Source organism: Mesoplodon densirostris, chromosome 15 (genome assembly GCF_025265405.1).
Source record: "Mesoplodon densirostris isolate mMesDen1 chromosome 15, mMesDen1 primary haplotype, whole genome shotgun sequence".
Lineage (NCBI taxonomy): Eukaryota > Metazoa > Chordata > Mammalia > Artiodactyla > Ziphiidae > Mesoplodon > Mesoplodon densirostris.
The window spans coordinates 37,354,959-37,427,047 of record NC_082675.1 but is presented as its reverse complement, the minus strand read 5'-3'; positions in this window follow the sequence as shown (position 1 = coordinate 37,427,047).

Below are 72,089 nucleotides of genomic sequence, written 5' to 3'. Positions count from 1 at the left end.
GAAGGTTGTGCATTTCTATGAATGTGTCCATTTCTTCCAGGTTGTCCATTTTATTGGCATAGAGTTGCTTGTAGTAATTTCTCATGATCCTTTGTATTTCTGCACTGTCAGTTGTTACTTCTCCTTTTTCATTTCTAATTCTATTGATTTGAGTCTTCTCCCTTTTTTTCTTGATGAGCCTGGCTAATGGTTTATCAATTTTGTTTATCTTCTCAAAGAACCTGCTTTTAGTTTTATTGATTTTTTCTATCGTTTCCTTCATTTCTTTTCCATTTATTTCTGATCTGATCTTTATTATTTCTTTCCTTCTGCTAACTTTGGGTTTTTTTTTTGTTCTTCTTTCTCTAATTGCTTTAGGTGTAAGGTTAGGCTTTTTATTTGAGTTTTATCTTTTTTCTTAAGGTAGGATTGTATTACTATAAACTTCCCTCTTAGATGCTTTTCCTGCATCCCATAGGTTTTGGTTCATTGTGTTTTCATTGTCATTCGTTTTTTGGTATTTTTTGATTTCCTGTTTGATTTCTTCAGTGATCTCTTGGTTATTAAGTAGTGTACTGTTTAGCCTCCATGTGTTTGTATTTTTTACAGATTTTTTCCTGTAATTGATATCTAGTCTCATAGCATTGTGGTCAGAAAAGATACTTGATACGATTTCAATTTTCTTATATTTACCAAGGCTTGATTTGTGACCCACGATATGATCTATCCTGGAGAATGTTCCGTGAGCACTTGAGAAGAAAATGTATTCTGTTGTTTTTGGATGGAATGTCCTATAAATATCAATTAAGTCCATCTTGTTTAATGTATCATTTAAAGCTTGAGTTTCCTTATTTATTTTTATTTTGGATGATCTATCCATTGGTGAAAGTGGGGTGTTAAAGTCCCCTACTATGATTGTGTTACTGTCGATTTCCCCTTTTATGGCTGTTAGTATTTCCCTTATGTATTGAGGTGCCCCTATGATGGGTGCATAAATATTTACAATTGTTATATCATCTTCTTGGATCGATCCCTTGATCATTATGGAGTGTCCTTCTTTGTCTCTTGTAAGTCTTTGTTTTAAAGTCTATTTTGTCTGACATGAGAACTGCTACTTCAGCTTTCTTTTGATTTCCACTTGCATGGAATATCTTTTTCCATCCCCTCACTTTCAGTCTGTATGTGTCCCTAGGTCTGAAGTGGGTCTCTTGTAGACAGCATATATAAGGGTCTTATTTTTGTATCCATTCAGCCAGTCTATGTCTTTTGGTTGGAGCATTTAATCCATTTACATTTAAGGTAATTATCGATATGTATGTTCCTATTACCATTTTCTTAACTGTTTTGGGTTTGTTATTGTAGGTCTTTTCCTTCTCTTGTGTTTCTTGCCTAGAGAAGTTGCTTTAGCATTTGTTGTACAGCTGATTTGGTGCTGCTGAATTCTCTTAGCTTTTGCTTGTGTGTAAAGGTTTTAATTTCTCTGTTAAATGGAATGAGGTCCTTGCTGGGTAGAGTAATCTTGGTTGTAGGTTTTCCTCCTTCATCACTTTAAATGTGTCCTGCCACTCCCTTCTGGCTTGCAGAGTTTCTGCTGAAAGATTAGCTGTTAACATTATGGGGATTCTCTTGTGTGTTATTTGTTGTTTTTCTCTTGCTGCTTTTTTTTTTTTTTTTTTTTGCGGTATGCGGGCCTCTCACTGTTGTGGCCTCTCCCGTTGCGGAGCACAGGCTCCGGATGCGCAGGCCCAGCAGCCATGGCTCATGGGCCCAGCCGCTCCGCGGCATATGGGATCCTCCCAGACCGGGGCACGAACCCGTATCCCCTGCATCGGCAGGCGGACTCTCAACCACTGCGCCACCAGGGAGGCCCTCTCTTGCTGCTTTTAATATTTGTTCTTTGTATTTAATTTTTGATAGTTTCATTAATATGTGTCTTGGCATGTTTCTACTTGGATTTATCCTGTATGGGAGTCTCTGTGCTTCCTGTACTTGATTAACTATTTCCTTTCCCATATTAGGGAAATTTTCAACTATAATCTCTTCAAATATTTTCTCAGTCCCTTTCTTTTTCTCTGCTTCTTCTGGGACCCCTATAATTCGAATGTTGGTGCACTTAATGTCCCAGAGGTCTCTGAGACTGTCCTTAATTCTTTTCATTATTTTTTCTTTATTCTGCTCTGCAGTCGTTATTCCCACTCTTTTATCTTCCAGGTCAATTGTTCATTCTTGTGCCTCAGGTACTCTGCTATTGATCCCTTCTAGAGAATTATTCATTTCAGTTATTGTGTTGTTCATCACTGTTTGTTTGCTCTTTAGTTCTTCTAGGTGCCTGTTAAATGCTTCTTGTATTTTGTCCATTCTATTTCCAAGATTTTGGATCATATTTACTATCATTATTCTGAATTCTTTTTCAGGTAGACTGCCTATTTCCTCTTCATTTGTTAGGTCTAGTGGGTTTTTACCTTGCTCCTTCATCTGCTGTGTGTTTCTCTGTCTTCTCATTTTGCTTAACTTATTGTGTTTAGGGTCTTGTTGTCGCAGGCTGTAGGTTCATAATTCCCGTTGTTTTTGGTGCCTGCTCCCAGTGGCTAAGATTGGTTCAGTGGGTTGTGTAGGCTTCCTGGTGGAAGGGACTAGTGCCTGTGTTCTGATGGATGAAGCTGGATCTTATCTTCTGATGGGCACGTCCACATCTGGTGGTGTTTTTGTGGGTGTCTGTGACATTATTATGATTTTAGGCAGCCTCTCTGCTAATGGGTGGGTTTGTTTTCCTGTCTTGCTAGTTGTTTGGCATAGGGTGTCCAGCACTGTTGCTTGCTGTTCGTTGAGTGGAGCTGGGTCTTGGCGTTAAGGTGGAGATCTCTGGGAGGTTTTCACCATTTGCTGTGATGTGGAGCTGGGAGGTCTCTGGTGGACCAGTGTCCTGAACTTGGCTCTGCCACCTCAGAGGCACAGCCCTGACGCCTGGCTGGAGCACCAAGAGCCTGTTATCCCCATGGCTCATTATAAATGGGAGAAAAAGAAAGAAAGAAAGGAGATAAAATAAAATAAAGTTATTAAAATAAAAAGTAATTATTAAAAAAATTTTTTTAAATTAAGAAAAAAAGTAAGAAAGAAGAGAGCAACCAAACCAAAAAACAAATCACCAATGATAATAAGCGCTAAAAACTATACTAAAAAAAAAGAAACGGACAGACAGAACCCTACGATAAATGGTAAAAACATAGCTATACAGACAAAATCACACACAGAAGCATACACATACACACTCACAAGAAGAGTAAAAGGGAAAAAAATATATATATCATTGCTCCCAACGTCCACCTCCTCAATTTCGGATGATTTGTTGTCTATTTAGGTGTTCCGCAGATGCAGAATACATCAAGTTGCGTGTGGAGATTTAATCCGCTCCTCCTAAGGCTGCTAGGAGCGATTTCCCTTTTTCTTCTTTGTTCCCACAGCTCCTGGGTTTAAGCTCTGGATTTGGCCCTGCCTCTGCACGTAGGTTGCCTGAGGGCGTCTGTTCCCGCCCAGACAGGACGGGGTTAAAGGAGCAGCTGATTCGGGGGCTCTGGCTCAGTCAGGCCAGGGGGAGGGTGGGGTACAGAATGTGGGGCGCGCCTGTGGTGGCAGAGGCCCTCATGACGTTGAAACATCCTGAGGCATGCTGTGTGTTCTCCTGCGGAAGTTGCCCCTGGATCACGGGACCCTGGCAGTGTTGGGCTGCACAGGCTCCTGGGAGGGGAGGTGTGGAGAGTGACCTGTGTTTGCACACAGGCTTGTTGGTGGCTGCAGCAGCAGCCTTAGCATCTCATGCCCTTCTCTGGGGTCCGCGCTGATAGCCGCGGCTTGCGCCCATCTCTGGAGCTCCTTTAAGTGGCGCTCCTAATCCCCTCTCCTCGCGCACCAGGAAACAAAGAGAGAAGAAAAAGTCTCTTGCATCTTCGGCAGCTCCGGACTTTTTCCAGGACTCCCTCCGGGCTAGCTGTGGTGCACTAGCCCCCGTCAGGCTGTGTTCACGTTGCCAACCCCAGTCCTCTCCCTGGGATCTGACCTCCGAAGCCGGAGCCTCAGCCCCCAGTCCCCACCCGCCCTGGCGGGTGAACGGACAAGCCTCTCGGACTGGTGAGTGCTGGTTGGCCCTGATCTTCTGTGCGGGAATCTCTCCACTTTGCCCTCCGCATCCCCGTTGCTGCGCTCTCCTCCATGGCTCTGAAGCTTCCCCACTTTGCCACCTGCAGTCTCCGCCCACGAAGGGGCTTCCTAGTGTGTGGAAACCTTTCCTCCTTCACAGCTCCCTCCCACTGGTGCAGGTCCCGTCCCTATTGTTTTGTCTCTGTTTTTCCTTCTTTCTTTTGCCCTACCCAGGTACGTGGGGAGTGTCTTGCCTTTTGGGAGGTCTGAGGTCTTCTGCCAGCGTTCAGTAGGTGTTCTGTAGGAGTTGTTCCACATGTAGATGTATTTCTGATGTACTTGTGGGCAGGAAGGTGATCTCCATGTCTTACTCTTCTGCCATCTTGAAGCTCCTCTAATTCACCCATTTTAAATGTGCTATTCCATGGTTTTTAGTATATTCAGAGTTGTGCAACTATCTCCATAATCAATTTTAGAACATTTTCATCTTCTCAAAGGTAACGCCATACCTTGTAGCCATCAGCCCCTAGTGTCCCCCATTCTCCCTCTCCATCCACCTGCAGCCCTAGTAATTACTAATCTACTTTCCATCTCTGTAGATTTACCTATTTTGAGTATTTAATACAGATGAAATCATATACTATGTGATTCTTTATAACTGGCTTTAGCATATTTTCAAGGTTCATGCATGTTATAGCATGTGTTAGTACTTCATTCTTCTTAATGCCAAATAATTCCATTTTATGGATATACCACTTTTATTTATTCATTCATTTAGTTGATAAACATTGGATTTCTACTCACTTTTTTGAGTCTGATTCCTTTGAGTTTCTTTGGTTGCTTAGTTCTCTGATGTGTTTTAGCAAGCCATGATTTTGTAGCTTACATCGCTTGTTTGTGTTGTTCAGGAGAGAGTGATCTTCTCTGGTGATGTTCTGCATCCAAATCAGAAGTGAAACCCTCCCTAGGATTTTGAGATGCTTTTAATTTTTTCCATCACAGTAGTCCTTTGAATTGAAATGTGAGGTGTTTTTATGCATATTTCATAGGTGAAGAAATTATGTACTATGTGAAGTTCAGTGATTTGTCCAGGGCTAGACAGTCAATGAGTGCAATTTTCATTTAAAACCAAGTCTTTTTACTCCAAATCCATTGCTTTTCCCATTTGCTGTATTTTTTTGGGGCAAGAGACGGGTAAGAATAACTTACACTGCAGAATTGAGAGACTCTTGCTTGGTGTTGAATTTTCAGGTATGGTATTACCAGGAAGGTGGAGTTTAAACTGATCTATCTTAAAGTAAATTGCAAAGCATTCCATGAAGTTTTCTATTTAGAATCTTGACTTTGATCCTGATTTTTCTGCTTTGTTCAGCAGCTGGATGAGTAGACTTCAGAGCTTACTCCAGTCAGGTAAGAAGCAGCTGTTCTGGAATGCTTTCACTGCAGAGCCAGCTCTCTGTTGTGACTCATTAGCCTGTTAGCAACCGGCTTAGCAGAATTTTTGAAGAACCTGCAGTTCTCTGCTAAGGTTCCTGGGACCCAGAGAGAGAATGCTCAGCTGCTGAAACCTGAAGCACAAGTTAACCCCAATTCTGAGGAAGAATTTCTTAGCTATTGACAGTATAAATGTTGTGATATTCCTGAAGGATATGCACCTGGAATCCTCCAAATTTTATATTTTGAGACTTTAATTTGCTTAAGAAAATAATTAACACAAATATGTGTATCCTGTGCCATCACTGAATCTTTAAAGTGGGGTCTAGTTTTTCAATTTGAGATTAACTTAAAAGAAACAAGGCAATGTGTAGAGTTAAAAGCATCCTGTTACCTAAAGTCATTTTTTAGTGTTTATCCCCTTCCCCCCATCCCCTTGCATAGTTCCTTCTTTGTGGTTCCACTTGTACATCCTGCCTTGGCCTTAAGCATCTCTACATAATAACTCAAAGGGCAATATGATTTTGTGCTGTCTGGCTCTTAGGTAATCCTACAGTTTGTGTGTTAGGAAGAGACACACTCGTAAGTTCTGTCTTCTCCCTCTTACCTACCTTTCCCTGAGCCTCCATCTCATCAGCCCCCATCTAAGCAGAGCTTAAATGATAATGTGGAAGGCAAGAACACATTTTTATAACAATATTACAGTATTAATAATGTTATATATTATATTAATAATATTAATAATTAGTAAGTATTACTATGTGTTACAATCATAAGATTCTTCTGTCTGTGAAGTTAGAATGATATTTCTAAAATGCAGCTAGTGCAGATTTGAACAGACAGTGCCCTGCTGGCAGGTGCCTCAAAGGCTCTTCATCAACCTCAGGAATCAAACTCTCCCTCCTTACTTGATATGTACTGTTCCTCGTGGTCTGATGCCCTTTATTCCTCAAGTCACACTCCATATTCCAGCCTCCCTGTGCTCCTTGCCCATCATGGTTCTGCTAACCTTACTTGGGATAGCACAGTTTCATATTAGATCCCTAATTCTTTTAAATTTCTCTCCTGCATTAACATGAATGACAACCTTTTCCTTTTGGAATCACTCTACTCTCTTTGGTTTTGTGAAAACTTTCTCTTGGGTGTTCTTCCTAAATCACTTGCCGTTATGTCTCTATTTCAGTTTTGGACATGTTAATTTTAAAATGCATATGAGATGACCAGGTGGGGATCATAAGTAGGCATTTGGACAGATGGGTCTGGAGCTCCTATTCCTCCTTCTCAGGCTCCTCCTTCAACTAAGCTCTGAATATTGGAGCCCTTAAGCTCTTGGTCCTGGACCCTCTTCTCCCCTCCTCCTCTCTCTCTTTTACTTTCCTCCTCACATTTATTCTCTTTGGCGATGAATTTTACAATTTAAGACTATTCCTGCACTTAAAACTCTAGCCAGTACTTCTGAGGTACATACTTTGATACTCGAGGCTATTTGGAAATGTGTCTGTTTCTCATCCAGAATGTGAGCTCTGTAGAAACAGGACCTTATCTTGCTTCTTCACTATTGTGTTTGTGTTACTGAGAAAGAGAGTGTGAGACTTAATAGATGCTAAAATTATTCAACTGCATAAATGTCAAACTTTACCGATCTTTGATGTTTTATGTATATGTCCTATGAGATTCCTTTAACTGAAGACTAGTAATTTTCTATCCCTGGTGGGTATGTGGCTGTGTGTGGATGGTGCAGTGAGAAAAGATGGGTACAAGCCAAGCACTGAGGTCACTGGTAAAGGGGGAATCATTTTGTGGAAGCTTGCGAGAACAAGGTTGTAAGTATGTCATTACAGTTAGTTAAACTTACTAAATTGTTATAAGACTATAGCATACTTTTAGTCTATGTCAGTGGATATTTGGAGTGTTTCTACTTTTCTGTGATTAAGAACTTTGCTCCTGAGGGGGAAGCTTCAAGATGGCAGAAGAGTAAGGCGTGGAGATCACCTTCCTCCCCACAAATACATCAGAAATACATCTACATGTGGAACAGCTCCTACAGAACACCGACTGAACACTAGCAGAACACCTCAGACTTCCCAAAAGGCAAGAAACTTCCCACGTACCTGGGTAGGGAAAAAGAAAAAAGAAAAATCAGAGACAAAAGAATAGGGATGGGACCTGCACCAGTGGGAGGGCGCTGTGAAGGAGGAAAGGTTTCCATACACTACGAAGACCCTTCACTGGCAGAGACTGCGGGTGGTGGAGGGGGGAGCTTCGGAACCGCAGAGGAGAGTGCAGCCACAGGGGTGTGGAGGGCAAAGCAGAGAGATTTCCTCACAGAGGATCACTGCCAACCAGCACTCACTAGCCTGAGAGACTTGTCTCATCACCTGCCGGGGTGGGTGGGGGCTGGGATCTGAGGCTCGGGCATCGGAGGTCAGATCCCAGGGAGAGGACTGTGGTTGGCAGCGTGAACGCACCCTGAACAGGGCTAGTGCGCCAGGAGGGAGTCTGGGGAAAAGTGTGGACCTGCCTAAGAGGCAAGAGACTTTTTCTTGCCTCTTTGTTGCCTCTTTGTTTCGCGGTGCCCAAGGAGACGGGATTAAGAACGCCACCTAAACAATCTCCAGCAACGGGCGCGAGCCACGACTATCTGCATGGACAACTGAGACGGGCATGAAACGCTAAGCCTGCTGCTGTAGCCACCAAGAAGTCTGTGTGCAAGCACAGGTCACTCTCCACACCTCCCCTCCCGGGAGCCTGTGCAGCCCGCCACTGCCAGGGTCCCGTGATCCAGGGACAACTTCCGGAGGAGAACACACGGTGCCCCTCAGGCTGTTGCAATGTCACCTTGGCCTCTGCCGCCATAGGCTCGCCCCGCGTTCTGTACCCCTCCTTCTCCCCGGCCTGAGTGAGCCAGAACCCCGGAATCAGCTGCTCCTTTAACCCCGTCCTGTCTGAGCGAAGAACAGACACCCTCAGGCGACCTACATGCAGAGGCGGGGCGAAATCCAAAGCTGAATCCCAGGAGCTGTGCCAACAAAGAAGAGAAAGGGAAATCTCTCCCAGCAGCCTCAGGAGCAGTGGATTAAATCTCCACAGTCAACTTGATGCACCCTGCATCTCTGGAATACCTGAATAGACAACGAATCATACCAACTTGAGGAGGTGGATTTTGGGAGCAACGATATATATATATTTTTTCACTTTTTCACTTTTTGTGAGTGTGTATGTGTATGCTTCTGTGTGTGATTTTGTCTGTATAACTTTGCTTTTACCATTGGTCCTAAGGTTCTGTCTCTCCATTTTTTGTTTTTTTTTAGTATATTTTCAGCGCTTGTTATCATTGGTGGATTGTTTTTTGATTTGGTTCTCTTTTTTCTTTCTTTTTCTAAATTACTTTAAAAAGTTTTTTTCATAATTATTTTTTGTTTTTTTACTTTAATAACTTTTATTTTATTTTATTTTATTTTATTGTTTTCTTTCTTCCTTTCTTTTTTTTCTCCCTTTTATTCTGAGCCGTATGGATTATAGGCTCTTTGTGCTCCAGCCAGGAATCAGGGCTGTGGCTCTGAGGTGGGAGAGCCAAGTTCAGGACTTTGGTCCACCAGAGACCTCCCAGCTCCACATCATAGCAAATGGCGGAAACCTCCCAGAGATCTCCATCTCAACGCCAAGACCCAGCTCCACTCAATGACCAGCAAGCTACAGTGCTGGACACCCTATGCCAAACAACTAGCAAGACAGGAAAACAAACCTACCCATTAGCAGAGAGGCTGCCTAAAATCATAATAAGGTCACAGACACCCCAAAACACACTACCAGACATGGACCTGCCCACCAGAAGATAAGATCCAGCCTCATCCATCAGAACACAGGCACTAGTCCCCTACACCAGGAAGCCTACACAACCCACTGAACCAACCATAACCACTGGGGGCAGACAGCAAAATCAATGGGATCTACGAACCTGCAGCCTGCGAAAAGGAGACCTCAAACACAGTAAGTTAAGCAAAACAAGAAGAAAAAGAAACACACAGCATATGAAGGAGCAAGGTAAAAACCCACCAGGCCAAACAAATGAAGAGGAAATAGGCAGTCTACCTGAAAAAGAATTCAGAATAATGATAGTAAAGATGATCCAAAATCTTGGAAATAGAATGGAGAAAATACAAGAAACGTTTAACAAGGACCTAGAAGAACTAAAGAGCAAACAAACAATCATGAACAACACAATAAATGAAATACAAAATTGTCTACAAGGAATCAATAGCAGAATATCTGAGGTAGAAAAACGGAAAAGTGACCTGAAAGAAAAAATAGTGGAAATAACTACCACAGAGCAGATAAAGAAAAAAGAATGAAAAAAATTGAGGACAGTCTCAGAGACCTCTGCGACAATATTAAACAAACCAACATTCGAATTATAGGGGTTCCAGAAGAAGAAGAGAAAAAAGAAAGGGACTGAGAAAATATTTGAAGAGATTATAGTTGAAAACTTCCCTAATATGGGTAAGAAAATAGTTAATCAAGTCCAGAAAGCACAGAGAGTCCCATACAGGATAAATCCAAGGGGAAACAAGCGAAAACACATATTAATGAAACTATCAAAAATTAAATACAAAGAAAAAATATTAAAAGCAGCAAGGGAGAAACAACAAATAACACACAGGGAATCCTCATAAGGTTAACAGCTGATTTTTCAGCAGAAACTCTGCAAGCAAGAAGGGAGTGGCAGGACACATATAAAGTGATGAAAGGGAAAAACCTACAACCAAGATTCCTCTCCCCAGCAAGGATCTCATTCAGATTCGACAGAGAAATTAAAACCTTTATAGACAAGCAAAAGCTAAGAGAATTCAGCACCACCAAACCAGCTTTACAACAAATGCTAAAGGAACTTCTCTAGACAACAAACACAAGAGAAGGGAAAGACCTACAATTACAAAACCAAAACAATTAAGAAAATGGTAATAGGAACATACTATCGATAATTAAATTATTGGTAATATCGATAATTACCTTAAATGTAAATGGATTAAATGCTTCAACCAAAAGACATAGACTGGCTGAATGGATACAAAAACAAGACCTGTATATATGCTGTCTACAAGAGACCCACTTCAGACCTAGGGACACATACAGACTGAAAGTGTGGGGATGGAAAAAGATATTCCATGCAAATGGAATTCAAAAGAACGCTGGAGTAGCAATTCTCATATCAGACAAAATGGACTTTAAAACAAAGACTATTTCAAGAGACAAAGAAGGATACTCCATAATGATCAAGGGATCGATCCAAGAAGAAGATATAACAATTGTAAATATTTAGGCACCCAACATAGGAGCACCTCAGTACATAAGGCAGATACTAACAGCTATAAAAGGGGAAATCAACAGTAACGCAATCATAGTAGAGGACTTTAACACCTCACTTTCACCAATGGACAAATCATCCAAAATGAAAATAAATAAGGAAACACAAGCTTTAAATGATACATTAAACAAGATGGACTTAATTGATATTTATAGGAGATTCCATCCAAAAACAACAGAATACACTTTCTTCTCAAGTGCTCATGGAACGTTCTCCAAGATAGATCATATCTTGGGTTACAAATCAAGCCTTTGTAAATTTAAGAAAATTGAAATCGTATCAGGTATCTTTTCTGACCACAACACTTTGAGACTAGATATCAATTACAAGAAAAAATCTGTAAAAAATACAAACACATGGAGGCTATCCAGTACACTACTTAATAACCAAGAGATCACTGAAGAAATCATAGAAGAAATCAGAAAATACCTAGAGGGCCTCCCTGGTGGCGCAGTGGTTGAGAGTCCACCTGCCAATGCAGGGGACACGGGTTCGTGCCTCGGTCCGGCAAGATCTCACATGCTGCGGAGCAGCTGGGACTGTGAGCCATGGCCGCTGAGTCTGTGCGTCCGGAGCCTGTGCTCCACAACAGGAGAGGCCACGCAGTGAGAGGCCAGCATACCGCAAACAAAACAAAACAAAAAGATGCAAAATATGCCTAGAAACCAATGAGAATGAAAACACAATGACCCAAAACCTATGGGATGCAGCAAAAGCAGTTTTAAAAGGGAAGTTTATAGCAATACAGTTCTACCTTGAGCAAAAGAAACGTCTCAAATAAACAATCTAAACTTACACCTAAAGTAAGTAGAGAAGGAAGAAGAAGAACAACAAAAAAACCAAGTTAGCATAAGGAAAGGAATCATAAAGATCAGATCAGAAATAAATGGAAAAGAAATGAAGGAAATGATAGCAAAGATCAATAAAACTAAAAGCTGGTTCTTTGAGACATAAAGAAAATTGATAAACCATTAGCCAGACTCATCAAGACAAAAAGGGAGAAGATTCAAATCAATAGAATTAGAAGTGAAAAAGGAGAAGTAACAGCTGACACTGCGGAAATACAAAAGATCATGAGAGCTTACTATAAACAACTCTATGCCAATAAAATGAACAACCTGGAAGAAATGGACAAATAGTTAGAAATGCACAAGCTTCTGAGACTGAACCAGGAAGAAATAGAAAATATAAACAGACCAATCACAAGCACTGAAATTGAAACTGTGATTAAAAATCTTCTAACAAACAGAAGCCCAGGACCAGATGGCTTCATAGGCAAATTCTCTCAAACATTTAGAGAAGCGCTAACACCTATCCTTCTCAAACTCTTCCAAAATATAGCAGAGGGAGGAACACTCCCAAACTCCTTCTACGAGGCCACTACCACCCTGATACCAAAACCAGACAAAGATGTTACAAAGAAAGAAAACTACAGGTCAATATCACTGATGAACTTAGATGCAAAAATCCTCAACAAAATACTAGCAAACAGAATCCGACAGGACATTAAAAGGATCATACACCATGATCAAGTGGGGTTTATCCCAGAATGCAAGGAGTCTTCATATACGCAAATCAATCAATGTGATAACCATATTAACAAATTGAAGGAGAAAACCATATGATCACCTCAATAGATGCAGAGAAAGCTTTTGACAAAATTCAACACCCATTTATGATAAAAATCCTCCAAAATGTAGGCATAGAGGGAACTTACCTCAACATAATAAAGGTCATATATGACAAACACACAGCCAACATTGTCCTCAGTGGTGAAAAAGTGAAACCATTTCCACTAAGATCAGGAACAAGACAAGGTTACCCACTCTCACCACTATTATTCAACATAGTTTTGGAAGTTTTAGACACAGCAATCAGAGAAGAAAAAGAAATAAAAGGAATCCAAATTGGAAAAGAAGAAGTAAAGCTGTCACTGTTTGCAGATGACACGATACTATACATGGATAATCCTAAGGATGCTACCAGAAAACTACTAGAGCTAATCAATGAATTTGGTAAAGTAACAAGTTACAAAATTACTACAGAGAAATCTGGCATTCCTATACACTAATGATGAAAAATCTGAAAGTGAAATTAAGAAAACACTCCCATTTACCATTGCAACAAAAAGAATAAAATACCTAGGAATAAACCTATCTGAGGAGACAAAAGACCTGTATGCAGTAAATGATAAGACACTGATGAAAGACATCAAAGATGATACAAATAGTTAGAGAGATATACCATGTTCTTGGATTCGATGAGTCAACATTGTGAAAAGCAATATACTACCCAAAGCAATCTACAGATTCAATGCAATCCCTATCAAACTACCAATGGCATTTTTCACAGAACTAGAACAAAAAATTTCACAATTTGTATGGAAACACAAAAACCCCAAATAGCCTAAGCAATCTTGAGAAAGAAAAACGGAGCGGGAGGAATCAGGCTCCTTGACTTCAGACTATACTACAAAGCTACAATAATCAAGAGAGTTTGGTACTGGCACAAAAACAGAAATATAGATCAGTGGAACAGGATAGAAACCCCAGAGATAAACCCAAGCACATATGGTCACCTTATTTTTGATAAAGGAGGCAAGAATGTACAATGGAGAAAAGACAGCCTCTTCAATAAGTGGTGCTCTGAAAACTGGACAGCTACATGTAGAAGAATGAAATTAGAACACTCCCTAACACCATACACAAAAATAACCTCAAAATGGATTAAAGACCTAAATGTAAGGCCAGACACTATCAAACTCTTAGAGGAAAACATAGGCAGAACACTCTATGACATAAATCACAGCAAGATCCTTTTTGACCCACCTCCTAGAGAAATGGAAATAAAAGCAAAACTAAAGAAATGGGACCTAATGAAACTTAAAAGCTTTGCACAACAAAGGACACCATAAACAAGATGAAAAGACAGCCCTCAGAATCGGAGAAAATATTTGCAAAAGAAGCAACTGACAAAGGATTAATCTCCAAAATTTACAAGCAGCTTATGCAGCTCAATATCAAAAAAACACACAACCCTATCCAAAAATGGGCAGAAGATCTAAATAGAGAATTCTCCAAAGAAGATATACAGATTGCCAACAAACACATGAAAGAATGCTCAACATCATTAATCATTAGAGAAATGCAAATCAAAACTACAATGCGATGTTATCTCACACCGGTCAGAATGGCCATCATCAGACAATCTACAGACAATAAATGCTGGAGAGGGTGTGGAGAAAAGGGAACCCTCTTGCACTGTTGGTGGGAATGTAAATTGATACAATCACTATGCAGAACAGCACGGAGGTTCCTTAAAAAAGTAAAATAGAACTATCATATGACCTGGCAATCCCACTACTGGGCATATACCCTGAGAAAACCATAATTCAAAAAGAGTCATGTACCACAATGTTTATTGCAGCTCTATTTATAATAGCCAGGACATGGAAACAATCTAAGTGTCCATCGACAGATGAATGGATAAAATGTTGTGGCACATATATACTATGGGATATTACTCAGCCATAAAAAGGAACGAAATTGAGTTATTTGTACTGAGGTGGATGGACCTAGAGTCTGTCATACAGAGTGAAGTAAGTCTGAAAGAGGAAATCAAATACCATATGCTAACACATATATATGGAATCTAAAAAAAAAAATGGTCATGAAGAATCTATGGGCAAGATGGGAATAAAGATGCAGACCTACTAGAAAATGGACTTGAGGACATGGGTCCGGGTAGGTTAAGCTGGGACAAAGTGAGAGAGTGGTAGTGTATATATATACACTACCAAATGTAAAATAGATCGCTAGTGGGAAGCAGTTGCATAGCACAGGGAGATCAGCTCCGTGCTTTGTGACCAGCTAGAGGGGTGGGATAGGGAGGGTGGGATGCAGGGAGATGCAAGAGGGAAGAGATATGGGGATATATATATATATATATGTATAAATGATTCAGTTCCTTAAAAGCAGAAACTAACACACCATTGTAAAGCAATTATACTCCAATAAAAACGTTAGAAAAAAAAAGTTAAAAAAATACAATTCTAATCACACTTCACTGCACTAAAAAAAAAGGACTTTGCTGCTATTTAAGTTATTAATATAGTCAAATTAAATGAAAGCTTTATAGAGAGAGATAGTCATGTAATTTGTGGGAGAGATTGCTGATGTCCTGGTTATGTTCTCTGAACAACTGAATGAAATTAGAAGTAGGATTGAGATGATTCTTTTTTTTAATGTTTCTCATTTATCATCTTTTAAAATCTGTATCATTTTGAAAAAAGTGGCCTATATTACCTGTTAGTTGCAAATGGTAATTGTATAAGGAGCATTATAAACTCACTTCTCAATCCAGGAACTAGAACAATAAACATTTTTAGCTACCTATCAGTTCCCTCTACCATCACCCCACCTCTCTGCCACCTATAGCAATCCTTCTATGCCACAAAGGCAACCAATGTTTCTAAATTTGTATTATTACCTTGCTTCTTTAAAATAGTTTTGTAATAAATATATGTATGCCTAAATATACCCATTAGCTTTACCTCTTACTGAGCTACATGAAAATGTATTGTACTCTATAAATTTATTGGGACATGCTTTTGTTTTCCCTAAACATTGTTTTCAAGTTGTACTTACGTCGTTGCAGGTAGTTGTAATTCATACATTTTCATTGTTGTATAAATATGCCGTAATTTTATTTGTCCATTCTCTATCGATGGAAATTTGTGATGTTTCTGGTTTTATGTTATTAAGAACTTTGCTTTTATACAAATTTTTAACAAAGTAGTACCTGTTGTTTGATATTTTTTTTTCATTGTTTTTAAATGCATATTTAATGCAATTATATTATTTTTCTTTAATAAGGTTTTTCCAGAGAAAACTTTACAGTATCTAGGCTTTTTAGACATGTAAGGGGTTAGTATTCTTGTTAATTCCTCAAAAGCACCTTATTTTCTCTTATCCCTGGGCCTTTGCATATGCCGTTCTCTCTATCTTGAAGAATTTTTACTTCCCTATCCCTGACCCCCATTTGTATGAGTACCTCCTCCTATTCATCCTCAGGATTTGTCTCAGATGTTACTTTTTCAGGAAGCCCTCCTCACCATCCCAGGTCATGGTAGGTGCCTTTAGTCCCTTTCAAATACTCCTGTACTTCTCCAGATTTTCCATATTTCCCTTTCCAAAACACTCATTAAACTCATATGTATTATACATTCTGGTTTAGTTCTTTGTCTCCACCACTAACATGGATGATTGGAATGGTAGATGTTTTGTCTCATTTTGTGATATATCCCTGAAGCCAGTCCAGAGCCTGGCATGAGAAATGCAGTAAACATTCGTTAAATAAATAAATGAAAGAATTGCTAATCTCTCAACTTGTGCCCACCAAAATTATTGATAAGGACACCTTAATTTGTTGATGTCAAAGGCCAACTGTTTTTTGGTAAATGGAATATTTAATAATGTTTTCCCTTTGGACCAAGTGTTATCAATTTCAGTGCTGTCAGCTGTCAAGGATGGAGATCAGCATAGAACTAAACAACTAGGCCACTATTCACTCCTTGTCTCCCTTGGTGCATGGAGATATATTCCATAAAGACAGCTATTGATTTCTACCATTAGATTGCCAGGAAAGCCAGCAATAATTGCTTAAGGAATTTTTTCCATGAATATTTCCTGTTAATTTCCCAGGAGCAAGACCAGCTGCTCCCCTTCTCTCAATAAAAAATTAAGAGAGCTGGAAATTAGCATACTCATAAATTTTTTTTCTTTAGAAAAGCATTATTGAGTTGGGGTAATGAAGAATAAGAAGCAAAATACAAAAGTAAAGTTTTCAAAGGATTTTATTTTATTTTTTTATGGAATGATAGAATTATTTATTGAGTGAAAACATTTCTCATAAAGAAATAAAAACTAAAGATATTTTGAGATATTTTCAGATAAACAAAAGGAGAGTGAATTAATTGCGAGAATACCTTCAATAAAATAAATGCTACAGAGAGTTTCTCAGGCTGATGGACAATTACATAATTTGGAATCTCAGATCTATATGAAGGAATAAAAACACCAGAAATGTTTCAAAGGATTTTAAACTGTTATATATATAAATAAAAAAACAGACCAAGGTAGAAAATATGTTAGCTTTATGGAAACATTACTATTCCTATTTTTAAATGTTTAATATCTTTTCAGGGTTTGGTAGACCTGTACTCTTGCTTGTCATTTTTTCTTTTTTTAAAATTTTGACTGTGTATTTATTTAATATTCAACATATGTTTACGTACAAAGTTATCACTCCTTACCTAGAATTCCTCTTCTCACCAGTATTTCTCTCCGTGGTGCACTTAGCACAGAAAACAATTGTTTTTTACTTGTATGTCTCCCCAACTGGACTCTGAGCTCCTAAAGATGGGGAGTAGGTTTTATTTATCATTGTATCCCAGCACCCAGGCCAAGGTACGACAGAGTGGGGATTTGATATGCTTGTCATTTTTCTTCATTAGCAGCTATGGGAAGAACTAATCACTTCCAAAAATCCTTCCTGTCTTTCATTTCTGGTCCCCCTCCACCCTATTTCCCACAATTATCTGATGGTTGAATAAGAAACAATGTTGAGATGGAACAGACATTTGGAAAACTGTACCAAGAATCCACGCTAATATAATATATGGGTGGATGTGGCACACATGCTTTTCTCATTTGACCCTATAAGAAGAGTGTTTCATTGTTGTTTCTTGACCATTCCAGGAGTATGTTTCAGGTACATTCAAGAACTGATTCACAGGGCCAAGATATGAGAAACATTTGGATATTTGGTTTAGGGGTAGGGCCTTTTTTATTTTTTGTGGTTTACTTCCTAATTCAGAAGAAATGAATTACCATTTTATTTCCTGTCTCAAATATTAACTCATCGTTTTGTTGACGTGTAGTGTTAGTGTGCTGGAACTCATGAGAGCTGATTCTCCCCAATTCAGCATTTAGTGATGTCATATTGGTAGCTGAAAATTGGTATGGTGGGAGTATTTACACCATGGAAATAAGCAAATGCTACAAAACAGGAACTTTTTTTCACCAGCACTCCATTGCATGTAGTAGCCAAGCATCTTAAAAAAAATTTTTTTTTGACTGTGCCAGTATTCCTTCCTTTGAGGAATTGCCCTTTCTCTATCAATGTGATTCTGGTATGGTTGTCAATCCCAAAGCCCCTGCCTCTTTAATTACACAGGTGAATTACAGTTTATCTGTTCTGTGAACATATTTTTTGGGTATGCTTTCATTGTCTCTAGGAGATGTTATTTTTGCTACTTTTAATTTTTCATGAATTTTGAGAGATTCAAAAACTGTGTGTGGCCACTCCCACCTCTTCATAATCATCCTCAATTATATTTTAAACAGATAATTCATTCAATAAGAGTTTTATAAACATAGATTTGTGAAGATTGTTTCCTTGAATTGGACACAGGTTGATAATAGCTGGTGATAATATAAATTAAAGTTCTCTTGCTGCTTCTCCTTGGAGATTCATGTCTTTGTAATTTTTCCTTTCTCAGAAACTGTTACATTTACTATAATATCCCTAGATAAACTTGATAGTTTGAGGCTGACCTTTATTTTTTATGTGTCTGAAATTATTAGGAATAATGACTAAGAATACTAATTTCATTTTTAAACATCTCGTTACTTCGTGCAAAGTTCCCCCCCATATCAGATAAATTTTAAATGTTTTACCCCAAGCTGTATATCTCTGTTAAAGTTACATTGGTCATATCACAAAATAATTCTTGGTACCTAGAATAACAAAAGAATTTAAGCAGAAAATATATGTCCTATTTTGAAAACATTTCAACACAGTAAAAATGTAATGATTTCCCCTCTCATTCTGAGATCTTGTTAGGTATAGTTTAAGGAAAATTCTTTGTTTCTAGAGTCTTATGACAGACTCAGGATTTTTAAAAAAATTAATTAATTTGGGGCTTCCCTGGTGGTGCAGTGGTTGAGGGTCCGCCTGCCGATGCAGGGGACATGGGTTCGTGCCCCGGTCTGGGAAGATCCCACATGCTGCGGAGCATTCAGGCCCGTGAGCCATGGCCGCTGAGCCTGTGCATCTGGAGCCTGTGCTCCGCAACGGGAGAGGCCACAACAGTGAGAGGCCCGCGTAACGCAAAAAAAAAAAATAATAATAATTAATTTATTATTATTATTTTTTGGCTGCATTGGGTCTTCGTTGCTGTGTGTGGGCTTTCTCAAGTTATGGTGACCGGGGGCTACTCTTCGTTGCAGTGCATGGGCTTCTCATTGCGGTGGCCTCTCTTGTTGCAGCGCACGGGCTGTAGGTGCACGTGGACTCAGTAGTTGTGGCTTGCGGGCTCCAGAGCGCAGGCTCAGTAGTTGTGACGCATGGGCTTAGTTGTTCTGTGGCATGTGGGATCTTCCCCGACCAGGGATTGAATCTGTGTCCTCTACATTGGCAGGAGGATTCTTAACCACTGCGGAACCAGGGAAGCCCAGGATATTTTTTTTTTAATTTGGAAAATACTTAATTTTCAAAGATTTTTTTGTATTTATGTGCTCTTCTTGAGTTTTATTCTAAAATTAATTTACATGGAAATATGTTTATCTTTAAAATGTATTTATCTCTTTTTTAAAAATCCTATTCCCTACTCAAAAGATAAATTTAAATCTACAGTCTCAGGCTTATACAAAAACAAGATAACTCATAAATTCTTGAAAGGTAAAGCCAGTATCTTTATTTTTATGCATTCGTGTTCTAGTAATCCACATCAAGGTAACATAAAATAAAAATTTTATAGACCAAACTACTTCCAATTAAATTATTTTAACAACATTGTGACTGGTTATCAGTTGTGTGGATTTGTCTATTTTAGTAGAGTTCCGTTTATTGATTTTTTTTTTTTTTTTTGCATTACGTGGGCCTCTCACTGTTGTGGCCTCTCCTGTTGTGGAGCACAGGCTCCGACGTGCAGGCTCAGCAGCCATGGCTCACGGGCCCAGCCGCTCCGCGGCATGTGGGATCTTCCCGGACCGGGGCACGAACCCGTGTCCCCTGCATCGGCAGGTGGACTCTCAACCACTGCGCCACCAGGGAAGCCCCCGTTTATTGATTTTTAATCAGCTATTAAAAATACCTGATTAAATATTGTGAATTTTCTCATTATCACTAGTTTTAAATAATTTGTTTTTGGTGTGATTTCATGTGGTTTTCTTTGTGTTTATCCTGCTTGAAGTTCATTGAGATTCCTGGATCTGTAGGTTTATATTTTCATTAGATCTGAAAAAATTTTGTCAGTTATGTCTTCAGATATTTTTCTGCCCCTTCCTTTTTCTGAAACTCCTCTCTCACTTATATATTTCTCAATTTTGTCCAAGAGATTTCTATGACTGTTCCTATTTTTTTCATCCCTTTTTCTTTCTGTACTTCAATTTTGAAACTTTCATTTGTCCTTTCTTCAATCAAAGTCACTATGTTTTTCCTTTGTAGCCCTTGTCTGATAATTTTATCATCTCAGTATTTTGGGGTCTGTTTCTATTGGAAAACTCTGTTTCCGTTTCTCCCCTGTGGGTTAATCTAGAAAGTGCTTCCAGGCAGAAAGCTGAGATGATTGTCTGGCTTACCTATTTTTTCCCTCTCTAATCTACTTTCAGGGATTATAGTTCTTTACTGCCTATTTCCCAATTCTGAAAACAGTGGTTTCATATACTTTGTCCACTTTTCTAGTTATTTATGGTGGAGTAGTTAATTCAGTCTTACTTGACTAGATAGTGCAACTCCTGGCAATTATCTTTTAATTTTGGTATCTTCAGGAATGTTTCTTTCTTGTGTTATGCAGAAAAGTAATGGAAGTAAAATATAGAGTTTAGTTGAGTTGGAGTTACGCATTTACTTATAACAGACATGCAGTTACATATGATAGTCTAAAGATCTTCCTCATGCACTACCAATGTTTGAACTTTGCTAGAACCCCCATCATTTCCTTTGCACTTCTTTTTAGATTGCCGGATTATCACACTTCTTTCTCATTTATTGAAGGCCCCACTTGTCCTTCTCTGTACTGCTTTTCTTGCCTAATTTCAATAAGATTTCACATTCACTTCCAAAATTACCTGGGGTTGTCTATAATTGTTTTAGCTCTTAATCCCTTCTCTTTACCTTGGTCATTGCTGCAGTAGGTACCTAAGAACACTGGACTTAGGGTGCACATTTCAGTCTTGTTAATTTAATGCCACTACAGCTGTATGACTGTATGGGAAACTCACATAACTTCTCTGAACTTATTTGTGGAACCAAAGTGAGAAAATACCCTCTTCTTATCTCACAGATTTGGCAATGCTATTACACAAATATATCGTTCAAAGCATGTTGTTATCTTTGTACTTACTCATACGACAGGGTCCCAAATAATTTTGTTTTTACCATCTGTTCTTTTTCATTAAAAAATTATTTTCTGATGTATCATATATGACTTACACATTGTCTCTTGCCCCTTAAAATAGGTTTAAAAAATTTTGGCTAGGGGGCTTCCCTGGTGGCGCAGTGGTTGAGAGTCCGCCTGCCAATGCAGGGGACACGGGTTCGTGCCCCGGTTCGGGAAGATCCCACATGCTGCGGAGCGGCTGGGCCCGTGAGCCATGGCTGCTGAGCCTGCACGTCTGGAGCCTGTGCTCCGCAATGGGAGAGGCCACAACAGTGAGAGGCCTGCGTACCGCAAAAAAAAAAAAACAAAAATCTTCCCTTGGTATAAATTTTTCTTAGGTAGGAAAGAGTAACATGGAGGGAGCCTGTTTTGATGACTATGGGGAATTGGACGGAGAGGTAACTGAAACACTAAGCTTAAGGTGTCACTCCATGGGGACTTGATAGTGATGTAGGTTATTGCCCACAGTTTTAGCGGCATCAGTTAGGATTTTGCTGGTAATTGTGGAATCACACTGATGTGTACAACAAAGAGTGTAGTAAAAACAGCTTTACTGTAACACTGGTGGAACCCCCACAGCTTTACTTTTGTACCATTTTGTATTTCTCCTCCTCCAATAATGATTCCTCCTTAACTCCCAGAAAGTAGAATAGTCAATTTAAGTGAAATAGGAAAAGTCATTTTACCAACACAAGTCACTAATGAAATAGAATTCTTCCATGAGATACATTTTAAATCATTTTTTAAATGCCTCCCTCCCACCTTATTTTTTATTTTTATTTTTTCAGTATGCGGGCCTCTCACTGTGTGGCCTCTCCCATTGCAGAGCACAGCCTCCAGACGCACAGGCTCAGCGGCCATGGCTTACGGGCCCAGCTGCTCCGCGGCATGTGGGATCTTCCCGAACCGGGGCACGAACCCGTGTCCCCTGCATTGGCAGGCGGACTCTCAACCACTGTGCCACCAGGGAAGCCCCCACCTTATTTTTTGATGTTCTTGTTCTTCCTGGTATCCTTGCTATGATGAAGAGGCCTGGTGACCAAGTGACCTTCGTAGTGTGGGGTATCTCCTTTGGCATGTGAGATAATTCAAGATGGAAGTAATATGGAAACAAGTGAGAGGAGGAATTTGGGGATGGGGATTGGAGCTTGAAACATGGAAACTCCTTGAGGTGTTCTTTTTCCTGTAGTGGCCCACAAGGATGAGATATAGCCTGACAGCTCCTGAGAACAAAGTATATCCATAAGCCAGGATAGCTAGGTGTGTGTAAATCCTAAACTTTATTTCCCTTTTGTTAATCTTAATTTCTTATTAAAAATTTGTTTGATTAATTCTGCTTTATTACATTCATGCTTAGGAAATTAAAAAAAAAGAAACCCAAAGTTCTTATATAATCATCTGGGTGGAGCTTTAGAAAAGAAAATAGCATTTTTCATGGTCCAACACTGTTGATAAAGGTGATTGTTGGGATATTTCCAGGGGAAGGTAACTCTGGGTGCTTGGAGATTCACACTGATTCTTCCTCCCGTAGATATTCCTCCTCCATTTCTACCTTGGAGAATCTGTCTTAATTTTGTTAAGGGACATGACTTTTACTAATATGTGTTCAATTTGGAAAAAAATAGTAACTCAAGAAATAAAATATACTCTCCATCCCCCTCCTAGTTTTTACATTTTTATTTTTTAGGATGAAATTGGTTTATATTAGGAGTTGTTAACAAGAATACTACTGAGGAACCCAAGAAGACAAGTGTCACAAAGTGCTATAATGTCCTGCAAAATATGGAAATAACCCTTTCACAATTCCAGTAGGTATCATTTTTAGAACCCAAAATTAAAAAAAACCTGATGACTTCATTTAACTTCTATTTCTACAAGGTTTCGCAAACTTACTAGAATTCTCTAGCTCATACAAACCTTTAATTTTTGCTTCTTCCTCCAAACCTAAGTGTCCTAAACTGTTGTTTTTTGTTTCTTGACCTCTGCTTCAAGGTCATTGATGCCTGGTGAAAAAGTAGATCTACTACTTTTGTTTTACTGATAAGATTTTTCTGTTAGGCTTCAGTTTTCTGTCTCTCCTAACCAACCATGCCTCCCCAGCCCCTGTTTTCTAGATCAAGGATGATAACTTGATCTATGAAAATGTGCTGTGGCTGGTCCTTGTCCTTCCAGACCAACTTGTTCTGGCATGTAGTTTAGGCCATTTGAAATACTGTAAAAAGCATGCACTAGTGTTTTTAACACATTGTAGCATTTGGGGAATTTTTGCCCTAGTCAATATCCTGACAAAACCCCTCAAGAATAGAACAAAAATGAAAGATTAGAATCCTAGAGCCAGTAAAGATTGCTGCTGAGTTAAGGACTGTATACATATAAGAATAGCTCAATATCAAAATATATAATACTATAACTTACCAAATTAATAAATAAAAAGAGAAAACACAGGATCATCTCTTTATAGCTGAAGAAGTATTTGATGTAATTCATCTTCTGTTCTTGATAAGAAACTCTTGATACAATGTAATATACCAACATAAAATATCCTTAACATAATAAAAATATAATTTTGTACCATATTTTTTAAAAAGCAGCATCTAGAACATCTAGAAATCATTCCTTCACATTTAGGAATAAGAGAAAGATGTTCATTATGATACCATTCTTAATGAAGTCCAGCTAACGTAATAAAATTAGAGAAAAAAATGAGTGTAAAAGTTATAACAGAGAAGACAATATTTGCAGGTAATATGGTTGTATGTATTAAAAACCCAAGTGGGTTACCTGATAAATCTATTATAACAATAAGAAAATTCAGTGAGCTGGCTGGTATATTAAGAAAAAACTGTTTTCCTATATACAATCTAAGACAAGGTAAAAAAATATAATTGAAGGGAAGCACCTATTAACCACAGTCACAAAGAGATTAAATACCTAGGAATAAACTTAATAAAAAATATAAAACATTTAAGTGAATGAAAATTTAGAATACTACTGAGTTACCCAAGAAGACTTAAATAGAAAGGTATTTTCTCATCTTAGATAGGGAAACTCAATATCATTATGATGTTTATTCTCTCCAAGTAAAATTATATGTTTAAAATTCTCCTCAATAACTATACTAAGAGATTTTTATATGAACTATAAAAACTATTCTAACTTTCTTATGTTAAAATAAAAATAATTTTTAGGGAAATTCTAAAAAAAATAAAAATTATTGCTTTTGAATGTACTTACTGAGGATAGTTAGTCCTACAGGATATTGAACATATTATAGTTATATAGTAATTTAAAGGTTGGTACTGGCACTTGTATAAATAATGTATGGTTCAATAAAACAGTAAAATGTCCAGATATAGGCTCAATATACTTGTGAATTTGGTGTGTGTTAAAGGTGTTATTGAAAAATCAGGGGACAAAAGATGAATTATTCAATAAATGGTGCTGAGACAACTGCATAGCCATCTGGAGAAATGGCTAATTTCTCCTAATTTCATATGGAGCAAAGATTTTACTGTAAAAAATTAATCATAAAAGTATTAAGCTAAAGCATAGTGAAAATTAAATAATTTTCAAATAAGAAAGCATTTGTAAATGTCATATAAAACCCAGAAGCCATGCAAGAATTTTTCCATAAATTTAACTGAAAATTACACTTCTGTGGCAAAAATAACCATAAGTAAAAAAAAAAATTTAGAAAAAATTAATAACATATCATAGGCAAAAAGCTAATTTCTTTAATATGTAAAGACTTTATATTCATTAATAAGGCAACAATAATACAATAAAAATAAGAGCACAGGTCATAAACAGTACACAAAAAGAAATTATAGATGACTCAAACTTATTAAAACATACTTAAGTACTTTCAAAATAGAAGATGAAGATAAATGAAAACCATAGTGAGTTAGGTGAAAATGCTATTAGATTAGCAAAGATTAAAACAATTCGATAATGCAAACTTGTATTTTATGTGATATGAGTTAATAAGAGAATAATAATAAGAATTAACATTTTTTGAGTGCTTATCTTGTATCAGGTACTGTTTTGAGTTTTATATGTATTTATTAACCAGTTCCTCACAATGATCCTATAAAACACGTACAATTCTTTTTTTTTTTTTTTTGGTACGCGGGCCTCTCACTGTTGTGGCCTCTCCCGTTGCGGAGCACAGGCTCTGGACATGCAGGCTCAGCGGCCATGGCTCACGGGCCCAGCCGCTCCGCAGCATGTGGGATCTTCCCGGACCGGGGCACGAACCCGTATTCCCTGCATTGGCAGGCGGACTCTCAACCACTGCGCCACCAGGGAAGCCCCGTACAATTCTTATTCCTGTTTTCAGATGGTGAAACTGAGATCTAGAAAGAACTAACTTGCCTAGTTGTGACAAAAGTAAGTGGCAGAAGTAGAAACTGAACCGAGATCTGACTAAAAGTTATGCAAGTAGGTATAATCAGCTATTGTTTGTCCTCCAAATGATCTGTAATAAAAATTACAAATATAGTCATTTTAACCCTGAAATTCTACTGTCAGGGTTTTATCCTCCATATTTACTCGCAAAGGTACCAGAAAATGAATGCACACAGATGCTCACTGTAGCCTGGTCTGTGATAGCAGTAGATTGGAAACAAAAGTTTCATAGGAACTGGTGATATATACTATGGTATAGCCACACAATGGAATCCTGCCAGCTGAAAGCAAAATGAGGAAGTTTTTCAACTATGTAGTAGTACATATACTACTATTTGTATAAAAAGAAGTATATATTTATAGTTTGTGTGTGATGTTATATTAGAATATCTTCAGAAAGATGCACAAGAAATTGGTAATTGTGTGGCTCTGGGGAGGGAAATTGGGGATAGGCATAGGAGGAAGACTTACTTTTCATTGTATTGTTTGGTATTGTTTACATGTTGCACTATGTAAATATATTATCCATTCAAAGCTGAAATATGTACATCGATTACATTTTTTACATGGTTTTTAGAAATAGCTTCACCAATATTCTGAAATGTTTTCTATAGAGAGGGGCAGGGCATGTACCCTTTTGGGAATGGCTGCTTCTAATAACAGCAGGTGTGATGGGAATGAGTTGTGTTTGGGGATGGTGTTGAGGGGCATTGAAGGTTGATAGCTATTGACCTGGACTGCTTCTCTGCTTGCAGAAACATTTCCCACATCCTTATAAGAGACGTTAAGGTGCTGCTGAGGATCACCCCCCCGTTCTTACCTGTCCCCATTGCCCACATCAACAGCAGATGCTTGAGGTGTCTGTATGCCTGGACTGTTATGTTTGAGCCTTCTGGAGACATATTCAAACGCTGTCTCTTTGCCCAATTGTGCACTTGGTCATTCACTGGTTTGTTCTAATAGCCCAGAATCTTTGCTATCTTTTTCTTCAACATCATAGTCCCCAAGTGCTTAGAAATAACCTAAATCTGAGTGTTTATTCTAAAAGGAAGGACATTTAAGGCCAGAGTGGCAAAGGGATTTGCTTTCTCAAAGCTTCTTTCTTGCCCAGTGATTGTGGCTTCTTTCCTGTAGACTCAGCTACACCCGACACTCTGGTCTGCCTCCTTCCTGGATGGCTTTGCTCTGTTAGCTGGAACTGAGGGGCTCCCCATCATTCTAGGCAGAAATTTTATGGTATAGAGATTTGGTGAATTGGATGAAGAATTAAGACATAGCTATTGATGATGCCATCAATATTTTTTCATTCAGTCTAAATTTGGTTTCAGGCACTTTTCTGGATTATGTTTGTGTTTGTTATCATTGAATAATGAAGAGCAGCAGAGGTGTTCTGGAGAAACAGCTTCCTTTTTCCACTTTGCCATAAATGTCTCCACTGTGGTTATTTTAGTATGTACTTGATAAAAAGATTCTGAGCTATAAAAACATGCGATTAGGGCCTCCCTGGTGGCGCAAGTGGTTGAGAGTCCGCCTGCCGATGCAGGGGATACGGGTTCGTGCCCCGGTCTGGGAGGATCCCATATGCCGCGGAGCGGCTGGGCCCGTGAGCCATGGCCGCTGAGCCTGCGCGTCCGGAGCCTGCGCGTCCGGAGCCTGTGCTCCGCAACGGGGGAGGCCACAACAGTGAGAGGCCCGCATACCGCAAAAAAAAAAAAAAAAAAAAAAAAAAAAAAAAAACATGCGATTGGACATTGGCATTGGTTAAATAATTTGCAAAGGTATTCATTTCCAGGTAAATGAGGAGACATTCTGAGTAGCATGTTTCTTCTTGGTATTTAGGGCAACAAAGCTCACTCATTGCCTTTAAAAATTCACAGATGATTCATGAATCAATTAAAATTTTAAAGTAGCTCATTATTTTAAAGTTAGCTTTAGGTGGTTGATCATGATTAATAGATAACAGAATTTTAAAAATTAATGAAAAATGACTGCATCTTGTTATTGTAACACTGGGCTATGAATACTCTAGTGTAATTAATGATAAAAGTGATGCCTAGGGCTTCCCTGGTGGCACAGTGGTTAAGAATCTGCCTGCCAATACAGGGGACACGGGTTCGAGCTCCAGGCTGGGAAGATCCCACATGCCGTGGAGCAACTAAGCCCGCGAGCCACAACTACTGAGCCCACGTACCACAGCTACTGAAGCCTGCATGCCTAGAGCCTGTGCTCTGCAACAAGAGAAGCCACCACAATGAGAAGCCCGTGCACCACAATGAAGAGTAGCCCCCACTTGCTGCAACTAGAGAGAGCCCGCACGCAGCAATAAAGACCCAATGCAGTCAAAAATAAATAAATAAATAAATAAATAAATAAATAAATTTATAAAAAAGTGATGCCTATAATATGAAGTATGTGGGCAAATTGTTATAACCATTGGCTCTGACAAATACTTATGCCACAAATCACCATTCAGGCCTATTATGTGCAAGATACAGTAGTAGCTGCTAAGTGCTTCTTTGCTACACACTCACAATCATAGCATATACTTTATAACAGACTAAAATTAATTTCAGATGAATTAAAGGGTGAAATTTTAAAAAGTCAATGAAGAAGAAAATGTTTCTGAAAACAATATCTCCAAATGGGAAGCAGATTAAATTAAGAAAATAAAGTCAGTAGTTTTAATCAAATTAAAGAAAAAAAGAATAAGCTGGAGAAAATAGAAACAAACAACTAGAAAACATTTCATCAGAAGTTTATGTATAATAACAATTTTACTGCTATTATTAATAATGCTGCAAAACATACTCTTTCTAAATGAAGAGTAGTAAAAAAAAAATCCATGTCTAGTAGCAGAGTAATCATTTAAAAATGGAATCATTTTCATGCATTTTTTACATGAACCTCTTAAGTGAATTCAGGTCAAAAACCAAACTCCTTATTTTGGCTTATAAGGCCCCTCTTCCTCCCTCTTTTAAAAAACCTGTTTATTCTCATCTGTGGTCACTGTTCCCTAGCACCTCTTCTCCAATAGCGTTAAGACATGCAAATGTCCGTGTTCTCTCTTACCTCCTTCCTTGCCTCTGTTTCTGTGTCCAAGAGGATTAGAGAGGTTGTGTTTGAGACTCATAGTGTTCATCTGGATTCAGGTAATTAAGATACCTCTCCTTGCCTTGGCCTGTTGTTGCAAGTCCCTGAATGCTTCAACATACAGCTTGGTTTCCTTAATTCTGTCCATACCTCCTTTAATATTCCCTTCCTTAAAATTTCATCAAATTCCAAGTGAGGTTGTCACATTGCTAGCTCCATAAATGATACAGCACTCAAAATTCAGAATTAATTATTGATATTTTTCACATTTTCTCAAATTAAAAAAAACTTTATTGAGGCATGATTTATACACAATAAATGCACCTACTTTGATCATCTAGTGTGATGAGTTTTTGGTAAATGCATATACCTGTGTAACCACCACACAGTAAAGAAAAAGTGCATGTCCCTTACCTCCCAAACGTTTTCTTTCACTTTCCTGGTCAAATTTCCCACCTCAGTTCTCTAATCTGCTTTCTGTTACTATAGATTAGATTTGTGTTCTAGAGTTTTAGCTAGATGAAATCATACATCATGACTTGTTTGTATCTGACTTCTTTTGTTCAGCATAATGTTTTTGAGATTCACCCACATTGTTGCATTTATCAGTAAATCATTTCTTTTTATTGTCAAGCAGTGCTCAGTTATATGGATATTTTATAATTTATTTGTCCATACTCCTGTTCATGGGTATTTGTTTCCAGGTTTTTATTTTTTGGGGGGGCTAAATACCTAGGAGGAGAATTTCTGGGATGTATAGTAAGTGTTCAACTTTAAAAGTAGCTGTCAAACATTTTTACAAAGTGGTTGTACCAGTTCACATTCTCACCAGCAATGTATGAGTTCCAGTTACTCCATATCCTCACCTATTACTTGTTATTTTCAGTATTCTAAATTTTAGCTATTCTAATGGTTGGAGCAATTTCATTGTGGTTTTAGTTTGCATTTCCTTGATGACTAATGATGTTGAGAATCTTATATACTTTTTCATCATCCATTTGTCCATTAAAATGGGGTTATTTGTCCTATTTTTGAAAACATGCATTCTGGGTACAAGTCCTTTGTTAGATACATGCATTGTAAATATTTTCTCCCAATTTTCCTTGTCTTTATTATCTTAGTAATGTTTTAGAAAGAGCAGATAGTTTAAACTTGGAGGTCCAATTTAACTTTTGTTATGGTCTATGAGTTTTGCATCCTATCCATGAAATTTTTGCTTACCCCAGAGTCATGAAGATTTTCTCCTATGTTTTTTTCTGGAAAGTTTTTTTAGTTTTAGGAAAAAAAAACCCTCCATAGGTAAACTTAAAATCGCCCCTTTACCCCTTCCTACCTGTATTCCCCTCGTTTCATTCCAGTGCTATCCATTGTCATGAACTTCACACATATATCTTTATCTGTACTGTAAATTCTGCCATGCAAGTTCTTATGCATCACAATATTGAGCATTATTTTGTGAATTTATAAAACTTACATAAACAGTTTCATTTGTACATGCGTGTATCACTTAGCTTCTTCTGTGTTATAATTCATCCCCAAATGTAGTGTCTTAAATCCATAACCATTTTTTGAACTCACAGTTCTGTGGGGCTGTAATTTGGGCTGGGCTCAGCTGAGCAGTCCTTCAGCTACTCTCAGCTTGGTTTACTAATGTGTCAGTGGTCATCTCCTGAGTTGGCTGGGAGTTGGTTGGTCTGCAAGAACTCAGTGGGTATCACATGTCTTGGGTTGATTTATTTTCTTGTTTTGTTTTTGCTATTTCCCCGCAATGTTTCAGGGAACATCTTTATACTTATCTCCTTTTGCAATATATGCAATAACTTTTCTGGAAGTAAAATGGTTAGGTTTATGAGTATGTGTATTTTTAGGAGATATTACCAAATTGCTCTCTAATTTGTTCTTGTGTTATGGGATATGTGTCCCCTCCCCTCATTAATATATTATTTTAAAATTATATTTGATATTCATATTGCCATAGTAGCTTTCCTTTGGTCAATATTTGCTACTACATCTTTTCCCATTCTTTCATTTTTAATCTTAAACTGTTGTTATGTTTTAGTTACACTTTTTTTCCACAAAGTGTATACAGGGATTAAAAAAATGTACACTGAGAGTCTTTAACTTTCAGTAAGAGTTTATTGTTTATAATTATTGTAATTAATGATATATTTGAACTAATGGCTTTCATCTTTATCTGAAATTATCCTTATTTGTCCCTCACTCTTGATGATTATTTTGCTGAATATGTTATATCTTGATTGATGTTATTTTCTTCCAGCAATTTGAATATATTATTTTATTTTATTCTGGCATCTTTTAATATACCAGTAATGTCAAACTGATTTTTCTATTTTTATCTGTAATTTCTCTACATATTAAGTAGAAGGGAGGGACTTTAATATCTGCTCAGTTAGCCTCTCAAACCAGAGGTTTGGTTTTTATTTACTCTTAATCCAAGACAGAGAGAGATTCCATCTATCTACATCTTCTATCTATCTACCTATCTATCTACAGAGAGACACACAGGGAGAGACAGACACACAGAGCATGTTTTGTTTTATTTTAGAAGAATGAGTGAAACCAAGTTTTTAATGATTCTTTAATTGTTCTCTGTGGAAATTTTATATTTTAACTGTTGATGAAAAATTTTTAAATAAAAATCTGAAGTATTGTTTAACCACAACTATGGTTTTTACAAGCACAATGCTTATATCACATTGCTAGACTCTGTGACATGGGTGAGGTAGTGGCAGATAGCTAACTTCATGCTCACAGACTTTTTCTTTTTCCTCCTGAACACACATCTAAGCTAGATTCCCAAGCCCACTGCACATAGGTGGGACCATGTAACTGATTCCTGCAAACAGAATGTGCGTGGAAACAATGTTTGCCACTCCCAGGACTGTCTCTTCATCATTGTGTATGATCCTCCACCTTCTCTCTCTTTGCTTCATTAGCTGACCATATTCAGAAGACTCAGCAGAGACTCTGAGGCCCTAGAAGAAATGAAGAGCCCCTAACTGAAAGGAACCATTTGAGGATGGCAGAATTAATATATACATTGTAAGATCTTTGTGATTTTTTTTTTTTTTTTTTTTTTTTTGCGCTACGTGGGCCTCTCACTGTTGTGGCCTCTCCCGTTGCGGAGCACAGGCTCCAGACGCGCAGGCTCAGCAGCCATGGCTCACGGGCCCAGCCGCTCTGCGGCATGTGGGATCTTCCCGGACCGGGGCACGAACCCGTGTCCCCTGCATCGGCAGGTGGACTCTCAACCACTGCACCACCAGGGAAGCCCTCTTTGTGAATTTTTAATGCAGTTCATACATAAACAGAAAAAGTTGGGTATACAATATCAATCAAGGAATGTAAACTTAATTCCTTAGCTCAAATATCTGTCCACTCATCTCTTTCTGACCCTTGATGATTAATGATTATCTTGCCTTTTAGATTTCTCTTAAAAAATGCAAGCTCTTCTCTACTTCCCAATCTTGGGGGGAGGGTGTGTTAGTTAAATGTCTTTGGGTGTATGCACAGAAACTGATTTTGACTATCTTAAGCAAAAGACGATATTGTGAGGAAACTGAAGTGAATAGAAGACAGAGGTAAACAATCCTTCCTCAGAAAGGGCAGAGAGCTGGGAAGATTTAGGTTGTCAGCAGCAGGAACTGTGGAATTTCTCTCTGGCTTCTAGCAATGAGTAACTTGGTGCCAATTGATTTTCTGCCCTTCAGAATCTCTGTTCTAGATTTATATCTGGGAGACAGAATCCAGTCAGCTTAGCATAGACCACTGGCCTGCACTAGTGCCTAGCAAGGAAGATGTACTGTGATTGGCAGCCCTACCAAGAACATATGAAAAGGAGGAAGGGAAATATTTTGAAGAAAGTAAAGACGTTTGATTGGTATAAGAGGGAGAAGTGGTGTATGGCAGATTTACAACAGAATGCATCCCCTACAAAGGGGAAGATTTTAAGCCATTGATATCTCGATGTAAATAAATTTATTAGATTTCATCTTACACATGTGTATTTGGTAAAGCAAAGGGGAATGGTATTGAGTGTTATAATCTGACCATGTTCTAGGTAGTCATATAAAAATTATCCCATTTTATGGAAAATGATGGCAGTGGAGTCCAGGAGCAGAGGTGGTGATAAAAGAGAAGTGCTATAAAGAGGGAAAACAAGGAAGGACCAGAGGCTACCTGAAACCAACTTTTCTATACCAGCTTTACCTAGATATAGAAATCATTTGACTATTGGCCAGTGAGTTTGCTATTCAGCTGTTTCTCACCCCTACAAGACTTGATTGTATTTAGATGTTTTGTATTACTTCTCAGTAGCAACCAATCAGAGACTTTAAAAATGACCAACTGTGGATAGAATTCTCTTGGAATTCTGAATGATTTATTTTGTGGTAGAAATAAATGAGAAGTACTAGTTGTATGTCAAGAAAGGAGGGAAAAATCATAAAAGTTACACACCATTAAATTACCTTTCAGACTCGAACAAATGGCATTTCAGGAGAGAAGAAAGTCGAGAAGCACAGATGAAGCACAAGTGCTCAGAAATTCATTTTTTAGGGAGTGGGAGACTGAGATCTGTTTTTGTATGTCAGCATGACACCAACCTGGGAGGTCAGAAAACCTTCACAGGCTTTTGCTTGTAGAGCAGGTGCACCTTGCTGTAAATAATCTTCGCAGCTCTGACCCTGAGAGCTAATATTAGATGTGTTTGGCCAGCTGCCTCCTGATTACATTCCCTCTGTGTTCACTTCCTTCCCCAGGACTCCCTAACAGGTGTCCAGCTCATTGGCTGAAGATTCTAACTGACTTTTGATAGCATTCCTAGAGTTGAATGCTTTTGCCATTTTGGTCTTTAAAGCGAGAATGGATGATGTTCATATGTTGTAATCTTCTAAAATCTTGTATCCCTCGATATTCCCTCCAAATAAAACTACATTTTGAAGAAAGAAATATAGCTTTGTTTCTGTTATTAAAAATACTTGGGAATGATTCCATTCTCTGCTGGATTCCTTTAGGCTATGGGAAACTTATTAACCAGGCCCTCTTTATAGGATTTTTAAAAATTCCAAAGTAGAATGAAACCTCATCAATTCAGATGTTTAAAAATTAAGAATTTGTGATTATTTGGAAGGGATTATTTACTTTTGTATCATGAAAAAAGAATACTGTGAGCAGTATATTTGGGGTATGTGTAACCTGGATAAAGAAACTAAACCCTCAGTCATATTCAAAGCACTTATTTAGTGGTTATGGATAAATTACTCCCATCTGTTGTGTGCCTAATGGGATTTCAAACATCTTCCCAACACAGTCACACCAGAGGTAGTGTTGGTGCTCATTTCCCTTGTATCAGAGGGTAAACTATTTCAGAGAATATTTTTTGAGAAGCATGAGGTTTAAGTGCTTCTAAATCTTGCAATAGGAATGAAATGGTAAATGGTGATATCCCATTTGGGACATCCCCAGAGCTGTATTGAAGCCATGTGTATGCCTACATGAGTGTCATAAATAATACCTAAGGAACACAGGTCATCTTCAGCTACAAGACAGGGTTAACATGCTGAGTTAACAAAACAGTAGCTGCTTTCTTGGGTACAGAGGAAGAGTGATAAAACACTAAGTCACTGTCAGGGATGTAAGGGACCAGTAATTCCCCTATCACTGTAGGTACAATTGATGAGAGGATGTAGTTTCCCTCAAGAGAGAGAATATCTAAGAAATTTCACAGGTCATAGTGACTAAAATTAGGCCTGGCAAATTTGTAGAATTTGCGTTCTTCAGTTACTACTCTAATTTATACAGGTCAGTGTGGTATGAGACCTAAAATTAGTATTATGTGTTGCCTTGACATCTGGGGAAAATGGAAGGGACTTGAGTGGCCTAATCCAAGTTCCCCTCTCTACTTTGCTTCTGCAGATAAAATCTTCTAGCCAAACAGCCCTCCACATCAAAGAGACCAAATGCAGTTCCTGCTTATCTCTGAGTAGTGGGTTTCATTTCCCTGTCAATCCACAAATTATTCAAACAAACCAATCACATCCTCTTGTGGGAACCAGGGGCATACCCCTCCCTCTCTGTTCTACAGAATTTGCCTCCTATAGCACTGGTTGTCCACTCTCTCCATCCCTAAGTAAAACTGCCCTGTGGCCCTGCATGGTGTCTCCCTCCTCTGGACTATGGGTTTACGTGACTAATAACTGCTGTTGACCTCATTCATCTAGAGTTGGATGTCATGTGGTCATCTGCATAACCCTAGGGCAAGAATCCTACCTCACCAGTGACATGAGGAGGAGATGATTTATACAGAAAATACCAGCATAGAAAAAGAGCTCAGTATGTATCTGTAATCTCAAGATTATTTAAAATAATATCATTTATTCTGAGAAAAGAGAGTATGTCAAATATACCATAAAAAAGAAGGCATACCTGGAAAGGTTAAGCAGTAAAATCCATGAATTGCTTCAATCAATGGAGTTGTTGTTGTTATGACACAGCCTGTATTCTAATTATGATGTTTCAGCTCATTGAGATTAAGTTTGAACTCAGAACCCAATCTTTAAGTTAGTATTTCTGCCACTGTAAGTTATACTCTATTTTACCATGACAGTGTAGAGTGAAAGACAAAGGACCAGAATGGAGGAATCTCATGGGGTGTTTCACAAGCTAAGAAGACAGAGTGTTCTCAGGAGAATAGGCAATAACCACATGTTTTAAAAGAACATTTTAAATGTATCATAAATGAATCCTAGATATTTAAGACTAACATTGAGCAATTACAGATTTAGAGGTGAAATATTTTTAATAATAACAAAGAATCTGGCCTATGGAAGTCCTGTCTCAACTTAGAATATTTTGGTGGACACACAGGAAAGGAATAGGAGAAAGCAGCCAGTGGACAAAAAGGAAAAATCCACACAAACACAATAGACCCTGTCCTCTTAGTTCTGACTGGTTCATTTAAAAAAAGTAAATCATGAGAAAATGAATATCTCAATTTTATCATAGCATTCATAACTCTTTTTTTTGCGGTACACGGCCTCTCACTGTCGCGGCCTCTCCCGTTGCGGAGCACAGCCTCCGGACGCACAGGCCCAGCGGCCATGGCTCACGGGCCCAGCCGCTCTGTGGCATGTAGGATCTTCCTGGACCGGGGCACGAACCCGTGTTCCCTGCATTGGCAGGCGGACCCTCAACCACTGCGCCACCAGGGAAGCCCCCATTCATAACTTTTATATACACATTTTCTTATTTGGTAATTGAACCTCTATTTTGTTCTAGTTATTTAGTCTAGTTTTGTTTTAGTCATTTAATTGTTCTCAGCACCTCTTTTGTTGACTTCATATGGTGGTGATTTTATAGGTGCATTTAAACTGTCTTTTGTAGCCAAGGTTCTTGTGCTCAGAGTAGACAAGTCAGTTGTCTGGTGTATCCCTGACAGAATGTTGCCTCAGGACATTTGTTTTTCTAAGTGTGTATCACATGTTTTGAAAAATTAAATATAAGGTAATAATAATAAAAATCTGGTCAGAATTAATGAGACTCAATCAATGAATCTACAAGGTACAAAATATAATCTATAGCTGCTTAGTTTATTCATTTGTGTGGCAACTCCTCCTGTGGAAATTTTTATGGATTCTCCAAAATAACTTTTCGAGGGATACTCCTTGATAGCATAGCGTCTTTATCAATTCCTGGGGGAAATTTAAAAACTAGATTTATGTCAAGACATTTAGTTGACAAAAAGTACTTTAGAAAATATATCCAATCTTAAGTTTATGGATACATTTAGACTCTAAATATTTAGGAGAATTCAAAACCCATTCACTTTACCTGCCTGAGAAACCTAGAAGTATCCAGCACATAGTTGCTATTTCATGAATTAGGATTGCCTCAAACTTTATCCATTGATTGTCAAGCTTTTCTGGGGGCTTTAGCTGTAAACCCTTCCTTCCTTCCTCCTTTCCTTCCTCCTTTCCTTCCTTCCTCTCTCCCTCCCTCCCTCCCTTCCTCTCTTTCTCTTTCTCTCTTCCTCCCTTCCTCCATCTTTCTCTCTTTCTTTCTCCCTCCCTCTCTCCCTCTCTCTCTCTCTTTCTGTCTCTTTCTTTCAAGTATAGTTGATTTACAGTGTTATATTAGTTTCAGGTGTATAATATAGTGATTTGATATTTTTATAGATTATACTCCATTTAAAGTTATTATAAAATATTTGCTATATTCCCTGTACTGTATATTACATCTTTGTATCTTATTTATTTTATACATAGTAGTTTGTACCTCTTAATCCCCTTCTCCTATCATGTCTCTTCCCCTTCACCTCTCCCCACTTATAACCACTAGTTTGTTCTGTCTATGACTCTCTCTGTTTTGTTATATTCATTTGTTTGTTTTATTTCTTAGATTCCACATATAAGTGAAAACATACAGTATCTTTTTTCTCTTTCTGACTTAATTCACTAAGCATAGTACCCTCCAGTTCCATCCATGTTGTTGCAAATAGCAAAATTCCATTCTTTTTTATGGTGAGTAATATTCCATTGTATATATTACCATATCTTCTTTTTCCATTCATCTGTTGATGGACACTTAGGTTGCTTCCATATGTTGGCTATTGTAAATAGTGCTGTTATGAACACTGGGGTGCATATCTTTTTGAATTAGTGTTTTTGTTTTCTTTGGATATATACCCAGGAGTGGAGTTGCTGGATCATATGGTAGTTCTATTTTAATTTTTTGAGGAACCTCCATACTGTTTTCCATAATGGCTGCACCAATTTACATTTCTACCAAAAGTTTACTAGGGTTCCCTTTTCTCCATATCCTCGCCAACATATATTGGGTGGGCCAAAATGTTGGTTCGTTTTTTTCCATAAGATGGCTCTAGTAGCACTTTGTTATCTTTAACTTTCATTCGAAACAGTTTTGTTAGATTGTATGTGATAGCTGTCATATCAGCATGCATTTAAAAAAAGACTTTTCTAAATTGGTGAATTTTTGTTCGCCATTTTAATATTGAAGATGGAAGAAAAAAAGCAACATTTTCAGCGTATTATGCTTTATTATTTCAAGAAACGTAAAAATGCAGCTGAAATGCACAAAAAGATTTGTGCCATGTATGGAGAAGGTGCTGTGACTGATCTAATGTGTCAAAAGTGGTTTGCGAAGTTTCGTGCTGGAGATTTCTCACTGGACAATGCTCCACCGTCGGGTAGACCAGTTGAAGTTGATAGCGATCAAATCGAAACAATAATTGAGGACAATCAACATTATACCACATGGGAGATAGCCTACATACTCAAAATATCCAAATCAAGCGTAGGAAATCATTTGCAGCAGCTTGGCTATGTTCATTGCTTTGATGTTTGGGTTTCACATAAATTAAGCAAAAAAACCTGTCTTGACCATATTTCCGCATGCGATTCTCTACTGAAATGTAATGAAAACGTTCTGTTTTTAAAACATATTGTGATGGGTGATGAAAAGTGGATACTGTACAACAAAGTGGAGTGGAAGAGAACGTGGGGCAAGCGAAATGAACCACCACCAACCACACGAAAGGCCGGTCTTCATCCAAGGGAGGAGAAGTTATGTATATGGTGGGATTGGAAGGGAGTCATCTATTATGAGCTCCTTCCAGAAAACCAAACTATTAATTCCAACAAGTACTGCTCCCAGTTAGACCAAGTGAAAGTGGCACTGGATGAAAAGCATCCAGAATTAGTCAACAGAAAGCACATAGTCTTCCAACAGGATAACACAAGACTGCATGTTTCTTTGATGAACAGGCAATAACTGTTACAGCTTGGCTGGGAAGTTCTGATTCATCCGCCATATTCACCAGACATTGTACCATTGGATTTCCATTTATTTCAGTCTTTACAAAATTTTCTTAATGGAAAAAATTTCAATTCCTTGGAAGACTGTAAAAGGAACCTGGAACAGTTCTTTGCTCAAAAGGATAAAAAGTTTTGGGAAGATGGAATTAGGAAGTTGCGTGAAAAATGGCAGAAGGTAGTGGAACAAAAGGGTGAATACATTGTTCAATAAAGTTCTTGGTGAAAATGAAAAATGTGTATTTTATTTTTACTTAAAAAACCAGGGCATTTTTGGCCCGCCCAATATTATTGTCTTTTAGATGATAGCCGTTCTGACAAGTGTGAGGTGATATCTCATTATGGTTTTGATTTGCATTTCTCTGATGATTAGTGATGTTGAGCATCTTTTCCTGTGCCTGTTGGCCATTTGTATGTCTTCTTTGGAAAAATGTCTGTTCAGTTCTTCTGCCCATTTTATAATTGGGTTTTTTTTTATATTGAGTTGTATGAGCTGTTTATATATTTTGGGTTATTAATCTTATCAGTCATATCATTTGAAAATACTTTATCCCTTTCAGTAGGTTGTCTTTTTGTTTTGCTGATGGTTTTCTTTGCTGTGCAAAAGATTTTAAGTTTAATTAGGGCCCATTTGTTTATTTTTGCTTTTGTTTCTTTTGCCATAGTAGACTGGTCAAAAAAAAGTTGGTATGAGTTATGTCAAAGAGTGTTCTGCTTATGTCCTGTGCTAGGAGTTTCATGGTCTTACATTTAGGTCTTTAGTTCATTTGAGTTAATTTTTACATATGGTTTGAGAAAATGTTCTAATTTCATTCTTTTGCATGTAGCTGTCCAGTTTTCCCAGCACCACTTATAGAAGAGACTCTGTTTTCCCCATTGTATATTCTTGCTTCCTTTAAGATTAATTGATCACTGTGTGTGGGTTTATTTCTGGGCTCTTTATTCTGTTCCATTGATACGTTTTTGTGCCAGCACCATGCTGTTTTGGTGGTATAGTCTGTAGTTTTGTAGTATAGTCTGAAGTCAGAGAGTGTTATAGCTCCAGCCTTGTTCTTTTTTTTCCACTCAAGATGGCTTTGGCAATTTGAAGTCTTTTATGTTTCCATACAAATTTCAGGGTTATTTATTCAATTTCTGTGAAAAATATGGGTATTTTTTTAACATCTTTATTGGAGTATAATTGCTTTACAATGGTGTGTTAATTTCTGCTTTATAACAAAGTGAATCAGTTATACATATACATATGTTCCCATATCTCTTCCCTCTTGCATCTCCCTCCCTCCCACCCTCCCTATCCCACCCCTCTAGGTGGTCACAAAGCACTGAGCTGACCTCCCTGTGCTATGCGGCTGCTTCCCACTAGCTATCTACTTTATGTTTGGTAGTGTATATATGTCCATGCCACTCTCTCACTTTGTCACAGCTTACCCTTCCCCCTTCCCATATCCTCAAGTCCATTCTCTAGTAGGTCTGTGTCTTTATTACCGTCTTACCCCTAGGTTCTTCATGACCTTTTTCTTTTTCTTTTTTTTCCTTAGATTCCATATATATATGTGTCAGCATACGGTATTTGCTTTTCTCTTTCTGACTTACTTCACTCTGTATGACAGACCCTAGGTCCATCCACCTCACTACAAATATCTCAATTTCATTTCTTTTTATGGCTGAGTAATATTCCATTGTATATATGTTCCACATCTTCTTTATCCATTCATCCGATGATGGACACTTAGGTTGCTTCCATGTCCTGGCTATTGTAAATAGAGCTGCAATGAACATTTTGGTACATGACTCTTTTTGAATTACGGTTTTCTCAGAATATATGCCCAGTAGTGGGATTGCTGGGTCATATGGTAGTTCTACTTTTAGTTTTTTAAGGAACCTCCATACTGTTCTGCATAGTGGCTGTATCAGTTTACATTCCCACCAACAGTGCAAGAGGGTTCCCTTTTCTCCACACCCTCTCCAGCATTTATTGTTTCTAGATTTTTTGATGATGGCCATTCTGACCGGTGTGAGATGATATCTCATTGTAGTTTTGATTTGCATTTCTCTAATGATTAATGATGTTGAGCATTCTTTCATGTGTTTGTTGGCAATCTGTATATCTTCTTTGGAGAAATGTCTGTTAGGTCTTCTGCCCATTTTTGGATTGGGTTGTTTGTTTTTTTGATATTGAGCTGCATGAGCTGCTTGTAAATCTTGGAGATTAATCCTTTGTCAGTTGCTTCATTTGCAAATATTTTCTCCCATTCTGAGGGTTGTCTTTTGGTCTTGTTTATGATTTCCTTTGCTGTGCAAAAGCTTTTAAGTTTCATTAGGTCCCATTTCTTTAGTTTTGTTTTTATTTCCATTTCTCTAGGAGGTGGGTCAAAAAGGATCTTGCTGTGATTTATGTCATAGAGTGTTCTGCCTATGTTTTCCTCTAAGAGTTTGATAGTGTCTGGCCTTACATTTAGGTCTTTAATCCATTTTGAGCTTATTTTTGTGTATGGTGTTAGGGAGTGTTCTAATTTCATACTTTTACATGTAGCTGTCCAGTTTTCCCAGCACCACTTATTGAAGAGGCTGTCTTTTCTCCACTGTATATTCTTGCCTCCTTTATCAAAGGTAAGGTGACCATATGTGCCTGGGTTTATCTCTGGGCTTTCTATACTGTTCCATTGATCTGTATTTCTGTTTTTGTGCCAGTACCATACTGTCTTGATTACTGTAGCTTTGTAGTATAGTCTGAATTCAGGGAGCCTGATTCCTCCAGCTCCATTTTTCGTTCTCCAGATTGCTTAGGCTATTCGGGGTCTTTTGTGTTTCCATACAAATTGTGAAATTTTTTGTTCTAGTTCTGTGAAAACTGCCAGTGGTAGTTTGATAGGGATTGCATTGAATCTGTAGATTGCTTTGGGTAGTATCGTCATTTTCACAATGTTGATTCTTCCAATCCAAAACATGGTATGTCTCTCCATCTATTTGTATCATCTTTAATTTCTTTCATCAGTGTGTTATAATTTTCTGCATACAGGTCTTTTGTCTCCTTAGGTAAGTTTATTCCTAGATATTTTATTTTTGTTGCAATATCATGGGTATTTTGATGGAGATTGCATTCAATCTGTAGATCTGTAGTAATATGGACATCTTAACAATATTCTCTTAGTCCATGAACATGGGTTATCTTTTCATTTCTTTGTATCATCTTCAATTTCCTTCATCAGTGTCTTATAGTTTTAAGAGTATAGACCTTTCACTTCCTTGGTTATGTTTGTTCCTATGTGTTTTATTCTTTTTGATGTGATTTTAAACAGTATTTTTTTTCTAGCTTTCTCTTTCTGATAATTCATTATTAGTATAGAAAAGGAACAGTTTTCTTTATGTTTATCTCATATTGTGCAGCTTTACTGAATTCATTTATTAGTTCTAATAGTTTTTTTGGTAGAGACTTCAAGGTTTTCTATGTATACATCATGTCATCTGCAAATAGAGTTTTACTTCTTCCCTTCTAATTTGGATGCCTTTTATTTCTTTTTCTTGCCTGATTGCTGTGTCTAGGGCTTCCCATACTACATTAAATAGAAGTGGTGAAAGTGGGCACCCTTGTCTTCTTCTGAATTTAGAAAAAAACTTTCAGCTTTTTACTGAAAGTATAAAGTATACTTTTTACTGAGTATAATGTTACCTGTGTGTTTATCAGAAATGGCCTTTATTATGTTGAGGTATGTTCCCTATATATCAACTTTGATGAGAGTTTTTATCACTACTGGATGTTGAATTTTGTCAAGTGCCTTTTTTGTATATTGAGATTATGGGTATTTTTTTCCTTCCTTTTGTAAATGTGGTTTATCACATTGATTGATTTGCAGATATTGAACCATCCTTGTATCCACTGTATAAATCCCACTTGGTCATGGTGTATGATCCTTTCTATATATTGTTGAATTCAACTTGCTAATATTGTGTTGAGGATTTTTGCATTTATATTCATCAGTGATATTGACCTATTTTTTCCCCTAGTTCAGTCAGTATTCTTATTACTATTGCTTTGAACTCTTTACCTGGTAAATTATTTATCTCTGTTTCATTAGGGTTTTTTTTTTCTTGTTCTTTGTTTGAAACATTCTTTTGTATTTTCATTTTGTTTAACTTTCTCTCTCTCTCTTTGGAATTAGGTGAAACAGTTGCCTGTCCTGGCTTGAAGGTGTGTCCTTGTCTGGGAGTATCCTTGTGCAGTTTGCATGTACCTGGTGGCTTTGGTGAGAGAGTTGCATCTAAGGTAAGCACAAACCATATCTTCTGGTGTGTGCTGGTCAGAACTGCCTTGTTGGAAGGTAGAGCTGGAGTTGGTGGGGCTAGAGCCAGAGCCTGGTGTAAACAGGGGCTTCTCTTATGCTCAGTCGTTGTCACTGCCTACTGGGGGTGGCTTCAGGGCTGGGGGACCTGGAGCAGGAGCCCTCAGAGTGTTGGGTTTCTTGTGTATGGGATGGCATTCTCAGCCTTGGTTTGGGGTGTGGCTAGGGCCTGAAGGCTTGGGGCTGCACTTCTGTGCTGGTTTCACTTTTTCCTTGGTGTGTGTGCCTTTTCCCAGCCTTAGTTAGAGGCTGCTTCAGGGATGGAGGTGTTGGTGCCACACTACTGAGCTGGTTTCCTCACAGCTGTATGCAAGGACGTACCTTCCAGTGGCACATCTCCCCCACTGGAACTAACCCTTGCTTCCTTCTGAGTGTGCACAGGGATGTGTGCTCCTGTGATGGAGGTCTCTGCCCTGGAGCTAGTCTTGCTCTCTCCAGAGTGTGTCACCAACACTCCTTCTGGCAGTGGCTGCCTCCTCTGTGGTCATAGGCAGGGCTAAACTTGCTCCATTCCCTCCAAGTATGCTCACTTTTATTGGCAATAGCAGCCTCTGCCTTAGTGGGGAGCAGCACTAGAGCAAGAGGGGCTGGAGCTGGAGCCCAGTATAAGCTGGAGGGTACACTGGGTGATCCTAACAAGCCAGCAAGAGCCCCAGGTGGTCTTCGTTCTGTTGCTCCTGTGCTGTGACTGGGAGTAAGCACATGTGTGTGTGTGCTCTATAAGAACAGATTCTCAGTTTCTTACAGCCCTCTGGTAAGCTCCATTTGTTTTCAAATCAGCGGGGGGGTTCATCTTCCCAGTGTTGGACCCCAGGGCTGTGGTGTCTAATATGTGGCTTGAAGCCCTAGCTCCCCAGGGAAGATCCCTGAGCCTGTGATATTCCCCTCCTCTTCTGTGTCCCCCACTAGGGGTGTGGGTCCTGACCAGATCACTTCTCCCTTCATACCAAACTCAGTGTGTTGATCTTTCTTTATAGCCTTTGTTGCCCTGCTAGTCCCCAGGTTGATTTCAGCGAAAGATATTCTATGTGTAGCTGCAGTTTTGATGTGTTCATGAGGGGAGATGAACCCAGTGTCATCTTGATCCCACCTCCTACCTGTGAACTATTTCTGATGTCAGCTTCTGTGGGTTTATAGAGCGAGCATGTAGTCATCAGTCTGTTTACCTACATTAAAAAATCTACACAATTAACTTCTATTGATTAGTTGAAAATGATAGATGGGAACTCACACCATTCCCTGGAGGTACTTGCTGTAGGGAAAGACAAAGTTTGTGGAAGCATATCAGAGGGAGTGTGTTATGAGGGCTAGGTGAATGTCAATTAAAATTTGCTACAGAGCTGCTGATTTCAGAAAATGGTTTTCACTTGCAGAGATCTGTTGATATTTACAGATGACACCTAGCAGTTACCAAGATTAATTCTTTTTTTTTAATCCCTTGCACTTGAAAGCTTTTTCTTAGTCACTGAACCTCAATCCTATTCCTTTGCACAAAGGTTCACACAAAGAGCATATTGCCATAGAATGATAGATTAGCTCACCTGGGGCAGGCATTGTGTTCCACCTGTGTGGTTTAGTACCCAGCATACAGTTGCACCAGGTGAGGACAGAGTTAGTGCTCTTTGAAAAGATGTGAGGACAAGAAAACCTGTTTACTACCTCCAGAGTCTCTGGGACTTTGACAAGCTAGACTAGTAAACAGCAATACAGTAAAAAAAAAAAAAAAAAAAAAAAAAAAAAGTTATCATTTAGCTCTCAGCTAGAGAGGCTTCCCCCTTTTGTATTTTATTTTATTTTTTAAAAAATTCATCTTTATTTTTGGTTCAGAAATTCACTTCAAAGACCACTGCTGTGTAAAATCTCCTGGGTTCTTGGTTTGCTGTCTCTAATCCAGGGAGGGAAGTTGCAGGCTTATATTCTGTTTTCCTTTAAATCCTAAAAAAACAATAAAATACATAGTCTCTGCCTTAAAAAAAAAAATTCACAGTCTAATTTAGATGCAGACATGCAGTTTTAATGGTAAGTCAATTTGCAATTGTAGTGGGAACTCAGGAAAAGCAGCTCCTGAATCTGCCTTGGGGTTTATAGAGAAGGTAATGTTTCATAAGACACTTGAAGGAAGAGTAGGAATTTGTAAGCAGAGGGAGAGGAGGTAGAAGGATCTCCAGGCAGAGGGTAGATATTTCAGGCATGTAAAGGGCATGGTGAAAGGAGCAGTGTGTATTTTAGTGATGTTAGAGGACAAAGTGTGAGGGATACCTACTGGGTGGATGGCTGGCGAGACATCAAGTCATGGTGGGAATCTTATGTCATTAGAAGATGTATTTGTGTCCTCCAGTGGGCAGTGGAATCTAACTGAAGGGTTTTGAGGAAAAGAATGATGTTATCAGATTTGTATTCAAGAAAGAGCACACTTACAGTTGTGTAAAATTTGTTTTAGAAAGAGCAGTTAAGCCAGAGGTAGGGAAGTTATTGTAGTATTTTTGATGAAATATAATAAGCCAGGGTAGTGGTCACGGAAATGGAGAGAGAAAAAATCAACAAATTCAATGACAAAATCTACATATTTTGATATTGAATGTATGTGGTGGTGGATACATAAGCAACCACATCCAGCTCCTGAAGTGGGGCCATGAAGAGGGTTATTGCAGAAGTCACTGGAGGATTATTGGTTCCTCATTGCTTCTGCTTCTGTGTGTTTGGCCTGGGCTTGCTGTTGGTCTGCATGGCTCATAGTCAAGAAGAGGTGAACGTGAGGCAGGAAAAGCAAGGGCAAACTGGAATTCATTAACACTCCTGTGTCCATCCTTCACTGCCTCCAACTGTACTCAGAGAATATTTTTCTCATGAATTTTTGTAGAGGAAATTATGAGAAGATGAACTAAAATTTTCTAAGTGATGAGGAGAAAACTATGGTAGGACTAACAGTGAGAATTGGGTTTATTTAAATATAATTTATGGAAAAAAATAAACACACTAAAAAAGGTACCAATACTACTAATGAACACAATTTCTAATAAATATATAATAGTCATGACTACTAAGCCCTAAATAATATAGACTCAACATTCATAAAGGAAATGTTAGGGAAATTATAAGGTGAAATAGAAACACTATAGTCATAAAACTAACTCACTTTTCTCAGTCCGTAACAAATCAAGAGGACAAAAAATCAAGTGGGCAAAAAGGATATGAAAAATATAAGGACAAGATATATTAAGGTAGATTTATTTGATACATATTAAATTTTGTACCTTAAAAAAGATAATATGCCTTCTTTTCAACTGCCAATGGGATAGTCACAAGGAATGACCATATCATATACCACAAAGGAAACTTCAATAACGATAATAAAATAAAATAGTATAGACAAAATTGTGTGATATAAATACAATAAAATGAAACTTAATAAAATCAGAGAATTGAAAAGTCCCACCTTATAGAAATTTAGACATTTTCTCTTAAATAATTAATAAACATGAAGTAGCAGAGTATATTGGTAATGAAAACACTGTATAATAGCACAGAGGTTTATGAGTGAAAGCAAGGGTCAGAGGATAAATCATTATGCACTTATATTAATGAATAAGAAAGAAAGATAATAAATGAATTAAACATGTAACTAAAGGAGTTTCAGAAAAAGACTGAAAGGAAAACAGAAATAAGAAATTTATAAGGTGAAGTAGAAATCAATAAGATAAACAGCTAAAAATGGTAAAGCTGTATATGTATCCAAGAGCTGAGTTTTGAACAAGAAATGATATGAGATTAATGTCAGTTAACTAGGCAAGAAAAAAGTGAGAATGTACAAATATACTAAATAAGAAATGAGAGAGAAAATAACATCAGTGGCAGATGAAATGAATCATAGAAGGCTAATTTTCTAAACCCCATGGAAATACATTTGAAATAATTTGAAATGGATAGTTTTCCAGGAAAATTAAATTTACCAAAACAGATTCCAGAAAGGGGAGAAAAGTTGAAAGAATAATTAACATAGAAGAAATAAGTTGTCAAAGAGTTGATGCTCTAAAAAGGACTCTGTCCAGATAGTTACACAGGGGAAAAATCCAATGCTATTTAAATTGCTCCAGAGCCAAATGATGAAGAAAAGTTTCTAAATCTATCCTATGTAATACTAGGCATAACACTGTTACTAAAGTCCAACAGAAAGTAGCACAAAAGACAATATACAAGACAATATTGGTATAAAAATTCTAAATACGTTACTAACAAAGATAAACCAGTAGTCAGTAAAAAGAGGTCATTCCAAGAATGTGAGAATGGTTCTAATGAAAAAAATGCATCAATATGCTTCATCATAGTAAGAGATCTAAGATGAATCTTGTAATCAATTTCCAATTTTGAAAATTTTGAAAAAGCAGTGGAAGAATTAAAGGTAAGCTGGTTATAAAAGACCATGTATTGTAGGATTCTATTTATAGGAAATATCCAGAACAGACAGATCTATAGAAATGAAAGTAGATTATAGTGGTTGCCTAGGATGGGGGAAGGGACTGGGGTGGAGAGTGACAACTAATGTGTCTGGAGTTTCTTTTTGGGGTGATGAATATTATATTCTAAAATTAGATTCTAAAACTAGATTGTAGTGATGGTTATACAGTTCTGTGAATACACTAACAGCCATTGAATTGAATGGTATATGAATTGTATACCAATAAAGCTGTTAAAGAGGTCAGTGTACATTCTTCAAACTCTAAGTAAAATATTCTTAACTTGATAAAAATTTATTTGGCTCAACCCCAAAGTTAGCATCAATCTTGTTGGAGGAAGCGATAGTTTTTTTCCTGTAGACACTTGGAACAAGGTAAGGATTTCCATTATTAGCACTACCCACACTCTTTAGAGATACCAGCCACTACAATTAGAAAAAAGACAGAAATTAGAGGCATAACATTTGAAAACATTATCACTATTTATAGCTGCTATTATAGTATACATGGAAAATATAAAACAAGTCAAGAGAAAAACTGTAAACACAATAATAAAATTCAGGACAATAGCTTTCTTATTTGCAAATTACAACCACTTAGAATACTTAGTTGAGCAGTCACTATTTCTGGAACCTAAGGAACTAAGTTACTTAGTTGAGCAGTCACTATTTCTGGAACCTAAGGAACCTAAGTTCCTTAACCTCTTTGCACCTCGTTTTCCTCTCAAAAGAAATAATGTTTAGCTTAAAGAGTTTTTCTAATTTCTAAATGTAGTAATCATTCAATCAACACTGGTGCTCTGCCTTGCGCTTCGTCTAAGAATAGCATGTATTGCAATGTCTCTCTGAATTGGTTCGCATGTGGAGGTAGAGGGAGTGCAAACTGATAAACCAAATTACGTGGAGATTTCTCTTCCATTTCTTCCCTAGAGTCAGTGATGACCATGTACCATCTCCTAGGATAGGAAATGAGCTTCATTTTAGTGCCAACTTCAGTCTGTTAACGGTGCAAGTCTGGGTGGTTATGTTGAGAATAATTGTGAGGTTACCTGTGGACTAGGTGGGAAAAAATCAATTGTGAGTGACTTTCTAAGAAGAGGGCACGGCTGCAGAGGTATCATGTACTTATGGGACCAGATTGCACCAGAAATGTATCACTGGTTTCTCCTCTTCTCCATTTTCATCACTATAATTTTAGCTAGAATTCTTACATTATTAGAACCCAAAACTACAAATACTATGGCTTAAATGCATGCTTAGTACTTACTTACTGTCTATAAATAGCAGATATTTGTTTTTATTTAAATGACAGTCAAGATTTATTAGGCATATAATCAAAGGTATCTTTTCCACCTGGCAGTCAAGATATCAGAAAATTCCTCCTATTAGTTATTCTTTTATACGTGGACATCAGAGACTCCTGTTAAAAATGAAAATAGGGGGACTGGTGACAGTGGTTGACAATCTGCCTGCCAGTGCAGGAGACACGGGTACCATCCCTGTTCTGGGAAGATCCCACATGCCGCGGAGCAACTAAGCCCGTGCGCCCCAACTACTGAGGCTGCGCTCTAGAGCCCACAAGCCACAACTACTGAGCCCACGTGCCACAACGACTGAAGCCCGCACTCCTAGAGCCCATGCTCTGCAACAAGAGAAGCCACCACAATGAGAAGCCTGCACACCCCAACGAAGAGTAGCCCCTGCTCGCCGCAACTAGAGAAAGCCTGCTCACAGTAATGAAGGTCCAACGCAGCCAAAAAATAAATAAAATTAAAAAAAATGAAAATAGGTTAACTGGGAATGAATCTACTCAGTCATCATCACTTATTAACAATTTAGACAGCTTATCAGTTTATTTCTTAGCAAACTCCTGGTGTTAAAGGTCACAGAAATAGTAAGCATTGAAGAGGGGAGAAGAAAGAACTGTCTGAATCTGCACTGTCCAATAGAAATATAATACAAGCCATATATGTTAATTTGAAAATTGCTAGTAACCAACAAGTAAAGAAAAACAGATAAAATTATTTTTAATATATTTTCTTTAACCAATATATTGAAAATATTATCACTTCAAGAATCAATGAAAAAATTACTAAGGAAAAAGATTTATTATGCATAAAAGCAAATGTTTCAAAGGCAAAATTCAGGATAGTACCTGTTATATTGAATAGTGACTCTTGGTTCTCTCTCTCTTTTTCTCCACCCTCCCATCATCTTTACAATCATACTATTATTCCATCAGATTTTGGAGATAGTATTTTTAAATTGAATTTAACTTTCTATTAAAGTCATGAAATCACTAGAATAGTATTATTATTAGACATAGTATAAACATATTTTCTATTTTATTTTATTTTATTTTTTTTCTTTTTGCGGTATGTGGGCCTCTCACTGTTGTGGCCTCTCCCGTTGCGGAGCACAGGTTCCGGATGCGCAGGCCCAGCGGCCATGGCTCACGGGCCCAGCCGCTCCGCGGCATATGGGATCCTCCCAGACCGGGGCACGAACCCGTATCCCCTGCATCGGCAGGCGGACTCTTAACCACTTGCGCCACCAGGGAGGCCCTAAACATATTTTCTAAATGTTCGCTTCTAACATGTTATGCTTCTAACATCAGTGCAGAAAACATACTTTAAAAAACCCCAGATACACCAGAACCTTTACCTCTAAATAAATATCATCCTTTACATTAGTCATATTAGAATGTTAATAGCTTATTCCATTGATATTGCTATTGTTTGAGTCATTTTCTGAGATCTTGTCTTGTACTTACCATGCCTGTGGCATTTTCTTTTGAATATATTGAATACTGATGAATTTTTGTCCTCCCATGGTGGATTATGTATGCGGAAATAGCTAGAAGTAATTTAGAGACAACTCTTAGGGGAAAATTGTATGTTCAATTTGAATTATATTGCTTTAAATTTATTTATATTGCATTAAAACAAGGGAAAATTAAGTTTGTGAAGTAGTAAAACTGGCTTTTCAGTATGTGTCTTATTTACTATTTTCTGAAAGCATTTGTATACAAAAGAAAAAAAAATCCAAAATGCTTTGAATGACTACACCCTTATCAGAATAGGGTCCCCTTGCCCTAGTAGATTTATGATGAGTCATTCTGGTCCCTTACCTTGCTTTCGAAACCTGAATCAGCTTCAGACCAGCAGAAATAGATTTATCTAAGTTTCTCATGCAGAGAGTTTCTTGGTATACTGAGTGTATTGTGGTGTAATGGGCTGAAGTCTAATAAGTGTGAATTTCAATCCTGACATCGCTTCTGTGTAACATTTAAGGTAATCTCAGGAAGCTTTGATGTTATCATCTGTGAAATGGGAATTATAAAATATAGCAAGAGGTAGGGATACGTGAGACAGTATGTAAAGTATGAAGACAGCACATGACATACAAGTGCTTACAAAGTGTTCAGTTCCTGGCTCCTTTTAAATCAGGTTTGGAATATGATGGGATATAATGACATAATAATGATGATATTTTCTAGTTCTTTTTTATTCTACCAAGGAATCCAGTAGAATAGACTATAGGAGAATAGGACTATAATCTAGACCTTTATGAATAGACAACCATCAGTTTGTGAGTATTTTCTATGCTACGGTCACTTTTCTTTCTGGATATCTTTTCTACATTTAGCCTAAGACTTGAGTTAATAGGTGATCCTGAACCAGTCAGCTTGAAGAAAGACTCAGTGAGGGCTGTTCACACCTCAAGCTCGACTCAGGGAGATGACATCCTCAGAGATCCAGGGACAAAGAGCTCGAGGGGCCAGCATTAGACCTTATACTTTTGGTCTTATAATTAAGTTTGTTACAATCAGTACTGACCAAAGACTTCAACACCGAGTACTGGTGATATAATTAAGGCTAATCATTCTCAGGACAACTGTTTCCAAAATGGCTTAAGATAAGTACATACTGTAAAGGCAGAATTATAGAAATGGTTATGAGACTTCACTCATGCAGGGATAGAAGGGATTTGATTTGGGTTTTGCTTTGTTCTAGATGTGGTTTTGTGAATAGGAATCAACTGGTGCCTCTCAGAGTCTTTATTTTTCTCATTTTTCTTTGAATGTGTAAAAACTTTAGTATGGTTTGGTATTTAGGAGACACCACTGTTGTCCATTATGTATGCGTTTCAGAAACTTTATTTTATACTTAGACATCTCAAATGTTTCCCCCCTTAAAACAAAAGGTATGTTTTTCTTCCAGTATACTGGTCCTTTGGTTAGATCTAGATAGAAAGACACTGATTTCCATTGGAAGGTCCTCATTTCTGCTGGTGAATTTGTTGGTAGTTTTAAGAAGTTGGATTGTCCACATGGCATGAATTCCTGAGACTCCAGTTTCTAGTGGTGGAATCGATTTTCTTCCTAGAGGCTGCTGTGTGGAGCTGGCTGTAGTGCATGCCAACGAATTATGGAAGACAGAACAATGCTCCATTATCATAAGAGGTAAATAACTGGATAGAAAGTCCCTTTTAAAGACTAACAAAAAGCTACACTAGAGCCTTTTTATCCATTTGAGTGCAGCTTAGGGGGTCTTTGAACCCAAGACAGAAAATATAATCATAATTTTCTCTAAAAAAAATCAGAGCTAAGCCATTAGAATTACTCAAAGGTTTTCCATTGAGATACTACATTTCTTCAAATATTGCCCTCTTCTCTTTCCCATTTATTAGGTATTACTTCACAGAATGCAACTCAGCCTAAATGTTTTCGGTGAAAATAAATGCTATTTAAAAAGACAAGTCAGAAGTAAAATCAGAATCAAAGTTTTATGCAGTTTTGTATATCCACACCTTAGGTTAACTATAATAAAGGGCCAATATGCCTTTAATCCTGTAGCAGTGCTCCCTTGAGGGCAGCTCCCCAAGTTCTTCACTTAAGGTTTTGCAATACCAAGAATGTTTTAGTGCACAATTGCTCAAATTGTTGTCTATGGACCATCTGCTACAAAATCCCCAGGGTGCTAATAAAAAGGATTGGTTCTTGGGACTTTCTTTCACACCAATGAGTTAGAAAATCTAGAGGGCATATCCTTAATCAATTTTAATTCTGGAAATAGCACTCATTGGATTAGAAGAAGGAGTTCTTGTCATCAAGGTAGTAAAATTGAATGTAAAAACTTGACACAACTGAAGATTTTTTGCGGATTAATGTGTTAATTTATTCAGTAATCACATATTGAGTGCCCATGATAAACCAGACAGTAAGAATAAAGAGATAAATATGAAAGTGAACCTACCACTTAAGAATGGAATGGTTAGTTTGTGGGGAGACAGATGAATAAACATATAATTATAATACAGTGTGATAATCCTGAACCAGGAGGTATAGCCACCATTATGAAGGATGAAAGAGGGAGTGACTTATTGCTCGGTGGGGTTGGGAAAGGCTTCACCACTGGAGGACCAAGAAAGGGTTTGCTCATCAGTGACTGTGGGAAAGTTGTACTGAGCAGAGGTTTAATGTATGGAAGAGACTTAGGTGTACCAGGCAAATTTTGGTTCATTGAGATAGTATAGAGCTAGTTCGAGGGGAAGGGTGAGGAATCAATTAAGATATGCTTGCCTTTTGGGGGAAGATTTCCAAGCTACTCTGAAATTTTTAAACAAAGTCATACCATGATGAAAATATTATCTAGAGATTGTTCTAGGGGTTATGGGTAAAACAGGCTAAATTAGAAATGAGACTTAGAGATAAACCAAGAGGCATTTTTACACCAGGCCTATAGAGATCTAAGTGAGGAGCTGTGCAAATGAAAATGAGAGGTTAAACAGAAATGACATTTTAGAGCATGAAACATTAGCATTTGATAGAACTATTCTGACCTAACACTCATTCATGAAGTTATGCACTTTTCTATATTCATGGCTCAAGACTCAATCATTTTAAAAGTGTAATTTCTTCCCTTTTTTGTGTATTTTGACCGTGGCAAACACATAATCCTTCTCTGATGTAGTGATTTACTTACATATTATAATTTATTAATACCTCCCCAATATGTATCATATATGGAAATATCCTACCATTAAGTTTGCTGATAATACTATAAGGGATTTAGGAAAAATGTATTCTACTGGTAATTATTTTGTGTCCTGTAACTTCATTAAATTCTTCATCTAGACTTCAGGAAGATATATGTGCTGCATTAATGGCCTATTGCCTAGTAACAAGAGTTTTGAAATGAAGGATGAAATTACCCAGGACCAATCTGTATGAACGATGGGCAAAGTGAGATAATGAAAATACAGTGTGGGGGGCCTCCTTGATACCATATATCAGTTGAGGATGTGCAAATTAATTTAACTATTAAATATTTGGAACTCAAATCTTTCATAAAGAATTTCTTTTCCAGTTAATGTTGGTAGAATAACAGTAACCTAGTATTCCTAAAGAGACACTATATAAGAATGACACTATTTTTTTTTTTTTGCGGTACGCGGGCCTCTCACTGTTATGGCCTCTCCCTCCGTGGAGCACAGGCTCCGGACGTGCAGGCCCAGTGGCCATGGCTCACGGGCCTAGCCGCTCTGCGGCATGTGGGATCCTCCTGGACCGGGGCACGAACCCGCGCCCCCTGCATCGGCAGGCGGACTCTCAACCACTGTGCCACCAGGGAAGCCCAGGATGACACTATTTTTGATGTAGATGTGAACTGCATGGATGTGAAACTCTCTAGAGGCTCTAGAATAGAAATGGCCTGCAGGCCAAATCTGGCCTAGTGCCTGTTTTTTTAAACAAAGTTTTATTGGAACACAGTCACATTCATTTATGTATCATCTATGGCTAACTTTGTGCTGTAACAGCATGGTGAATAGTTGCAACAGAGACTTTATGGCCCACCATACCTAAACTATTTACCACGTGGTCTTTAACTGGCCCCTGCTTAAGAAAAAAAGTTTGCTGACCCATGCTCTGGAAAGAAAAATAATTATATTAGGGGAGCACAGAGGAGGAGGTCATTCTCTTCTTCTACTGACCTTGAAGTTCCGCTTTTGATTCTCCACATTCCTAGATAGGAAATTACACATTATATCTTTCCCTCATGTCCTTCCTACCTATAGGCATTAGGAGTGGGTCAGTTGTCATTAAATTAGCTCCCTGACCTCAACTCCTTTCCTATCACTCTTGCCTTGTATGCTGAGCCACACAAGCCCCCTTGCTGTTCCTTAAAAACACCGTTTTTATACTCACGTCAGGATTTTTCAACAGCCCAGAATGCTCTTCCGTTATGTCTTCATGTAGATAGTTCCCTATCCTTCAGTTGCCCTCTTAAATGTCATATGTCCAGAGAGGACTTTCCTGACCACCCTATTTACCTTATGGTCCTTATTCCCCATCACTTTTAACTTATTCCTCTCCTTTATTTTTTCATTGCATGAATCACCATCTGTAATTAAGTCTGCTTTTTCACTTATTTATTGCCTATTTCCTCCACTAGGCTGTCAGCTGCAACACCCAGAGCAGTGTTTGGCGCATAAAAGGCCTCAGTATTTGTTGACAGTGGTGTTGAAATGATCTCCTAGGAGGTAAAGTTGACACTGTAATCTAGAGACAGCAATATAGCCTAGATCTAGATTCAGAAATTTATTTATCCTCACGCAAATTAATGTGTGAAAAGGTTCTTAATTTCACAGACACCTAAGGCCTAATTTTACTTACACAATACCCTAGGGAACCTCAATAAGCTTCCCACTGAAAAATGACTATCCTAGTATAGTTTTTTGAAAGTCTTAATATTCTATTTTATAAGCAAATACTCTATACCTTCCTCAGCTTCAAGTTCTTATCTGATGCCTGCGTTATTTTAGAAGCCATTTTTAGGTATGTCAGTTTTCAGCTATAACATTAACCTGAGGGTAAGAGAGCAGCTAAATAACAAGTAAACAGCCCCCTCGATTATGACTAACTTTGTATATTGGTCTCATCATTTATACGTGCAAGAACACACACACTGGAAATCCTAGTGAAAGCTAAACTACCTCCTTTTTTTTTTTTTTGCGGTATGCGGGCCTCTCACTGTTGTGGCCTCCCCCGTTGCGGAGCACAGGCTCCGGACGCGCAGGCTTCGGACGCGCAGGCTCAGCGGCCATGGCTCACGGGCCCAGCCGCTCCGCGGCATATGGGATCCTCCCAGACCGGGGCACGAACCCGTATCCCCTGCATCGGCAGGCGGACTCTCAACCACTTGCGCCACCAGGGAGGCCCTACCTCCTTTTTAATCAGTGGTGTCCTAACTGGGTTTCAGAGTAACCCTCTCTAGGAAAGAGAGCTCAGTTATATTTGCTGCTTTAATTTTCAGATAAATTCCATCTACTGTGACGTACTGTTCTCATTAGCTAAGCAAATTAGGTTACAAAATCTAGGTGGGCAACTCTTGGTGTCAAAGAAACAGCTATTTGACTCCAATTAAAGAGATAAGGCTTGGCAAAGCTCTAGTGCTTTCATAAATTTGACGAGATAGTTTTGGATATTGTCAAAGTTATTAACATGGTTGAACAGTTATGTTATACCACAGAATCAGCAAAGGAAAAACGGTTGTCAGCTAGCTTCCCTTGCTCAAGATACTTGAAATGGAGTGCAGGTTACAAAGCATGTATTCTAGCAGATTTGAACTTTGTCAATGTTCCATATACCTAATTCAGGACAAAACAGTGTTGTTTATGTAGTGTGTTGACTTATGAAACATCTGGGGACTCTGTGAACTTAAGTGCATGGCCTGAGTCACTCTTTAATTAGTAAGATGCTGGAGTGCTATTTAGTAAATTACTCCTACAGTGCATTAAATGACTCCCTGATCTCTGAAGAAAAGAAAAAAACAAAACTCTGCATCCTTGTGTACTTAATTTAGACCGAATTTATTATCAGAATTCATTTTAGTAATAAAAAATAGAGCACATTCTTTCATTTAAAGCTGAAACTGTGGTGTGTTTTGTTTTGACTGGCATCAACTAGATTTACAATTCTGTCTACATAGTTCAGCTCAGTTTGCATGACCCCTAGTGCCAAATTTGTGACACCATTTTTAGTTTATAGTTCAGATGTAATGGATTATTTGGTGTTAACTAGACGTTTCTTCTAAGACACCTCTTTTAATATTACTCATCTTTTTTTTATGGACTAAGTTGTGCCCCTACCCCCAATACATGTGTCAAAATATGAGTACCCAATGTAAATAATTAAGTTTAAATGAGGTAATAAGGGTGGGGTCCCTAAGCCACTAGGACAGGTGTCCTTAGAAGAGGAAGAGAATTCAAGATTATCTCTTTCTGGATGTGCACAGAGGAGGGGCTGTGTGAGGATACAGTGAGAAGATACTGTCCGCAAACCATAAAGAGGGGCCTCTCCAAAAACCAATCCTGCTAGCACCTGATCTCAGACTTATAGCTTTGAACTGTGAGAAAATAAATTTCTGTTGTTTAAATCATCCAGTCTGTGGTATTTTGTTATGGCAGCCCTAGCAGACTAGTACGTTTTTATTTTAAGAAGGATGTTTGCTATGGCTTACACTCTTGCAAGTGGCTAATCAGGGATGCTGCAGATTACTATATAGGAGAGGTCACAGTGCAGGCCTGGAGAAACTCAAATCACCATTGAGACTTCTCAGAAGCAGCACAGCAACAACTACGTATAAATGCACATTGGAGCCACATCCTAAAATTTTCCACTATTGTTCTGGTTTTGATAAAAACTTAAATGTTTAAGGCTACATTCAGTATGGTTCAGGTAATAAAGTGCCTGAAGTACTTGATTTAAGGCAGTAGGATTGGGACTTCCCTGGTGGCACAGTGGTTGGGAATCCGCCTGCCAATGTAGGGGACACGGGTTCGATCCCTGGTCCGGGAAGATCCCACATGCCGTGGAGCAACTAAGCCTGTGCACCACAACTACTGAGCCTTTGCTCTAAAGACTGCGAGCCACAATTACTGAGCCTGCACACCACAACTACTGAAGCTCGTGTGCCTGGAGCCCGTGCTCCACAACCAGAGAAGCCACTGCAATGAGAAGACCACACACAGCAACGAAGAGCAGCCCCCGCTCGCCACAACTAGAGAAAAGCCCGCACGCAGCAGCAAAGACCCAATGCAGCCAAAAATAAATAAATAAATAAATACATTAAAAAAATAAAAGAGCAGTAGGATTTAAAACTAAAATTAGCAGGAGCTCCTGGATAATGCCTTGTCAAACTTTCAGTGCAAGACAAACTGATTTATAAAGGTGAAGGGGACACTACAGAGAACTGAAATGTTGAAGCAGGTCTTCTCGCAAGTTCCTTACAGGAGGTCAGGTTTAGGTTGGAGTGGTCACAGGTTGGAGATAACATTCTGGGATGAAGGAATGTGGGGGTTGATGCTGTAGGATCCCAAGATAGTTATTCAATTCCAAGTTGGTTCCCATCATGATCCTATGCTCAGTGCTAGAGAAGAACTGCAGTTTGGCTGCTTAGATTTTTTTTTCATTAATTTAGAATTAATTTTAGAATTTTTTTCCTCTCAAGTTGATTGTGCTATAGGTGAAAAATTTCTCATTCTTAGAAACATAGCTGAGAATGAGCTACACACTGTCTTTCCCTAAGCACATTCTCTCTCCCTGAAGGTCTTTAAACAGTTTTAAAAGTGAGGTTGACTTCCCCATCAGCTTGTTCTGCCAGCCCCACCCCTGTGGTCTCACTTGCTGAGAAATGGTCAAGGCTAGATCCTGTAGGGGTTCATAGATGAGGGTGATGAGTTGGGTTTTCTTCTGTCTGTAATGAGAAAGCAGTGCAATGATATTATTTGGTTTACATTTTAAGTCAATGTTTGAAATAGTTTTTAGCAGGTCAGGAGTGAAAGTGGGGAGAACAGTTATGCTGCTGCAGTGGAAGAGGCAAGAAATCATGATGCTTAGATGAAGGTGGGAGTAGTGCACACGGGAAGCAGTAGATGGGTAAGGGTACTATTTTGGAGATACAGCCAATAGGAGTTGCTGATGAACTGAATGAGTGGATGGTGATACAAGAGAAAAGGCAGAATGAGGATGACATCTATATCTGGGGCTTTAGTAATTGGGTGGTTATTTTATGTACAGGAATGGAAAATGCCATGTGGGGCAGGTTTTCAGGGGAAAATCAAGGATTCTGTTTTGGACATGTTAGTTTTGAGATTCCTATTAAATATCCAGGTCAGGTTCTTAGACACACAAGCATGGAGTTCAACGAAGTGGGTAGGCTAGAGATGCGAATTTGGAAGTCATACATTTAAATGCCAATATACATTCCTTGGCAGGATATACATTGGCATTTAAAGTCATGGGAATGGATGAAATCACCTGTGGGGAGGCATTAAAGCAGGTGCAAAAATGACTAATCTGTCATTCTGTTCTCAAAGAATGTAGGTGACAATTTATATCATCTATATCTCAGTATGTTAAGTGTCTTGATAGAACTCCAGAATTTTACCTGCCTCACTTACCCACTGCCTTGTGGTCTTTCAACAGTAGGTAATTTATTCCCTGATAAGGTAGTTGAATCCATAGCCAAACCTTGTTCCTTTCCTTGTCTAAATTGAGTTAACCTTGAGTTAGCAGTAATGGTTATTCAGTGAGAACTGTAACCATTATCCCATAAAGCTGTTTTCTGCACATCTCCTAAATATGGTACTCCAGAATCCTCTTGTAGTTTGGCAGATTCTGTGATTGCAAAAAATATTTTACACTCTAGAAGAAAGAAATCTAGAATCAGCATGGTATATTGGTACCTCTTCCCACCAACCCAGTGATGTTTGCAGGCTGATGCTTCAATAATGGGCATTCTCATTTTGCCTGATTCAGTTAATGAAAAACAAGTTCACCTGACAATGAAAATAGAGGCAATAGAAGGAGAAATGGCAAGGTAGGAAAAGCATTTTATAATTCTCAAGAGGTAAGAAGAAGCATCCCATTAAAAAAATTAAAATGTGCTATTTGGAATAAGATTTCCAATTTCATCTTTAAGGTTTGATATCCCTTTACAAAGCATACCTTCCCCCATATTTTCTTTTGCTAAGTTTTATAGTCTCACTACTTAACATTTGAACTTGAGCTAGATAAGGAAAAAGCAACATTTTTGAGAAATTTGAACAGTAGCAAGACTTTATTTTTTACAGGGAAAAGCAATAGCAAATATCATAACTGTGGGGCTTACTTGTTCTGTTACTCCTCCTTGCCACCATATACACCCTCCTTCACCCCCAAGCATCAGGGAAATGCCAAGCATACACTTGAAGCCTAAAGGGCTATGGCAGGCCACAGTCTATCCGAAGGAGGCAAGAAATAGCTTAAAATAACAGTGCCAGAGGAAACTCCTTTCCCATCCTGGTGGATTATGGAGAAAGATACATAATTCAAATAACAGAGAAGAAGATTTACAGCTGATATTGGCTTTTCTTTCTTTCTTTCTTTCTTTTTTTTTTTTTGGTCACAGGAAGTATGTAGTTTAAGCCCTCAGAAAAGCAAGCCAGTTCTAGCTAACATTTTCCTTCTAACATCTCACCCTCACAGAAACATCCAGAATAATGTTTAGCCAAATACCTGGGCACCCTGTGGCCCAGTCACACTTACCTAAGTACTTACCCCAAATAAATAAATAATAAAGATACCTGTCCATACCAAAAATTTTATGTAATTTTTTATAGTAATTCATGCATCTAAAACTAGAAACAACCCAAATGCCCATCATCTGTGAATAGATGAACAAGGTGTGGTATAAATACAATGGATTACTGTTCAACAATTTTTTTAATATACAGATACATGCTACAATATGGATGAATCTCCAAATCGTCATGTTATGTGAAAGCATTCTGCCACATTCAAAAAGCTATATATGATCCACTTATTGAAGAGGCTGTCCTTTCTCCATTGTACATTCCTGCCTCCTTTATCAAAGATAAGGTGACCATATGTGCATGGGTTTATCTCTGGGCTTTCTATCCTGTTCCATTGATCTATATTTCTGTTTTTGTGCCACTACCATACTGTCTTGATTACTGTAGCTTTGTAGTATAGTCTTAAGTCAGGGAGCCTGATTCCTCCAGCTCCATTTTTCGTTCTCCAGATTGCTTTGGCTATTTGGGATCTTTTGTATTTCCATACAAATTGTGAAATTTTTTGTTCTAGCTCTGTGAAATATACCAGGGGTAGTTTGATAGGGATTGCATTGAATCTGTAGATTGCTTTGGGTAGTAGAGTCATTTTCACAATGTTGATTCTTCCAATCCAAGAACATGGTATATCTCTCCATCTATTTGTATCATCTTTAATTTCTTTCATCAGTGTGTTATAATTTTCTGCATACAGGTCTTTTGTCTCCTTAGGTAGGTTTATTCCTAGATATTTTATTCTTTTTGTTGCAATGGTAAATGGGAGTGTTTTCTTAATTTCACTTTCAGATTTTTCATCGTTAGTGTATAGGAATGCAAGAGATTTCTGTGCACTAATTTTATATCCTGCTACTTTACCAAATTCATTGATTAGCTCTAGTAGTTTTCTGGTAGCATCTTTAGGATTCTCTATGTATAGTACCGTGTCATCTGCAAACAGTGACAGTTTTACTTCTTCTTTTCCGATTTGGATTCCTTTTATTTCTTTTTATTCTTTAATTGCTGTGGCTAAAACTTCCAAAACTTTGTGGAATAATAGTGGTGAGAGTGGACGACCTTGTCTTGTTCCTGATCTTAGAGGAAATGGTTTCAGTTTTTCACCATTGAGAATGATGTTGGCTGTGGGTTTGTCATATATGGCCTTAATTATGTTGAGGTAAGTTCTGTCTGTGTTTACTTTCTGGAAGGTTTTTAATCATAAATGGGTGTTGAAATTTTTCAAAAGCTTTTTCTGCATCAATTGAGATGATCATATGGTTTTTCTTCTTCAATTGGTTAATATAGTTTATCACATTGATTTGTGTATATTGAAGAATCCTTGTATTCCTGGGATAAACCCCACTTGATCATGCTGTATGATCCTTTTAATGTGCTGTTGGATTCTGTTTGCTAGTATTTTGTTGAGGGTTTTTGCCTGTATGTTTATCAGTGATATTGGCCTGTAGTTTTCTTTCTTTGTGACATCTTTGTCTGGTTTTGGTGTCAGGGGATGGTGACCTCATAGAATGAGTTTGAGAGTGTTCCTCCTTCTGCTATATTTTGGAAGAGTTTGATAAGGATAGGTGTTAGCTCTTCCCTAAATGTTTGATAGAATGTGCCTGTGAAGCCATCAGGTCCTGGGCTTTTGTTTGCTGGAAGATTTTTAATCACAGTTTCAATTTCAGTGCTTGTGATTGGTCTGTTTACATTTTCTATTTCTTCCTCATTCAGTGTCAGAAGGTTGTGCTTTTCTAAGAATTTGTCCATTTCTTCCAGGTTGTCCATTTTATTGGCATATAGTTGCTTGTAGTAATCTCTCATGATCCTTCGTATTTCTGCAGTGTCAGTTGTTACTTCCCCTTTTTCATTTCGTGAGTCTGTTGATTTGAGTCTTCTCCCTTTTTTTCTTGATGAGTCTGACTAATGGTTTATCAATTTTGTTTATCTTCTCAAAGAACCAGCTTTTAGTTTTATTGATCTTTGCTATTGTTTCCATCATTTCTTTTTCATTTATTTCTGATCTGATCTTTATGATTTATTTCCTTCTGATAACTTTGGGGCTCTTTTGTTCTTCTTTCTCTAATTACTTTAGATGTAAGGTTAGATTGTTTATTGAGATGTTTCCTGTTTCTTGAGGTAGGATTGTATTGCTATAAACTTCCCTCTTACAACTGCTTTTGCTGCATCCCATAGGTTTTGGGTTGTTGTGTTATCACTGTCATTTGTTTCTAGGTATTTTTTGATTTCCTCTTTGATTTCTTCAGTGATCTCTTGGTTATTTAGTAGTCTATTGTTTAGCCTCCATGTGTTTGTATTTTTTACAGATTTTTTCCTGTAATTGATATCTAGTCTCATAGCATTGTGGTCAGAAAAGATACTTGATACAATTTCAATTTTCTTAAATTTACCAAGGTTTGTTTTGTGACTCAAGATATGATCTATCCTGGAGAATGTTCCATGAACACTTGAGAAGAAAGTGTATTCTGTTTTTTTTGGATGGAATGTCCTATAAATATCAATTTAGTACATCTTGTTTAATGTATCATTTAAAGCTTGTGTTTCCTTATTTATTTTCATTTCGGATGATCTGTCCATTGGTGAAAGTGGGGTGTTAAAGTCCCCTACTATGATTGTGTTACTGTCGATTTCCCCTTTTGTGGCTGTTAACATTTGCCTTATGTATTGAGGTGCTCCTGTGTTGGGTGCATAAATGTTTACAATTGTTACATCTCTTCTTGGATTGATCCCTTGATCGTTATGAAGTATCCTTCTTTGTCTCTTGAAATAGTCTTTGTTTTAAAGTCTGTTTTGTCTGTTATGAGAATTGCTACTCCAGCTTCTTTTTTGATTTCCATTGCATGGAATATCTTTTTCCACCCCCTCACTTTCAGTCTGTATATGTCTCTAGGTCTGACGTCGGTCTCCTGTAGACAGCGTATATATATGGGTCTTGTTTTTGTATCCATTCAGCCGATCTATGTCTTTTGGTTGGAGCATTTAATCCATTTACATTTAAGGTAATTATCGATATGTATGTTCCTGTTACCAGTTTCTTAATTGTTTTGGGTTTGTTTTTGTAGGCCTTTCCCTTCTCTTTTGTTTCCTGCCTAGAGAAGTTCCTTTAGCATTTGTTGTAAAGCTGGTTTGGTGGTGCTGAATTCTCTTAGCTTTTGCTTGTCTCTAAAGGTTTTAATTTCTCTGTCGAATCTGAATGAGATCCTTGCTGGGTAGGGTAATCTTGGTTGTAGCTTTTTCCCTTTCATCACTTTAAATATGTCCTGCCAGTCCCTTCTGGCTTGCAGAGTTTCTGCTGAAAGATCAGCTGTTCACCTTTTGGGGATTCCCTTGTATGTTATTCGTTGTTTTTCCCTTGCTGCTTTTACTGTTTTTTCTTTGTATTCAATTTTTGATAGTTTGATTAATATGTGTCTTGTTGTGTTTATCCTTGGATTTATCCTGTATGGGACTCTCTGTGCTTCCTTGACTTGGTTGACTATTTCATCTCCCTTATTAGGGAAGTTTTCAACTATAATCTGTTCAAATATTTTCTCAATCCTTTTCTTTTTCTCTTCTTCTTCTGCGACCCCTATAATTTGAATGTTGGTGCATTTAATGTTGTCCCAGAGGTCTCTGAGACTGTCCTCAATTGTTTTTATTCTTTTTTCTTTATTCTGCTCTGCAGTAGTTATTTCCACTATTTTATCTTCCAGGTCAGTTATCCGTTCTTCTGCTATTGATTCCTTCTAGACAATTTTTAATTTGTTTTATTTTGTTGTTCATCATTGTTTGTTTTCTCGTTAGTTCTTCTACATTCTTGTTAAACGTTTCTTGTATTTTCTTCATTATAGTTCCAAGATTTTGGATCATCTTTACTATCATTATTCTGAATTCCTTTTCAGGTAGACTGCCTATTTCCTCTTCATTTGTTTGGTCTGGTGCGTTTTTACCTTGCTCCTTCATCTGCTGTGTGTTTCTCTGTCTTCTCATTTGCTTAACTTACTGTGTTTGGGGTCTCCTTTTCGCAGGCTGCAGGTTTGTAGTTCCTGTTGTTTCTGGTGTCTGCCCCCAGTGGGTAAGGTTGGTTCAGTGGGTCATGTAGGCTTCCTGGTGGTGGGGACTGGTGCCTGTGTTCTGGTGGATGAGGCTGGATCTTGTCTTTCTGGTGGGCAGGTCCACGTCTGGTGGTGTGTTTTGGGGTGTCTGTGGCCTTATTATGATTTTAGGCAGCCTCTCTGCTAATTGGTGGGGTTATGTTCCTGTCTTGCTAGTTGTTTGGCATAGGGTGTCCAGCACTATAGGTTGCTGGTCGTTGAGTGAAGCTGGGTCTTGGTGTTGAGATGGAGATCTCTGGGAGAGTTTCGCCATTTGATATTATGTGGAGCTGGGAGGTCTCTTGTGGACCAAAGTCCTGAACTTGGTTCTCCCACCTCAGAGGCACAACACTGACTCCTGGCTGGAGCACCAAGAGCCTTTCATCCACATGGCTAAATGGTAGGTACAGAAGCCTAGAAATGAGTTTGTCACTGTAGGGAAGGCTGGAATACTTGAGAAATGCTTGGATAAACTAGCGGGCAGTCACCTGGCAACCCAGGAAGTTCCCCGTTGGCTTCCCACGGCCCCAGCCCCGCTGCCCTGCCGCAGCAGCACTGTGGGTGCACGCCGAGCCCTGCTTCTGACACAGAGCGATAGCAGACTTGGGCGGCGCAGCGGCCTCAAAAGGCACGCCTGTCCCCACCACCACCTCCAGCCAGCCCCGGTCTTCCGGGGGTCACCTGCTCAGGCTCCGCCCAGCACGGCGCTTGGCACTCAAGGGCACTTGGGCCCCGCCGGCAGCAGGGATCCAGGGATGAGGATGGGCTGTGAGTGGCAGAGAGGTTGTCAGGGTGCCTGGCCCCGCGGAAATGAGTCTTTGTGCGCCCCTCTCTGGCACACCCTCCCAGGTGCCCTGAATTACTTTTAGCAGGCAATTTTAAAATCCCTCTCCCTACTCCATCTCTTACCTGCTGCTGTCATGGGCATTGGTGCCCAAAAGCAATATGAGATTCAGAAAAATAAAGTTACAGTTTTTAAACATGGATTTGTGACCCTAAAATATGACTACTGTTATATGATAATTAATTCTTTCAAGAAAACTATCTTCTGTTTTTGTAGGGGAAGTACTATCAAGAATACTCATTATATTTACATCTTTAACTCTGTCTGGGAAACAGGTTGAGGCTGCTTCAAACTGGCAATGTTCATAGTATTTTCTTTAAAACCCATGCCGAGGGTACTGTCAATGTAACCTAGTACATTCCTTTCCTCATATGACATTTGGTCTATAATTTGGTAGACAGCATTTTCACATTCTTAAATGTGAAAATTTGTCTATGATGTTTAAACCCATAAGCATCAGGGTACTTGTCCAAACTGTATTGTTTAGTTTTTGTTTACTAATAAATCTGTTATTATATGTAATCTTTGCTATGAATAATAAGAAATCTTTTTAAAAAATGTCAGAAGTTCAATCTGCATCACTTGTTTTGTGTTAGATGCATTCAAGACACTTTTCAAACCTTTATGGAGTATAGCAGAGGAACACAGTGCCCCGGTTCCATGGGTTTAAGGTTACTGAGGAACAGGGTAGATGTATGTCCCAGCCTCCATCCTAGGTCTGTTTCTTGATGTCTATACACAGGCTTTGTGACAACAGTGATTGTACTGGAGCCACATTTATTCAGACAAATATTGACATACAATATTGACATTTAAATATATTAACATTTCCGTTCTCAGCTGACTCATTTACTGGGAACAAGTTCACATGCCAATCCATAGTAGGCAGTTAATAAATATTTGTTGGATGAATAAATGAACATATGGGCTGATATGCATGAAATCTTAAAAAATGAAGTGTGGCATATTTTTTGCAATAAATCACTGTTTCTTCTTGATGTTCATGGTATTGACTTTTCACTTATAACTGATATTCAGTATAACACATAATAACACATAATAATAGATGTAATACGTAATAACAATTGATGGAAACTAATGAAAAAGGAGAAAGAAAAGGAGGGAATTTTTTTTTAAAACAAATGGGAATAGTGCAAGAAGCATTGTGTGATATATTGAGTAGACCTATGAAGTGCTACTCACAGGATATCCCTTTTGTGCAGTTCAGAAAACTCACTGAAATTGGTGTCCACTAGTCTGAATTTCTTTAGAGGAGAAATTACCCACCAGAGATGTGGGGGACCTCTTACTTCTTCAGTTTAATTGATGCTCAATAGCAGTGGTCCTCTCTGACACCAGAAGAGGAGGAAGTGGAGTGTTTTCTCACCTGGATTTGCATGACCTTGGACACCTCGTGGATGTCAGGTGGAGGCTCACTAGGCCTGCTGACATTGGAGTGGGGGAGTGGTGGTGAAGCCCAGGGGTAAGTAGCTCTGCCTTGCACCACCTTGTTAAGTCTTGTAGTTATTGGCTGGAGGTGGAGGCTAGCTCATCCCAGGACCCCTCTCATGCCACCCTGATGGAGAATTAGATCATCGCCTGCTTCCACTGGGCAAAGAAATGAAGATCAACACCCCCCTTGGCCCCTTTGAAACTGCTAGGCAAGGGTTGTGTGGTTTTTCTGTTGGCATTTGGTTGGAGTAGGTTGGGTATTGCCAAAAAGGTTTTCTGGTATTAGGGTACCCTTTCCTCAGTTCTTTGGCTAGGGGAAACAGGTATGTCTTAGAGTTCCTTTTTGTATGTGCTTGTTGGCAATTCTGTATCAGAGGCTTCTATAGTCCCCTGTCTAGGATACATAGGGTGATAAGCAAACCCAGAGAACTCACCACCATGATGTTCCTCAAAGTCAAGGTTCCTTCCTTTCCACCTTTTGGAGCCTTCCTTTGCTTGATTTTTGGCTTATGTAGAGTTTTTAAATTTAAGGAGGAGAGATTCATCTGAGTGGAAGCAGAAGTCTCAACTTTATTGTTTAAGCCTTTTTAATTGGCTATTCTGCTACTTATAACCAAGATCATATTAAATGATGCAGTTCTAATGCTAACCAATAGCTACATGGCAAAGATATGTGAGCTACATATGTTTTAAAGTTTCAGTAGTTAAAATAGGCACCCCATTGAAACTCTGATCCAGAATGAAATCACTGGATGTATCAATTATGGAAGCATAACAGTATTTTAGAGGCAGGTCTCCTTATCATTTAATTAGGACATACTCTCCATGTTGCTTCCTTCTAGATGGGGTAGGTTTTGTTGTGATCTTTCTAAGCTCTCACTGGTATCGGTGTGTGTGTGTTCCTTCTTGCCTTGTTTAGGACCAGACTTATGCCTTGACACATGTACATGGGGAGCACTTTTTTGTCCACCAGGATACTGACCTTTTCCTCAGACAGACCCTATCCTTGCTACTAACTTTTCTTTTTCTTAGCTGCCAAAATGATTAATTACTGATTCACTGTGGAGACATAAGATTCTTTCTCCAATCACTGTAGATTGACTTTTAAAAAACTGCCTTGCTACCAGAGGCTTTGTTTGTTACTAGGGCAATCACCATGGTGACAAAATAATGACAATATCTGTAATAAAGACTCTGATTCCATTTTTGATGTTTGACTTCTGACAGTGTTCAAGACCCACACCTCCCTCCTTCCCTCTTGCTCCATATCTGGACAAGAAAGGGTGTGAACACTCACTTTTGTTGTGGGTGGGAAGTTCAAACCACTCAAGGCCATCACACCTATGGGAACCATTACTGAACCCCACCTTTTTAACCACAGTAAAAGCCAAAGTCAGTTACCCCTCTTTGCTATCTCAAGCTATTTTCAGACCTGCTTGACCTGGCTCTCCCCAGAAAGCCTCATTCTGTGAGTAATAAATATCTTAATACCTTCATGGTGCCTGTATGGTCTTATCAGTCTTGACATCTGAACCAAAGTTTGGCCACAGCAGTATCCTTATCTTTGCAGTACAGATATCACAGTGATGAGATGTTAGGAGATCATTGAAGAATTTACCATGAGTTCCCATCAGGATATTTTTTCTTCAGAGGGAACAGTGGCAGGAGGTGCTAAGGGCTTGCTTATACTCAGTAGATGGAGATTCTAGACATCATATAGGTAGTTTTTTGAGGACAAAGGCTGTGATTGTCTTGTTCACTGTGTATCCTTAGCATTTAACATAGTACCTGGCACATAATAGATGCTCAGCAAGCTTTGTTGAATGAATGAATGAGTTAAGCCCTACCATGTTCTTCTAGAGGGCTCTGGTCTCTAGAGAGGAGAAGGAAGTCCCCTGGGCAGTGTTCTGGTTTTGATGCATCCAGAGATATGCTCTAGAGCTGTAGACATGATTGATAACCAGCATGGAAAAGACAGAGATGCACAGCTTGTGAATGTTTAATACTTTTGATTGAAAGACATTGTGAATTGCTTGACTAAGCAGACACACCTCTGAGCTTGCATAAACCAGAGTTAAAAACGGTTAAGAACTGTTTAAAAAATTAGGCAGGTAGGTCTGAAATGACATTCTTAATAGGAAAAAGCAGGAGTTAACAGTATGAGATTGTGCATATTTATACAGTAATAAGTAGCTGTGTGAAGAGACTGATCAGGTGTTTGTACATAGAGCTATGTAATTAAGTAATGACTGACAGAAAAATGCCAACTGGAAATCTCTGCTTTGTAGTTCTGGTTTCAGTCTTCCTCAGGCTTTGGGTAATTTGCCCCTCCTTGAAAATTTATTCATGTCTCTAATGTATTCCAAGAATAGACAAAAGTAAATTGATAGAATCTTTGCTCTGTAGGTGCTTATAGTTCAGTAGGGAAGATAGACAAATGGACAATTAAATGATTTTGATTGAGTGCTATAACTGTGTGGTATGTACAAAGATTAGTGGAGCCTGTGAGACAACTCATATGGGAATCTCAAAAAAAATTTCTCAAAGCCTGAATAAGGTCTGGAAGAGACTTCTGTAGCTCACCAAGTTAGTTCTTTGGTAGTCACCCAGTTAAATTGACTTTTTTAGCTGTCTCTCACTGACTCACAGCCATATATAAATTAGAACATGGGATTAAGTTCTGGTCAGTTAGAAGTGGACAGGAAACAAATAACTCCAAGGCCCTAGACCAGAAGTTGAATAACTATGGCCTGGAGGCCAAATCTGGATGCTGCCTTTTTTTTGTAAATAAAGTTGTATTAGAATACAGCCACATCGATTCGTTTATTTGTTGTCAATGGTTACTTCAGTGCTATAATGGCAGAGTAGGGTACTTATAACTGAGACCGCATGGTTTTCAAAGCCCAAAATATTTACTATTTGGCCCTTAACAGAGACAAATTTGCCAGCACTGCCCTGGAAAATGGTGGAAACGTGATAGAAGGCTCAGGATAGAGACCCATCCAGAAAGCCTCTTAACCAAAAAGAGATGTATTTTTTCACATTAAACTCGGCAAAAAACCAAAAAACAAGCAAAAAAACTCCAAGCCACTGATTATATATAGCAATTTAGAGAAGGAAATGTTCAAGATATCTTAATTTCGTTGGTGTATTAGATTCCTATTTCCTGTTGTAACAAATTATCACAAACTTAGTGGCTTAAAACGGCACAAATTTGTTCTTACAGTTCTGTAGGTCAGAAATCTGACATGGGTCTCACTGGGATAAAATCAAGGTGTAAGCAGGGCTGTATTTCTTTATGGAGGCTCTGGGGGGGAATCCATTTCCTTGCCTCTTCCAAGGCAAACGGTCATCTGTAGAGACGTCTCATAGAAATTGTGCTTTTTGACTCGTGGCCTCCTTCTTCCATCTTCAAACCTAGAAACGTCAGGTAATAGTCCTTACATTATATTACTGACCAACTCTTCTGCCTCCCTCTTCACTTTTAAGGATTCTTGTGATTGTATTGAGCCCACTTGGACAATCCATGATAACCTCTGTATTTTAAAATCAACAGATTAGCAAATTTAATTCCATCTGCAGCCTTAATTCCATGTAAGGTAACATATTCCTGGGTTTCCAGGGATTGAGATGTAGGCATCTTTGGAGAGTCATTATTCTGCCTACTACAGTTAAGAAAGGAATTGTCATTTTAAAATCATTTGGAAATACCTCTGAGGGCTCTGTATACATGCATAACCCAGAAGAGAAAATGCCAGTATTTTTTTGGTATGGACTAGACATTCAATTTTCTATTTGTGTTTGTCTGTTTCCTTTTTAGAATATTGTTTATCTTCTTAATAAAAGGAAGGTGAGATTTCCTATTCCTTTAGATTTGTTGACTTTTGCCTAGTTGTTTTGAAAAAGACCTTTGGAGAGAACCTAATATTGTAAGTGATAGATTCAGATTGTTCTAATATCATTGTCAGTAGGCTTCAATACAAACTCATTTCTATCTGGAAAAAATAAAGCTTTATTGCATGGACTTCATGTGCTTTCTGAAGTAGAAGAATTTGGTCACAGAAGCAGTAGAAAAATTAACTAGAATAATGTGTTGTTACTGTATAATGTGTAAAATATATTAGGGGAAGATTAATACTCTTCTTTCTTTAAATAGTTAATGTGAAAAGATTAATTTTATTCTCTCACCGGAGAGTAAGATAAAATTTGAGGAAGCCTCCAAGTTTTGTGTATTTATCTTCTGAAACACTTCATAAAGCTTGGGAATCTCATGCTGTATTGGATTACTCAGCTATGGTTTAGCTCTTTGGCTAGGAGAAACTTTGATAATTAAGTAGATAATTGCTCTAATCTGGGTCTGGACTTTATACCTATTTCTGGCTTCCACTGAAGATATTAGCTAATAGTCATACTACTTGTTCAGTAGATATTGTGTTGGGAAAAACAATTGTTTTCTTTCTCTTTAGCAAGATGTTTTTAAGTCATTGTTTTTCTGGAAATTGTATTTCTTTTATGGTGTCCTTGGTGATGGAATGCTTATGGCATGAAATTTGTTGGTGCTTTTCACCTCATGCAGTCCATCCATGCTGCTATTGCCCACCCTTCATTGCTTTATTTTATTCATTGTTATTACTTTTTAAAAATAGGGCTCACTTTTGTGTGCATGAAGGACAAGGTTATTTTAAACGAGTGAAGCAAATATCATTCCAGCCTGGAACAGGACTTTGATTCTTCAATTCCTGCACAACGAGTTCTGTGGCAGGTGGCTTAGGAATCCAAAGCATGTACAGAAACTGTGATGAGGCCTCCTATGCAACCTCTCCAGATCTGAAACAGCCCTTGCAAATGTTGATGGCTTGCAAATGCAACTACCTGGGTTATGTGCAAAATGAACATAATAAGTTTTTATTTCCCACGGTGATACATCAACAGCTACATTTGGTTTCTGATAGTTTGCAATTCAGTAAGAATAGCTTGGTTCAGTTTAGTTTATTGAAGACATAAAAATACTTGGCAGCCAGAGGCTGAAATTCGTGGTTCAAGAAAACAGGATTCCAAGAGGGAGCACAGGACCTGTACATGGAACATGGGTACATTCAGCACTTAGCAACCATGATTTATTCATTTAGTGAAAAGCAGCATCCCATAAACATGATTTATGTAATTACTGAGGGGGGAATTCGATCTCTAGTTATATAGGATGTTACCTCAGGATTTTGTTATGTACATCTTACCTTTTCAATAGTGTTCCTTTTGGCTGAAAATATTTCAGCTTCTCACTTTTCTCAGGAGAAAACTCTTCGTTTTTATCCTTTGGAAAAAAAGAAGAACTAGAAAAACAAGTTCCTTTACTCACTAACTGGCTTGAGATCTTAAGCATTACAGATGTCTGCAGTGAAAATGAAGGATTTCCTGAATTCAGCTGAATATCTTAAAACAAGCAGAACTATTTGGGAATAATTTTTAATAGAAAAATATTTTCTAGATTGGAAAATATTCATTAAACATGTGAGTTCATCATTAGGCATCAGAAATATTAGATAATGTAGGTAATAAAAAACTCTGTTTTTATTCGTCTTCCACGTTAATGAAG